A 72089-nucleotide genomic window follows, 5' to 3' on the forward strand; every position below is an offset into this window, starting at 1 on the left:
TACAATATAGAAGAACTAACAATGTCAAATGAGCACTGAGGAAACTAAAACCAAAAAGAAAAGAGGTTAGAAATAAATGAGCTTGATACCAAAGCCAGCAAAGGATTCTTTTTTTTCCTTCCCATTGTAATCAAAGGATTCTTTTTCCATTAATAAACTAGAAAATTTAACTTTTGTTACATTGCAGTCCTTATGAGTGTGTGTGTGTGTATGAGAGAGAGAGAGAGAGAGAGATTTCACACAGCATACAATAGAGTGGACATTTCTCTCTACATTTTTATAAACATCAATTAGTTGTTCAGGGAGGATTTTATATTACCATATACTTATGTGCATAAACTCTACCTTGATCAGGAAGTGGTGTTGTGGCTCAAGTGGAAGAGCACTAGCCTTGAGCAAAAAGAGGCTTAGAGACAGTACCCAGATACTTGGTTCAAGACCCAGGACAAGCAAAAACAAATAAATGAAGGAAGAAAGAAAGGAAGGAAGGAAGGAAGGAAGGAAGGAAGGAAGGAAGGAAGGAAGGAAGGAAGGAAGGAAGGAAGGAAGGAGAGAAGAAAGGAAGGGAGGGCGGGACACAAAAATACCTTGATCAGACTCTCTCTGTCACTTTCCCTTGCTCTTCCTTTTCCCAAAGCAATCTTAATGAAAACATGCACAGATCTTAATTGGGTGTTGAATGAGACTTTTATTACTATGCAGTAAAATTACCATCTCAAACCACATAGAAAAAAATTCATACCACTCCACAACTGTTTGTGTATTTTAAACCAACTCTTTCTTTGGATATAACCACTCTCCAGATTCAAATCATAAATTTGCTTTTTCTTGAATTTCATATAATAAGAATCACAATCTCTATATTTTTCTATGTGGGTTTTTCCCATCTAAATAATGTTTGTGATGTGGATTTATTCTATTTTCTATACCTGCAATTCATTCCTTTTATTGCAGAGTAGAAAGTATGGTATGCATGTACCACAAATTGCTTACTAATCTCTCTTGGTAGATGTTTGCATTCTTTCCAGGTTTAGGATATTACACATAAGGTTGCTGTGATCGTTCTTTCACAAGTCCTTTTCTAGACACATTTTTCCCTCTTCTTTCTGTTGAATAAGTGCTTGGGGGTTCAATTGCTTGGAGACAGGATAAGTAAGGAACTGTCAATCACTTTAACAAAGTTGTACCACTTTATATTCTCATCAGCAATGCGTGGGAATTTCAGTCTGAGTTTGTCAATTCAGCTCATGCTCTTTCACTGAGAAATTGTTTAGAGGATTTTGAAAAATGTCCAGCCCACTAAAATCTCTATAAAGCATTAAGAACACAAGCAGAGTGTCTCTGACTTGGAAAGAGTGTGACACAATGGAAATAGAAGGTAAAGGTACCCTTCACTTCTGTAGCATTCCCTACTACATCATATTATAAAATGATTATAACTAAATTCAAGTTGGCATTACCACCAAAGTAACCTGCACAAATAGATCCCACAAAACATCAGGTTTAGAATCCAAGAACTGATAGATTTTCCAAAATGAAAGAGTATGACAGTAATGACTATATTAATGCACACATGAGACAGTCCAAGATATCTTCAACTCATGAGGACCAAATGTTGTTAGAATTTTGAAAAATATACACAAAATTAAGAAGAATATCAGTATCACATTTTCCAGAGATTTAAAGAAAATATGAATATCTGATTGGATTTGAAATGGTGCTTACTAGTAATCTGACATAGGTTCTGCACTTGACTTGGACATGGAAACAGTTTTAGAGAGAAAAAATGATCATCTCATTAAAAGAAAGCTTACTTCCCCCCTCTATTTTCTTTAAAAATAATTATCTAAATAGCTGTAGTGGCCAGGTAGTAGAGAAATGAACACTAGAAGTAAACTACAGTTGAAAATTTAGAAAAATAAATTTTCACTTAGGTTGAAAACATGTTTGTGATATGTGGTGGGTAGAATGACATAGATAAGTTAAAACAAACAAATAATACTATATTTGTCCAATTATGATATATTTAGAAGTTATAATAATTATTCTAAAATGTCACTCTAGAAAATTTTTTTTTCTGTTGCCAGTATTCTTTTTTTGAAATTTTTATTATCAAACTGATGTACAGAGAGGTTACAGTTTCATATGTTAGGCATTGGATACATTACTTGTACTGTTTGTTACCTCGTCCCTCATACCCCCCTTCCCTCCTCCCCCTTTTCCTTTCCTCCCATGAGGTGTTCAGTTCACTTAGACCAAACAGTTTTGCAAGAATTGCTTTTGTAGTTGTTTCTCTTTTTTTACCCTGTGTCTCTCAATTTTGGTATTCCCTTTCAATTTCCTAGTTCTAATACCAGTATACATCGTTTCCAATCTGCTCAGATAGTACTACAGAGATAGTGTAGGTGCAACCACAGGAAGGTGATACAAGAACATCATCAATAATAGAAGCTACAGATACACATGGCACGTTGAAAGTAGTTACAACTGTGATATAGGGGAAAATACCAAATACATTTTACAAAATAAATAAATTGTCATTGCCAAAACATTCCTGAAAATATTTTCATTTCCAGGATATATATATAAACAGAATTTTTTATTGTATTTATGAACTTTATTTCCTCAGGTTAATTTAAGGGTTGGTTATTAAAAATATGCTTAATGTAAATTAAAAGCAAATTCATGTATAGCTGTGGTATTTCCCTTTGGACACTTTTATTAGTTCTTAAAAATTATAAACCATCTCTATCAAAATCAGCCTTTCTTCCTGGTATTTGCTGGATTACTTTAGTTTCATAGAGTACCATTGAAAGTTTTCCAATACTGATGCCAATTCCTGTTAGATATCTACCTCGATTGTAGCATGCTAGATTATGTGATATACATTTATGTTTGAAATTTGTCTTAATATTATACCTTTTGCAAACAAATGGATAGACACAAACAAAATTATGTTAAATAAGTAACAGGCCCAGAGCAACAGAGAATGCATGCTTTCTCTCATATGTGGAGGGATGCTCTAATTTACAAATAAACAAGTAAGTGAACATGAATTTGTATAGCAGCACTCAAAAATGTGTTAACCAAAGTCTGGTATTTACAGGGGCAACTTCAAATAGTGTAATGCCTTAGAACAACTAACCCACAGCCTCACAAATGGATACCAAGAAACTGGCATGTGAATGATGTGTGTGGGAAGATAAGAATAGGGATAGACAAGTGAAGAGAGAAAGGATGAGGAGATTGTTACCATAATGTGCAGTATTTATCCTATGAAACTAGGAAACTTGAGGGGAATGGGTGAGTTGGGAGGAATGGTGGAGAATGATGAAAAGGATGATATAAATCAAGCTACCTTTTCCTTATAAACTGATTTGTTGAATGGCTAACCCTTTTGTACAACTACTTAAAGATAATACAAATATAATTAGAAAACTCATATCAAAATCATCTAGCCTTGAGCCTTTGAACCATATGCAATCAATGAGGACTTACAACAATGCTACATTTTGTCTTGGATACTACAAAATTTCTTTAAGTTGAGGGAGCCTGTCATAAATGGTTCCTGTGCTACAATACAAAGCATCAGTCTAACAGAATAATAGGTATGACCACTCAATTAAATTATCCTCTGCTTTTTAATGAGAACTGCAGCTAATAGGCCTAATTGTCTCTGAGGGTTTGGGACATTCTTTATTCAATCTACATCAAACATTTTAAATTTCATTTCAGCAATGTTAGCTTTTTTTTCTGACAATACTTTTAGACTTTAATGAGAGAGCTAACATGTTTTCAATACTCATACTACCCAACAAACATAATATTGTAAATATCTTTGAAGAAATACCATCACTATTGTGTTGAATTCTACAGTTAAAATATTGAAAATATAGCATGTGCTAGGTTAAATTAAGTTCCATTACCCTTTAGAGAGGCTACATACCTGGCAGCAATGGTGAACAGATGCATAAATGCCAGAGAGGACTCTTTTGCTGAAAAAACTCCAAAGAATTCATTCAATCAGTATGTATAGCCTTCTGCTAGAGGATGTGTCACTTCTAAAAGTTGTGAAAAACAAGCTGAGTTTTGCATGGTAAGATGTAACTTTGAGTCACTTTTGTGCTACACAGGACCAACCATTTGTTTCCCTCTTCTTAAAGTTTAAATTGAATGTAGATGGTATAGTATATGTAAATGATAGTTTATGCTGTATTCTCATTAGAATAAGTTCCTAAAAAAATCTTAGGAAACAGTTGCAAAGTAAATACCCATCTAGTATGTTCTTACTAAGAAAAACCAAAATATGTATACATCTATGCATTCATTTTAAGCCTATGTCATATATATTGATGTGCACATTATAATCAATATTTACACCTTTCTACTCCAGATGGCTATCACTTACAGAGTACATGCAATTAGAAGTAAAGTGTAAGTGTGAAGGAAGGTTAACATGTCACTCATATTCACTGAAAGCACATGGTCACCAGATATTTTAGGAAAGTAGGTTGTTTCCTGTCCTCATCTCTCACTGTAGTCTCACATTCTCCTAGCAGGTGATTGATGAAATGATAGCACCCAAAGTATCTGTCACCAAAACTGCTCTTGAGTCTGCTTCATTTTAAAATAAATTGTGAGGGGTACTTCTCACTTGATAATAATCTAAGGCTCATCTTTGGTGTCTAAGGCACCTAACAAATTCGTAAACTGTGCTTGGTGTGAGAAAAAGAATAAACTTTTCATTAAGACCATGGAGGCTGATCATGGTAAAGTGTCAGCTTAGCAAATGTGAGGTCCCAGGATCAAATCCAAGTGTCAACACAAATATTATTGTTTCCTGACTTTTGTAATAATCACCCTTTCCTCTGCTTGTTTTAATGAAGTCAGTTTATTTGAAAGGAAATAGTAAACCCTATAAGAAATACTCCAGGGCTTCCATAATTAAGTCGTAAATATCTCTTTGTTTCTCCCCTCTTCTTTAGATCTTTTATATATACTATGGCTATTTACAATAGTAAAAAGAGGTAGAATAAATAAAAGACTGATGGTAAGTGGAAGAAGGATAAAAGGGAAAAAAACATGAGGGCAGAGAAGTGGGTAGCTTATACAAAGGGATGACTATATTTGTGGTCTCATATATGCCTTTATTTCACTTTAAGTACTCAATAGATTAAGGATAGCTTTTATTTATTTATTTATTTTGGCCAGTCCTGGGGCTTGGACTCAGGGCCTGAGCACTGTCTCTGGCTTCTTTTTGCTCAAGACTAGCACTCTGCCACTTGAGCCACAGTGACACTTCTGGCCATTTTCTATATATGTGGTGCTGGGGAATCAAACCCAGGGCTTCATGTATATGAGCCAAGCACTCTTTCCACTAGGCCATATTGCCATCCCAGATTAAGGATACCTTTAAAGACACAATGCCTTTAAGATATCAGAAGCTTTGTGTTATCTCTAACAGAGGTCACCTGAAGACTAGGTACAAACAGCCTTCCCAAGTCTTAGATGGATTTGCAAACGCTCTTTCATATTAAAATCCCAGCCATGATAAAAAAAAAAAACCCACAAAAAACCAGAACAGAATTCTCAAGTTTTTACCATATTCCTACTTCACTAGGATCTCCCTTCTGATGGGTTATTTATTGTGTGTGTGTTTGTATGTGTGTGTGTGTGTGTGTGTGTGTGTGTGTGTGTGTTAAACCTGGTACTGTATTTAGATAATGTTTGTAAAATTCAATTTTTGATCACTTTTGGAACATTTAAAATGGATTTCTATCAAAAGATAGAACAGAAACTCTGAAATCTGAAGTTCAATATTCTGTGTGTAAAATCTTCTCACTTCCTGCCATTGTAAAGATACTTGCAGACATTCCAGTAATTGCACCAGACATATTTCTCTCCCTTTTCTCTCCATTTCTTTCCCTTTTCCCTCCCACTTGACCTTCCTAGGGAGTTCTGCAAATCATTTCTACCCTCAAGTTCTTGCTTGCAGTCTTTCTCTCATCTCACTCCACCTCCTTGTTTATCTGAATTCCAATAATTTCTTCCAGAACTTCTCCCAGAACCCATCCTCTGATCACTTTCCATCTACAGTGGTTTCTGAATTCCCAAAGCCCTTCCATGATGATCTCTTAAGTGGCACTTGCATAGTGATGATGAATTTTCTATAGTTTACTTTTTCCCCCAAAGAAACATAAATTTTGAAAACAGAAAATTTCAGTATTAACAGAAACTGGCATGGTATATATATAGCAAAAACTTACATGTATTGATAAATGAGTATAGTTTAGCAAATTATTTTGATTTGTAGCCTGTAGATAAATGTTAACAGTCAAAGATTAAGTCTGACAACCAAGTATTTCAAATTAAGAGTGTAATAAATACTAATTACATGCATATGAACTTATTCTATATATGTCAAGACAATTGAAACAATTTGAAACATAAAATATTTCTTTAAAATTCCACATTTTGTTTAATATTCAAATATATGAAAGGAAAATCCATAATACTTTTTGCTGACTGAAGTGCCTTGTATAAACTTCATTCTCCAAACTGTTTTTAAAAGAAGTAAGAAAAAGGTGAACAGTGGTTAATGAATGTCATTATAATAATACTATTTATATTTCTAGAAAAATAACACAATAAGAAAAATAACAGAGGGCATGCTCACATATTTGCATATTGATGCAGACTCAGCTAAACTTCTCTAAGGTCAGCAAGTTTGTTTTAAATCTCAGCATTACTAAAATTTTACATTCATATAAGTAGAGAGGTAGAAAAAACCCATCTGTTCTTATTTGGTTAGTATTGTCAGTGTAAGAAAATAGATCATTATAAAGGGACTCTCAATCTACAAGAAAAATGCAATTGGACAATTTTCTCTTAATGGAAATTTTGAAAAGGATTCTCTCTCTGTAGTAATCTACGAGATACACTAGGAATAAACCTATCTCTTGATGAGTTTCAGGCATTTGACAATTATGTCATTTGGCATCAAGTAGGCATTGATTGCTAGCATTAACCAGGAGTATAGAAATACTTATAAATATTGCATGTAGAAGAGAAGCTGCACTTAGATGGATGATTAATAGTCCTGCTGTTGATAATCTACTGCATCGTTTTTTGCACAGAAAAAGCAATTAGAAACACACTTCCAACTATCCTAGACAGACTTCAGAGGTTTTCCAATGGAAAATTAAAATTTTAGATATGGCAAAGAGTACAACAAATATATCTTCTATCACAACATATAATAGTACCTGCAGGATGTGCACAAGAACTTTAGACTACAACTTGGGACTTTCTTTTCTTTTGGGGGAAAAGCATAATCTATTTTTATAAAACCAGGAAATTATATAGCTTGATAGCGTTTTTTCTCTATCTATATGTGTGTATATATGTATGTGTGTTTGTGAGAGAAAGTATACACAAATACACAAAAATAATAAATAGCTAACCATAATAAATTTATATGCATGCAGGTCAGGAGTGTGAAACAATTGTCTGCAAATGAGTTTTAGTATCAAATTTCCAGAGGCTTCATATAACCTTTGAATAAAATTTATCTTTTTAATAAGAAAAAAAGTTTTATTATATCCTCAGAGTTTTTCATTACACTTTCTACAAACAAAATATTATGAAACAGGTAGGTTATTCTAGGCTAAAAATTATCACATCAGTTTTCTGACTGGAAGAGTTATGATTAATAGTTTTTTTTTATTATTTACACTGAGAAAACACATTAGAGAAACTTTCCAAAAGCCAAGAATCTTCAACTAAATTTATGCTGTTAAGAATCCATTAAAATCGTTTATTGCTATATCCTATCCTTTCTTTTAAATTACCACAAATACCAGAGAATTAATTTTTAGAGTAGAGAAATTGTGTCTAGAGTGGGTAAAAGTCTAGTTTCTACAAAGAAATGTACTTCATTAGCGCCTGTACCATCCTCACTATCACTGACCAATAAAAGAATGCAGCTATTGTTGAAGAATCATTGCTTATCTTCACACGAGTATTCACCAATTTCGTATAATAACTTTTATCTTTTCTTCTCAAACTCTAAGTGATTTTATGGTAAAGATTCCTTGTAAGATGACCTCTAGATAATGTCAGCAATAAACTCAGTGTTTCTTTCCTTCTTGTTCTTGTCTCTGTAAATTCTTACCTGTAAGACAAAAATTTGTAAAATTTTGTTAAGTCTTGGTAATGAAACGCATGGGAATGAATAACACTTCCAACTTGCTGCTGCTGAAACACAATAAGCAGCTCTATGTCTACAAGAACAGATGAATTTGAGAGAAAAGAAAGAGACTGTCACAAATGAGGGAGAGAAGGGAAGCATTTCCATAAACCACATGTGATGCTGAATTTCCCAGAGGCAAAGTCTGTACTTAGTTGTGGGCACTGCATTGTCTAATTCAGGAAAAAGAAATGCCCTATCACATTTTAAATTAAATGTCCTATTTTTTTCTCCACCACTAAATAAGGCAGACCAATGTTTCCCTGTATAATAAAATTAAATTCCAAGGAAAATCAGTACAATTTATTGACTAATTAAAGTCTCTCATTAGGAAAACCATAGAAAATGTATAAGTTGTTATAAAATTCTTTTCCTGGTAACCAGCATTAACCCTTAGTACGTAAGAGTTCTACAATTTTTTTGTTGTACATTTTTATGGGATCTGACTCAGACTTTTTCCAAGTTATCCATAGTCTTCCATATTTTTATTGTTAATAGTAAGATTTAGTGTTATACAGTCTACATGCCCAAGGATTTTGTGGGAAAATAGCTAGGTTAGCTGCTTCTACAGGATGCGAGAGCTTCACTTAAGAGTAGCCATCATATCTCTCCAGGAGTAAAGTTTACTAAGAAAGGATTCACTTAGAAAAACAACAACAAACAACTCCCCCAGCACCACAAGAACAACAAAATCCTGTTCTTTTTCCTGACATATAGAGGTTTGAGGGAGCTAGACTTGTGACATGGATGGCACATCTGTGACATTTTGTGTCCCGCCAGTGTTATTTAATAGAACATCTAACTTCTAGAAAGCTATACTAGACAACTTTTTCATTCTCACTGCGATGCTGGTGTTGTACAGTGTTAGCTTGCAAGCCAGTCTATTCCCGTGGCTGTTCTGCAAACTAACTGAAAAGTGCATGACTGATTATTTTGATCATATGAAGACCTGATTATACCGATGTTTGTAATGATCTAATTATTAAGAAATGACTGTATATTTTCAAAACAATACTGGCAATTGATTTTACACATCTGCTGGTTTTGTAGTATAAATGTCCCCACAATGAAGTTAGTATCTATTTTCCAGAAAGTTATAGCAAAACACAGTCCTAATCACTATTTTCACCCATGTATCTCTACCACCGATATCTGCCTTAGCTCTTCTCTTTAGCTCTTCCTGACATTTATAAAAGTATTTCCTTCCCAGACCCTGAAAGAAAGCAAAGCTTGAGCCACTCCATTTCTTAGAATGATCCTACCCTTAGCAGTTTCTAATCCCTTCAGTGCTATTTTCCTGAATGGATTTGTTTTGTTCAGTGACGTTTGGAGTATACAAACCAAACTGTGTGTGACATATTGCCTACCTGAAAAAGCTCTCAAAGGGCACTAAATGAGGTAACCATGCTGGGCATGAAGAATTTTTTTTCCCCTGGGATAAGAGCTTGAGACTATATAAAGGCAGTGCTCTTCAGGGAAATCCGGACTGTCATTTGACATATTTCAAGGAAGAACTCATTATTTTTAATAGGACTGTTGAGTAACTGCAAAGAAAGTGATCAAGTTATTACTGTTTGTTTAGCTTTGTCTGACATTTGTCAACTTTAGATTTAACCTTTAGATACGTATATTATCCTACTTCCCAACCTCCTCCCCACCCCTTTCCTCCCTCCCTCCCTTCCCTACTTTCCTCCTTCCTACCTCCTTTTCTACTCTCAGTTTTCCAGTACAGACCTTTGCTTTTTAAAAGCCCATGACAGCCTCTCTAAGACCACTGTGCTCTCTTCACTTGAAATCACCATGACAGTGATCTACATATTTAAGTGTACATTATTGTTACCACTTTATGTATGAATATAAGTATTTCCATGTAAGTTATATTCTAAGGTGTAGCACTGTGGCAAAACACTTGCCTAACACTTGTGAATCTTGCGTTAAATCCAGCACTTAAAAATGTTGAAGATTTCAGCATATAGTGTTTTTGTTCTGTTATTGGTTATACCCTATCCTAGTACATTTTTCCTCAGGACATGTATACATTTCTTTGGACTACATTCATTATCATACTTCCCAGTAAAATCTAGATTACATCATTCTTGATGTGTCATCATTAGCAGACACTGAAAAAAATTCTCCCTAGCTAGACTTTCATAATCATATAAATGGGTTCATATCTTTTTTTCCTCTTTAAAAGTACAAAACAATTGTCCTAGGTTTGATCCCTAGTACCAGAAAAGTAAAAAAAAGTACAAAAAATCAGTACACATCTAGGATAATGCTAGCAGATCACAATTGCCTAATAGCTATGTACATATGAACACATAAGATGATTCTAAGCAAAATGAACTCTGTTATGAAAACAAGTGGTTTATCACTGTTGTTTTTTTCAGCATACCCTGAGAAAATATGCCTTTTTCTTTTGTCTTTCTTCCCCATGGTTTTATTGATGATGTCCTTATAACTGACTTTGGCACTCTGGATATTGTATATACATGTATTGGAACTAGGAAAGGGAAGAGGACTATCAAAATGGAGATACAAAGGATGAAAGACAAACCAATGCAACAGCAATACTTATAAAACTATATGCTGTATTCCAAGTAACTGTATAATTCATGGGGAGGGGAGAGAAATGGGGAGTAAGGAAGGCTGGGGAAAATGAGGAAAGAGTTAGCAAGTTGAATAAGAAATGTACGCTCTGCCTTATGTATGCAACTGTAACCCCTCTGTACATCACTTTCACCATAAATAAACATATTTTTATAAAGTACAAAAAAAATAATGCCAATACTTGGGAAGCTAGAGAAGAAAGAAGGCAAACTTGAAGCCAGTGGGATCTTAATATAGGGAAGTACCATCCCTTTCATCTTGAAACAAAAATAATTTTTAAAAAAGTGCAAAACCAAAAATTTTCCATGTTTTTCCATAAGAATTTGAAGAAACCAAATGTAAATGCTTTTGAGTGGTGACATATTTTAAACCAACTCTCCAAATTCTTCCTGTTGATGAAATTCCAAAAAGCAGTATTCATTCAAAATAATGAAAGATATTAAAAATCAAAAAGCCATAGGGAAACAGGAGGAGAAGTTATATTGAACAATTGGAGTCCCAATTTAAAAATGGAATCACAAGATATAAATATAAAATAAGCAAAATAAACTCCAAATTATGGAAAAAAGTGGTTTACCAATGTTGTTATTTTCAATGTACAATGTGAAATCATACCTTTTTCTTTTGTTTTTTTTTTTTCCCCTGTGGTTCTACCCCTGTTGTCACTGTATTTGATTTCCATACTGTAGGTATTGTATACATGTTTATTGGAACTAGGGAAGTGAAGAGGGACATCAAAATGGTGAGACAGAGTAAAAGGCGAACCAATGCAACAACGATATTTACAAGACAATATGCTCTAAACCAACTGTACAACTTGTGGGGAGGGGATAGGGAATTGAGGATGAGGGAAGGTGGGAGAAAAATGAAGGAGGAGATACCAAATTTGACAAGAAATATACTCACTGCTTTACGTATGTAGCTGTAACCCCTTGGTACATCACCTTGACAATAAAAATTTAAAAAAATTAAGGAGCTGGGAATGTGGCCTAGTAGTAGAGTGCTTGCCTAGCATGCATACACAGAAAAAGCTGGAAGTGGTGCTGTAGCTCAAGTGGTAGAGTGCTAGCCTTGAGCAAAAAGAAGCCAGGGACAGTGCTTAGGCCCTGAGTTCAAGCCCCAGGACTGGCAACAAATTTTTAAAAATTAAAAAAGAAATAAATGTATGATAAACAATGGAACACCAATATTTTCCTGAAAATTAAAAATGAGCACAAGTGCAATTCTAAAATTAAACTTTAATACCTTCAATAACAAGATAATGTACCACATTTCTAATATTAAAATTTCCAATTTAATCAATAAAATTTCAAGCTAACATAACTGTACATGACAGTGAAGTAAAATGTATTTCTTTTTTTTTCTTATGCATATTAACTGTACAAAGGCATTTTATTATGACATTTCTGTAGTTAGCCAGAAAGAGTAAGAAAACATAAACTGAAAGATAGAATAACTTAGTCAACCTCTTATAACAATTTTGAGGTGCTCAGAATCAGAAAGTAAGGGAGAAAATATGTTCAATGATAATATGGTAAGTGTCATTTAAATCTTATGTAAGACATGATTTCTCAGATTTAGGAAATTATGCATCAAGGCATGATTATTTGTGATAGGATTTTGTTCCTTTCATTTTCTTTATTTTTAAATTAAAATAACTTCCAACATTTTCTTTATTGATACTTTTTTAAAATCTTCTTTATCTAAAGGTTGTATTTTTCTAAAGATATTTTTGTTTTACTGTTCCTGTTAAATCACAAATTTAGTGATTTTACAGAACACCTCTGAAGTGCTACATTAAGAATACAAATTTAATTTCAACAAAAATGAAATGAAAACTGTTTTTCAGAAACAAAGAAAAAGCATAAAATATATTTCACACAGGAATTTAAAAAATTAGTCATCGTAGTTGTATCTAAACTGAGATATTGAACCTGGGATTTTATGTATGTCTACTAGGGAAGTCTAATAGTTTTTGTATTTTATGTATGTCTACTAGACATGTCTTCTAGATTTTTAGCCAGGGCATTACTAGTGTCTAAAAATACTGTTGCTTTTCTGTAGGTGATTATTGTGTTCTAGAACTTTACTAGTTTATCTGTTGCAACAGTGCTTTCATGAATTCTTTAGTTTTTTTTTTCTACATAAAAGATTATCAAGAAAACTAATAACAACAGATGCTGGTACATAAAAGATTATCAAGAAAACTAATAACAGATGCTGGTAGGGATGTGACCAAAAGGGAACCCACTACACTGTTGGTAGGTGTGTAAACTTGCTCAACCACTCTGGAAAGCAGTGTGGAGGTTCCTCAAAAGGCTAAGCATAGAGCTTCCTTAGGAGCCAGCAGCCCCACTTTTGGGCATCTACCCAAACGTCAAATGAGGGAGAAGGTAACAAGCTTGATAAGAAAAATTCTCATGACCTTACACATGAAACTGTAACCCCCCTCTACATCCCATTGACAATAAATAAATAAATTATAAAACAGACCATCCAGTTGAAACAGGCTTCATATTTTTATTCTTTCCTCATTGTTATAGAGTCTAGGAAAAAACTGCTTATGTATTATTATTCACCTTTATTGTGCTTTTTTATCTTTAGAATTTTCTTTAGAACTTATTGCAGAGTTCTTGTGTCCAGACTGACATTACACATCTGTTTTTCAGCCTTGCCTATCCTCCCTATCTGAGAATTCCAACATCTGTGTTATATCTGGGTTTATATATGACATTTCTGTTGTCTCTTTCAGACTGTATATACATTATTTGACTTTTAGCATGTCTCATATTTTTTGGCTCAAACCCAAAGATATTTTAACAAGTAAATAGGCCTTCAGTGCCAAACTTTATGACATTATTGCAAGGAGTTTGGATGTACTTATTAATGGTTAAAGCTACAGATAACAGAAGTTTTAAAGTTCTCCTCTCTCTTTTCATCTTCTCTTGGTTTTAGAACTTCTTTTTAGTATTGTTCTTTAAAAAAGTTTTGTTTTTCAACTTTGTAGCTTTAATGTACTGTTGTTATATTGGTTTCTTATTGATGATCTGTTAGGGAGAACATACATAATTTCCTGTTTATGTTTAGTCTTAGTGGTCCTAAGTGTCAGACACATTACCAACATTTGACTTTGTCTTACTGATTAAGTTTTCTAGACTGGAAGTTTATCAAATGACACTTCATTTTGAAGTTTAGCTACATTTTTTGTCTATTTATTTAGAATACCATTTCATATTTTTAATGTTTATGCTTGTTTTATGAAATGGCATTAAATTCCTTGCCTTTTTTACTATTTTAATGTGTAGCTATTTTATATTTTGTAAGCTATTTTGTCAGTAAGATGTGTAGCAAATATTTTTTTCAAGTACGTGGCATTGTTTTAGGCTGGATTGATGAAGACATTTTTCATATTCATTTAACTAATATATCAAGTATTGTATTATTTCTGAGAGGTTTTGTTTTTCACTTGGGAAATTGATTTTTCCTTGTTCTTAACTTTTAATCATTGTTTCTCTTTTATTTATATACTAAGAGATAATAATCTAATTTTATTTTTTTCTATATGAATAGCCATTTCTTTCAGGCTTATTTTTCTTTTTTTTTTTTCAAATTTTTATTATCAAACTGATGTACAGAGAGGTTACAGTTTCATAGGTTAGGCATTGGATACATTTCTTGTACTGTTTGTTACCTTGTCCCTCATACCTTCCTCCCTCCCCTCTTTCCCCCACCCCCCCAGGTGTTCAGTTCACTTACACCAAACAGTTTTGCAAGTATTGCTTTTGTAGTTGTTTCTCTTTTTTTACCCTGTGTCTCTCAAATTTGGTATTCCTTTTGAATTTCCAACTTCCAATATCAATAAACACGGTTTCTAATATACTCAGATAAGATTACAGAGATAGTGTAGGTACAACCACAGGAAGGTGATACAAGAACATCCTCAATAATAGAAGCTACAGATACACATAGGACGTTGAAAGTAGTTACAACTGTGATATAACAGTTGTTTCCATAACATAGAGTTCATTTCACTTAGCATCATCTTATGTGTTCATAAGGGTATAGCTATTGGGCCTTGTGATGCTCTGCTATGACTTGCCTAAACCTGTACTAATTATTCCCAATAAGGGAGGCCATAGAGTCCATGTTTCTTTGGGTCTGGCTCACTTCACTTAGTATAACTTTTTCCAAGTCCTTCCATTTCCTTACAAATGGAACAATGTCATTCTTTCTGATAGAGGCATAAAATTCCATTGTGTATATGTACCACATTTTCCTGATCCATTTGTCTACTGAGGGGCATCTCGGTTGGTTCCAGATTCTCGCTATGACAAATTGTGCTGTGATGAACATTGTTGTGCTGGTGGCATTACTGTGATTTTGTTTGTGGTCTTTTGGATAGATACCCAAAAGTGGGGCTGCTGGGTCATAGGGGAGTTCTATATTGAGCCTTCTGAGGAATCTCCATACTGCTTGCCAGAGTGGCTGAACCAGTTTACATTCCCACCAACAATGAAGTAGGGTTCCCTTTTGGGCACATCCCCTCCAACAATTGTTATTATTAGTTTTCTTGATATATGACATTCTTGCTGGGGTGAGATGGAATCTCAATGTTGTTTTGATTTGCATTTCCTTTATGGCCAGTGATGTAGAGCATTTTTTCATATGTCTCTTGGCCATTCTCATTTCCTCATCAGAGAAGTTTCTTTGTAAGTCTTTAGCCCACTTGATGAGGGTGCTATTGGTTCTTTGTGGTTTTGTTTTGGAAGAAAGTAATTTTTTTAGTTCTGCATATATTTTAGAGATGAGGCCTTTGTCTGTTGAATGTCCAGTAAAGATCTTCTCCCAGTCTGTGGGCTTTCTGTTTATCTTGCGAGCTATGTCCTTTGCCGTGCAGAAGCTCTGCAGTTTGATGCAGTCCCATTTGTCCAACCTTTCTTTGATTTGTAGTCAGGCTTATTTTTCTTTGACCTGCTATTCTGTCTTTTTCAGATATCAGAAATTGATGATGATGATGATGATGATGATGATGATGATGATGTTCTGGTACTTGAGTTTTTATTCAAGTTCTCACACTTGCTAAGAAGGCACTCTACTATTAAATCCAAGCCTGTAAGCTGCCACCCTGTTTACTTGTCTCAGTTATTGTTTTTGTTTTTTTTAAATAGGATCAGTTATTGCTTGGGCTGGTCTAGTCTTCCTTCTTCCTACTTATTTTTCATTTGTAGCTGGGATAACAGATATATTCATTCACATAGCTTTTAATGGTTGAGATAGAATCTCATAAATGGTTTGCCTGGGATGGACTAAAATGGAATCTCTCACCTGTGCCTCCCAGGTAGCTAGAATTAAAAGCATGAGACACCATACTTGGCTTTAGGAATACGTTGATGTATAGTCCACTGGCTAGCATATTTCATCAACCTTTCTGAAGGCTTTAACAAAATTCCTGACACAAACAACCTAAGAGAAGAAAGATTTGCTTTTTCTTCACAGTTTTGAAAGTTCTATTCTAGGTTGGCTTTGTCCCAAGTGACTGGACAGAATATCATGGTGGTGGGAGCTTGTTAGGAAGCTTTGGGGCAGGAAATGGAGAGAGCAAAATGGGCCAGAGACAGCTATCCTCAAAGACTCATATACCCAGTGAGTTAATTCCTCTAGCCAGGTGTCACTTACAAAAGTTTCTAGAACTCCCTAGATAGCAACAACAATTGGACACCTAGCACACAGTGTGCATGAATGTGGAAGATGTTTCATATTTAAACCATAATACTCTACCAGTTGCCAAAGTCTCAATGATTCCAATATTCTTTAAAAGTCTAACTTTAAAAATCTTCTCTGAAGCACAAAGCAAATACTTACATCTGTGTCTCTAGCAAATCAAAGAGAAAATTATTTCCACAGAGTAAATATTCCAACTACAAAAGGGCGGTGGGGAGTGGTGGTGGTGGAGGTGAGGGGATAGCAGAATAGCAAGAAAGGATTGGGACAAAGCAAGACAAAAACCAAGCAGAGCAAGTATTCTGCAGCTCGGTGTCTAGCATATGGAGTACGTTCTTGCAGTGAGATGTAATGGGTTTGGCTATCCCTTCTTATTGTTTCCCTGTCATTTACATCCTTCAGATGGCTCCGTCCATTGCCTGTGGCTCTCCTTGGCAGCTGCTTTGTATCCTGGCATCAATAGCATCATTGGTTTAGACTTAACTCTCACAGCTTCATAAATCGGGTCCTCAAGGATTTTGTAAGGGATCCTGACTCTTCAAACCATTGGCCTACCAGGACTTCCTTTGAAATCTTGGTGGAAGCCTCCATGACCCTATAAAGCTTCTACTCTTCATGTCTACAAAACTAACTATGCGTGTATGTGGTGCTTGATGCTAGGGTATGTGCCAGCTCAAGCAGCGTCTGGTATTCTTGGGCCATGAAAACCACGAGTCTCTGAGTGACTGAGCATATGAGAATGCTTTTGTGGCCAGTCCTAGGTTGCTACTTTAAACCCCAATCCCAGAAATGTCTTTGTACTCAAGGGAAAGTCTATCAAATGAACTTACAATTGTGTACACGGAAGTCTGAATGGTTGTGTGTGTCTGGCCAATTCTTGAAATGTCTTCAAAGCATCTTTTCTATTGTCTCAAGGCAAAGTTTTTGCTTTCTTCTTAATGGTTCTAATCTCTTTTAGCAAACAAACCATCTTTGCTTCAACTTTAAGTGTGCTCTTTTTCTGGCTAGGCTACATGTTTTCCAACTCTTCTTCCTGTTCTCTTTGTTGTTAGTTTTCACTATAAGGCTTTTAGAATCATCTAGCAATATCAATACCACAGCCTTAATACTGTGCTTTATTGAAATTTCCTCCACTAAATTTGTTAGATCATTGCTTTTAAATTCAGCTTCGTTCAACATTTCTGGACATAGACAAGATATAGACAAATTCCTTGCCAGAATGTTACATGAATGGGCCCTAATCCTGTTTCCAATAGAGCCTTCATTCTCATTTGAAATATCTTGAGTATAGCTGTCACTCTGCATATTCCTGTAGGCATTCTATTCTTCTGAGCTGCCACCACGGATGATTAAGCTCTTCTTACAGCAGGGTAGGCTTTTTATATTCTGCTTCCCCAAACTCTTCTAAATTCCTTTCACACATCAGTGCCAAAGGCTTAAGTACCATATGGTGATGTTTAAGCACAACGATCATCCCACTTTTTGGTACAGTTTTCTGTATTATCAGGCTATGACCCACAAGAAAGAAATAACTTAAAAGAGAGCAAGTTTATTGTGGATCATGGTTCCGGAGGGTTCAGTGCATCATGGCAAGTGGAGTATAGCAAAACAGAGTGGTCCTCATTGTGGCCAGAGGGCAAAGACAGGTTGAGTATAGAAGGCCAACTGGACAAGTTTTATGACTAAGGGCATTTTTCTACTGACCTCTTCCTTCCCACGTGGTTAGACCTGCTATTTTCCACCACTTCCCATCATTGCCATCATATCATGAATCGATAAAATGATTAATTCATTGATTGGGACATACAAAGTACTAAAATAGGCACACATAAAGATATGCTTTGCTAATCTACTATATATCTCTCGATTATGACAAGTTTACAATGACAACTAACCATCTTAAATCCACTACTTTTCACTTGACTTGACAACCGACAAGCCTGTTTAAACCATAATCGAATGTGTCTGCTTTGTGAATTAACTCATATTGAACTTATATACTGCCCCTTACATTTTATGAAAAAAATGTCTGTGCTAAAAATAGATAAATTCAATTTTTTTTTTTTTTTTGGCCAGTCCTGGGCCTTGGACTCAGGGCCTGAGCACTGTCCCTGGCTTCTTCCCGCTCAAGGCTAGCACTCTGCCACTTGAGCCACAGCGCCGCTTCTGGCCATTTTCTGTATATGTGGTGCTGGGGAATCGAACCTAGGGCCTCGTGTATCCGAGGCAGGCACTCTTGCCACTAGTCTATATCCCCAGCCACTTCAATTTTTGATGTTGTGTTTCCTGATTGTATTCTTTACTTTTTAACCAAAGATAAGTGGTTCAACTCAATCAAAGGTGCCTAAAGAATATATCATTACTGATATATCATTAAGTTTGTGACACTAATTATTTATAACATTTTAGGTGAAAGAGCTGCTAAATCAAAAACTTTAAAAGCATGACATTGTGGCATGCATTTAACAATGACAAGAAATCCAGGTACTACTACTTACTTGAAAACATTTAAAAATCTATGCAGAATTCAAATAAGAGTATCTTATAGATTCTCAATATTCCAGTACTTACAATAGACCTAGTTCATAAAAATTTGTATAAGTACTCAATTGTATATTTTTCAGATGGACTTAAGTCTATTTTCTTTATTTCATAATGAAAGAAAACAAGATAATTCAATTTCTTAATTTTTAAAAAAAGATACATCAAGGTTTTCCAGCTGGGATCTTATTGATACTAGTAGTATTGCATATGTTTCACCCATGTATCTATATAATGTGGCCTTTAAAGTCCTTTTGAGTTGTAGGTGGGACAATGTTCTTCAAAGATATAAAGTGCCTTTCCCCAAGATGTGCCTTGGTTGATATAGCAGAGTAGGGTCTAAATACTAGGTATTTCTAGTTATTCCTCCAGAACAAAATCTGTGAAGATTGAGATGAGTGCAGAGTGAGTACTAATGAGGGAGGCGGTAACAAACAGTACAAGAAATGTACCCAAGGCCTAACACGTGAAACTGTAACCTCTCTGTACATCACTTTGACAATAAATAGAAAAAAATGAAAATATAAAGTGGGTTAAAGAACAAGAAAGTAAGGTTTAAAGATGAAAGAATTTCCCAAACCAAATATGGAAAGAATTTCCCAAACCTAAAACAGAAACTGTTAGGTCTTCTGGTGAGGAATATTGAGGACATGTACAGTCAAATGATAAGTATCAATATGTGCATGTTATTTTCATATTTGTAATGTAACCCAGATGATTGAAATAGGAACAAGTAATTCAACAAGAAGTAGAAAATCACCAAGGGGTTATAGTTCACAGTTAAACAGAAAAAGAATCCAACTTCAGGACTGACACGTTACCGCCACAATTTGTTTAAAACTGCTGCACAAGTAAAATTAAACATTCATAGTGTTACTCCTGTGGGAATTGTTTGGGATTCAATTGCTGGGAACACGAATTTTACTTCTTCATTTAAATTTAGGCACATTGATTATTTTTAGAAACACTTTCTACTGCCTACTGAATGATAATTCTATATAGAAAAGAATCATGATAACTCATATACAATGAAAAAATAAAAAACCCACAGATCCAATCACAAAAAATCTATTTTCTTTACTTCCCTGAGAGTGAAATTAATTTTTGAGAAGACTATTGTATATCATCTGTCATTCTTTATCGACTACATGAGAATGACCGAGTTTGCGTTATAGCCACACAGATAAAAGGAAATGGAAAATTGAGATCATATCAAGGTTTTTTTGTTTGTTTGAATTTGAGTAACATTATGACCCTTGAGAAAAGCATTCACTTGTCAGTATGTTTTTTCCCCCCTTTATTGTCAAAGTGAAGTACAGAGGGGTTACAGTTTAATATGTAAAGCAGTGAGTACATTTCTTATCCAATTTGCTATTTCCTCCCTCATTTTACCCCTTCCTCCTCCCCCCAACCTCAGTATGTTCTTGATGTCAGCATTTTGGTTGAATTCCTCAGATATATACACTCAACCCATTTTCTTTGTTTGCATGAATTCAACCCAAAATCCAAGGTCAAAAATTTACTTAACCGTTTATAGTGAATGTTGTAGTAGTATTCTAAAGATTCCAAGGATTTTTAACTCTAATTGTCTAAAAATAGGCCAGTTCATCATAAGTTGGGACACTAATGAGCTGTCTACATTTCTGTGGCAAGTCTTCCTACCACAGAAACAGCAAAGCACTCTCATTTAAGGAAGATCGATAGCTGTGCACATTTTTCTTTTATGCAGTCCAGTTTACAACTCACTTTTAATATCATTTAAAAGTACATAAGCAAATCCTACATGACACTTTTATTACCATTATAATATCTCAAGTTTAATTTTTAGCAATAAATATAGTCTGGTAGAGATGTAGAAAGCAAAAAAAGTTAAGATTACATATAGCTTTGATTTATAGGGCATTTCAAATGGGTGGGGTGAAGGCTATTTTTTGTAAAAGACACCTGTGTATGTGATGAATTTTAAAGAGCTTGATTTTTTTTCTAATGACCTCTAAGAGTGCTACTTTATTGGTTTATAGCAGGTATTACACCTTATGAAGCCTTATTATAATTTTGAATAATGTCTTTGAAAGATTTGACATAGAGTAACCATGGATATATCAACAGCTTTTAATTGGCTCAATCCACTGATTTATATTATTTGTAAATTACTGTTAGCTTGTTTTACATTACTTGAAAAACTCCAAATAAATTTCATAAAATAAATTATATTAACTCTGAAATCAAGTCTAATTATTTATACAGATATATAGAATGTGCTAGTTAAAGGAGAAAAACATTTAAAATATAGGATGTTGACATGATCCACACTTTGGTCTTCACATTTGGCCCTGCCTTTTTAAACTGTTTTTGAAAGACAACTGACTCTTTCATTACCTTCATTTCCTTGTCTGGAAAGGCAGTGAAAATAGTTTTTTTCCCCCATGGAGATACTCTAAGAATAACCATGAGAAAACAAAAATCATAGTAGAGTACTTATTTAGAACAAAATAACCATGAAGAAAAAAATTTTTTTTTCTATGATTTGACTATTCCCTGGTTAGGAATGGATTTGGTTGGGGTGCTATAAGGTGAGACTCTCTAGAATCCAGCACAAAGGGTTAGTACTCAGTAAAGATGAGCAGCAGTCTCAAGTCATGAGGGCTGACCTAAACTCATTCCAGAAGGCACAGTACCACTGTAATGGCTGGAAAATTTCATAAGTCAAACAAAGTAGCTGCTCTCTCTGTAAACTGATCGGGTTACTAAGGTTTTCTAGTCTGTTTCATCAATGTAAGCAGTGATATTTGCATTTTTGTTGTTCTCCCTCTCCCCTACCCCCCCCCCCCCCCCTCTGATGGTTCTGAGGCTTGAACTGAGGGCCTGGTTGCTAGCCCTGAGCCTCTTTGTGCTCAAAGCTAGTGCTCAAAGGTAGTACTCTACCACTCGAGCCACAGAGCAACTTCTGGCTTTTTCTAAGTAGTTCTTATTAGAGATGATAAGGAGACGCATGAACTTTGCCTAAGCTGGCTTTTCAACTGTGATCCTCAAATCTCAGCCTCCTGAGTAGCTAGGATTACAGGTGTGAGCCACTGGTGCTTCACTCTTTTTATCTCTTTAGGGGTGAAAGTGAGTCAGTGTAAACTCATGAATTTCATTGAAGCAAGCAATACGTGGATAGAATATTGCTACTGAACTTCTTCATATTAAGCTCTGACATACGCAAACTGTTGATGGGAATTGTGGTGCTATATATATGCAGTTAGGAAAACTGGCCTGAATATTTTGGAGTATTTAACTTCCCTTAGCTTTGCACTAAGAACAAGGCTGGACTTTTGCAGTAGTTCCAGCTTGTCATTCATTGTGAGCACTCTGTATTTTATTAATCCAATCAGGAAAGCTTTTAATTTCTCACTGTGTTTGGAAAGTGTGTTGGCCAAGGACCGGACATCCAGCAGGGTGACGTTCACTTGATCTTGGCATCTAACAAATAATTGTTTAATTGCTGAATTCACTCTGGGCTCAAGCGAGATCATTAGTGCTGTGTTAAAACCTTACCATTTGCCTAGCGCATTTTGCATGCCACATACTTTATTATTACTGAGAAGTTTCATTACGTGGCTCTTTTAAATTTGGTCACCTTAAACTTTGCTGGTTTCTGCATGATATCAATTGAGGACATTTCAAAAATATATTACTAATGCATATTTGGGTTTTCAGTGCTGTGTTAAAACATTTTTTATTGTGCAGTAAAATTGGCAATGCAGAATATTTACATTTGAAATTAAATAAGCAAGAATGTATTATGGAAATGGATGAGATGGCTGTATCATTTATTTCAATGTTATTCTTGTACAGAAAGAATACTATATCATGATATTGCCTTGTATTGTGCCAAAGTTTCTAAAGTGTATAAATTGATTTTGCGAGCTTATCATTCATTCTGTTATTCACAATGTAACCATATTTCTGTCCCTTGTTGACTAGAATGCCTGGTGGCAGCTTTTTTTTTTTAATTTTAATTTTATTTTTTGTGTAAAAGAGCACATCCTTTGTTCAAATCCTCTTGTGATGTTTTGGATGTCTTCATAATCCGCTAGACTGAAAATGATCAGCAAACTGACCTTTCTACTACACTGACAGCTTTGCACCCAAAGAAGGTTGGCTTTGAGGGTTAGTGTATTTTTTTCTGAATCACTTATAAATCTCATTAAAGAGTCATCTCTTAAAACTGTAATCTACCTATCTATATATCAATATATGACATTGATTACAGGGAATGTGACCTTCATTTATTTTATTTCATTAGGTAATAAAACATTAATAACATCTGCTTCAGGTTTGAGTTTATGCATATGCTCCTTCACTTCTCTCGTTTATTATTTGATTTTCACCAAAGAAAATTATAAGTATGGATATTAATATGTAGGAAATCTGTCTTAAAAATAGGATGATAAAGTAACTCCTGATCAAAGCAGATGAACTGTTTTTTAATGAAAATGGAATTTTACCAACACCTTCCCCCTTTTTCCTTTTATTTTCTAACTTGGCTCATAGTAGAATTTTCCACGTGGACTTCACAAATTATATTTAATAGATTTTTACTATATTTGCAACATTTAGAATTTCATTAAAATGAAAAATCTAAAAGAAGAAAGTAAACACAGTTTGGGACTATGTTTTCAGAATCTACAAAATTAAAAACTCTTTGACCTCAAAATTTCATTTCTTAAGATATTGTTTCTATGTATTTTGCACAGGAAGAGAATGAAAAGAATGATTGTCATTTAAATGTCATTCAGATAGAACAGAAACAATTCATATGTGTAGCCTGTCTGTCTGTGAGCCAGACCCAAAGAAACATGGACTTTATGGCTTCCCTCATAGGGAATAATTAGCACAGGTTTAGGCTAGTCACAGCAGAGGTTCACAAGAGCCTATTAGCTATGCCCCTATGAATGCATAAGATGATGCTAAGTGAAATGAACTCCATGTTATCGAAATGAGTGTTATATTACTGTTGTAATTACTTTCAACATGCCTTGTGAAACCATAGCTTCTTTTGTTGATGATCCTCTTGTATCCTTTCCTGTGGTTGTACTTGCTATCACTGTATCTCATCTGAATACACTGGGATATTGTGTTTCTGTTTAGAGTGTTGCTGGGTCCTAGTTCTCCTTCTCAGTTTTCCAGTGTTCTAAGGAACACTGTTCATTTGCTCTCACTCTCTAAGGCCCTGTTCAGTATTACTTTTAAATATTTCAAATGACCCTCCAAAAACAAAAACAAACCTGATTCTTCCTGAGGACCTTGTTGTGCATCTACTGTAGTATTATAATAGTTTGCTACACTTTTTCTGACTTTTACTTTATATACTATAAACTGATGAGAAAAAAGATTATACCTTATTCATCTTGTATTCAGTGCTTGACAATATCTGGTACATGGTAAGATACCAGAAAGCATTTTTTGGATAACTGAATAAAAAAGTTATATCAATTTTTCAGATTTCTTACATGAACATAATTATTTGATAATTTATACATGTTAATATAGGGTTTATATTGTATTTTCATATAAGAAAAAGATGACTTCATAAGTATGTAAACATATATGAGTGAGAAAGATGTGCTTGTTAAAGGGGCATAACAACGGCTTTACATCTGGACAATATGTGTTATCATTAACAATCAGTAATTTTTTGACATGAGACAATTAAAAAATTAAATAATTAATGATATACATATGCTTTGCTTTTTCCCAAAATGGAAACATTTGTATTATAACAGATAAATGGCTCAAATAAAAATATGTCAAAAATATGTCAAATGACTGAAGACTATAGACTAAGAACTATATAAAGATAAATCCATATTATCATACTCTACTAACTAGGAATTGCTGGTTCAGTGAGAAGGATGCAGATGAGCTATTAGTACTCTGTCTTTTAAAAATAATTTTTAGTTGCTACTCATCAACTGTCCTTGATGATCATGGAGGAGATAGGAGATGATAGGATTTAATCAGGAACTATGTCTGTCATTTCAGATTATTTCTCCTGAGAATCTGAAACCCAGACAAGGATCACTGTAAAGCTTGTGGGATTTTCCTAGTAGTTAAAGGTTGTCAAGATCACTAAGATATTTTGCGTTTAGACCTATCAAGAGCTAGAGTGATGAATACTAATGTTCTGTCTGGTTCCTTTATTAACCCAACATTCTGAATGTTAACTTAATAAAAAGACTTGTTTTTGATAGTTTATGCTCTTTTACTGTTTTTATTTTAGTGTTTATGTTTTCTCAGAATATACATAAAAGCAGATGCCTTTCACTTTAGACTGCCTGAGATATTATTTTTCACATATCTAGTCAAATTCCTCCCTCACTGTTTAAATGTTATACATATATTTTCATGGTGGCTGGGAATATGGCCTAGTGGTAGTGTGCTTGCCTCGTATATATTCAAGGCACTTTATTGTATGTACAGTGCTAGTGATCAAACCTAGCTCATGCATGCTGGGTAAGCACTCTAGCACAGAAGTGCATCCCCAAACCTCAAGAGTGAAACAAAGAGGTTATACTAGTAAGTGCTAGTCAATGTATATATCAACTGTGTAGTCTGTTTCGTTATTCAACAGTATTAGTGATTATGTATATTAAGTGAAAGCAGTAGAAATTAGATGATTTTTCATAAATAACTTGGTAGAATAGACACTTTATTTATGACCCAAGTGCACTGCTTACATCTGTTACTTTTCACATGCATGACATAAGTCTACTCTTAATCAGAACTTGGGCTGGGAATTTGGCTTAGTGGTAGATTGCTTGCCTTGCATGGATGAAGCCCACGAAAAGCCAGAAGTGGCTCGGTGGCTCAAGTGGTAGAGTGTTAGCCTTGAGCAAAAAGAAGCCAGGGAAAGTGCTCAGGTCCTGAGTTCAAGCCCCAGGACTGGGCAAAAAACAAAAAATCCAGGACTGTTCTTGAGAAACCAAATAAAAATTTTTGAGAAAATGCATACATTATGTTCTTGTATCACCTTCCTGTGGTTGTACCTACACTATCTCTGTAATCTTATCTGAGTATTTTGGAAACCATGTATACTGGTATTAGAACTAGGAAAGTGAAAGGGAATACCAAAATTGAGAGACACAGGGTAAAAAAAGAAAAAAAAACTACAAAAGCAATACTTGTAAAACTGTTTGGTGTAAGTGAACTGAACACCTCATGGGGGGAAAGGGAAAGGGGGAGGCGGGTGGGTGGTATGAGGGACGAGGTAACAAACAGTACAAGTAATGTATCCAATGCCTAACGTATGAAACTGTAACCTCTCTGTACATAAGTTTGATAATAAAAATTTGAAAAAAATAAAATAGAGTGTTCATATATTTATCAGATAACTAACACCTTCTTTGTTCTCAGAGCTATCCAAATCCTGCGGTAAACTATTCTTCTGGTTACATGAGTGTAAGAAGGCAAGAAAAGAGAAGAAAAATAGTTTAGTTATTTATTTAGTCTCATCTAATATATTATTCTTAAAAAATCTAGCCACAGATCATAAGCTAGCTAAACCTTCATTTGATATGTTCAATGACAAGTTAAGCAGAAAAAGAAATGTATAAGCTTATGAGGAAAGCAGAATAGGAATAATTTTTAGTCTCATAGTACATTTCTTTAGAGGAGCTTAAGGCAAGTGATGAAAAGGATATGACACTATATACAAACTAATTTTCTTTCAGAGATTGTATCTAAGAATAAGAAACACAAAATATTCACTGTCACATTGTGTGGTGTGCTGAGGAATCTTTATAGACTATTTGTTGACCTGTGATCTGATCCTGACACAATGCTATAGTAAGGCAGATTTGTTGATCCAAAGGTACTCAATTTTCAAGGCTTGTTAAAGTCTTTTCCTTCATAAAACATTTCTAGAAGGACTCAACTGAAGCTACTGTGCTGCAGAAGTCCTGTTGGATTCTTAGTTAAACCTTCACATTTTGGAACGCATAAAATGAGGCAATGGTTAAAGAAAAGCCCAGATTATAATGCAATTGCTTTGTTTGGGGAGAGCTACTTGCAATCTATAGTCTGACTTTTCTACCTAATTATAATGCCAGATAACATAGGAAGAGTGACCAATGGAAAAAGATGCCTTAAAATATTAATCATGGGATGGAGAGATGGAGAGAGAAAGAGATGGCGAGAGATATGGAAAGAGATAGAGAGACAGAGACAGAGAAATGAGTTGAGCTGAGGGGCAAGGGAAGAAGGTTGTTGGTGTAAGAGAGAGGCATGAATGACTGAGGCATTTATATTAGGCTGTTTCATGAATCATTCTATTATTGACTTAATCCAGAAAAAATATCAAACACTTCAATACTTTTGAGTATCACTAAGGAACTATAAGAAGCAATTCAGTTCAAATATTCAATAGTCAGTGATGAAGGAAACTTTAATGTCAACAGTATATTCTATTAGTAGAGATCAACCTTTTAAAAAGTCCAAATGACGGTCATTTCCCTTTTCTACTCTATTATTTCTATTAGAAGAAATAAATAAAGGAAATACTAAAAGTGTATACATCTCATTTCATACATCATAGGATCTTATCTTTTAAAATATATTTTTATGTTTAATGTAAAGTTGATATACAGAGTGGTTACAGTTACACAAATCAGGTAATGAATACATTTCTTTTTGAACAGTGTCACCTCTTCCTTTATTTTCTCCCAGTTTTTCCCTCCTGACCCCCCTCACCCTGCCAACTTGTGTTCATGTTCAGTGTCGTGCCTAATGAGTATCTCTGATACATTTGATTACCCTTTTCCCTATTATTTCTGTGTCCCCTCTTACCCTCCCAATAACAGATAAATGAACAAATAAGACAAAAAGAAAAGAAAGCAAAAATAGAAACAAAATCTCTTATTTCCATTTCTTCAAGTTCATTTGATAAATATGGCTCTACATGATCAGATGCACATACTCTTGGACTTTTGTGTTCTTTGCCTAAGAATATCCTTCCTTTGATCTCCCTGTGTTTGAATGCCTAGCGACCTGTATGATATATTTTTTTCCTAATTAATAATAATCAGCAATGTTACTTTAAGAATCCTTTAATTTTTATGACTGCTAATCCTTATTCCTTGCTAATATTCATGGCTTTGATCAATGGTGTTAAAATTGGATTTCATATAACCCTGGAGAGACTCAGTTTTTTTCAACAAGTATCAATATATGGAGAGTAATGGGAACAGAATGCCATTTTTACCTTACTTCAGTGCTGTCTATCTGGGAAGCAAGGAGTAAATGAAGAATGGTTTAGTGCTGTTCCTTTTTGCCCTTTTACAACCTTCTCTACTTTATAAGAAAAAAGCATTAATCTAAGCCATCTTAAAACGTATTACTTTGCATTGTCTCCTGAGGGTGAATTGAATTGAGCAGTTTCACAATGTCTTTAATCAAGTCCTCAAAATTGCTCTGCACTGGGTTATATATTTAATGTGTATGTTTTCAGTAATTTTTGCCTAATTGTTTTTTATTAAACTGTCATTTTGTTTTGAGTTTTGTGCTAGTTATAATTGTGTACTGATAAAAACTATAGTAATAACTCAAAATAAAGCACAATATTTTATTAACCTAAAGACATTTGTATTCTTTTTTTCTATGAAGTATGTTATTCTGATCAATAAAAATTCCTTTCAGCACACAAGCATAGTGTTAGGACAAATTTTCATAGAGTGAATGAATTGTAAATATGAACTTCAGCACACAGGTGATGAATCTGTGACAGATAAATAAAAGCTTGTTTATGTTTGTTGACAAATAGATGATTGTAAGTATAAAATCACAGTAATATTTATGGCTTATTCTCCATCGGATGCATTTAAGAGTAATGTAAGCCTACTATGCGTATTTTACCCTGTAACTTAAATTCCTTATTAAAGGGAACAAAGATCCTCTGGTCTTAGGTTTGAGACAGAAAATACAAAAAATCAGGGCATCTATTTTCCATTTAATACAAATACATTGTAAAACCACAAAGACAAATATAAGAACTGTGCTAGGATGTGTAAAATAGAGAGAAACAGGAGGGAGCAAAGGAGAGATAGAGACACAGAGAGGGAGAGATACACACACACACACAGAAAGGGGAGAAAGAGAGAGTGAGCTAGAGAGTGAGCGGGAGAGAGAGAGCATCTTCTAGGGCCAATGGCTCATTCCTCTAATCTTACTTTCTGAGGATGTTGCATGGGTATACAAATTCTCAAGACTCTTATCTCCAATTAATCAGTAAAAAGTTGGAAACTAGAGGCACACCTCAAGTGATAGAATATCAGCTATCACTGAAAAAGTGAAGCGAAGTGAGAGTTTTGAGGCCCTGAGTTCAAGCTCCAGTGCTGGCACCTAAAAACAAGCAAAGAAATCCCTCAAAACAACAACAACAACCAAAGACAGCTAGTTATTGCCAAAGATAAGAGCATCAAAACTTCAAAAATATTTGTATTTAATTAAAATATTAAATAAAATATTTTAAAGTTATTAACAAATATGTAAAAGGTATAAACAACAACACACAAAAATCCAAATCTCACTCTTGGAATTAACTGGAGTACTGATGGCAGAGTAGTATAATTGCAAAATAAGTATTTTTATAACCACTAATAATGTTGTCAATTAATAAATAACAGATGTCAATCAATACTGGATGAAACTTTAAAGGGAAGAAAGTATAGGAAATTTGGCAGTAGTTTGGGCTATCCCAACTGATTTCAGCATGAAATCTGTGCATCCCTAAAAATAAGGCAAGGACTCACTGTTTTTCTCCTTTGAGGCCTTTGTGCCAAAATGCCATTGCCTTGTAAAATTTATCAGAAGTACCCAGGTAGAAGAAAAAGTGAAGTAACACTTCAAGGAAACAAACTGACAGATTTGACTTGAAGGTCATGGTGAAGGATAATGAATTATGTTTTTGCAAAAATTCAGCACACAAAAAAATGTAAAGGATAACATCTTATGTTTAAAAATTAAAGAGCTATAACAACAAAATGAGATGTATGTGGATGTGTTTTAAACAAAATAACTGTAAAATGTTTTTGATAGAAATGGAGAATTAGAATAAACACTGGTCAGATGAAACTATTATATCATTAATTAAGTCAGGTGTGGTCTCTGTTTGCCGGGCTAAGCTCTACCTCTGTCCAGGTGGAGGTCCTGGGCCTGTCTGCCTTTCCGTGTGGTCCCCTACCCTCAACGCATATCCTCTGGCCAGTAGGAATTGACTGCGGAAACGAGGTCCATGAGTAGCCTCAGTCAGCATGTGGTTGTGGGACACCCTGCCCCCTTCCCCATACTTGCCAAGGAAGACAAGGACAGTGGACTCCCAGAGAAGCCTCGAGGGGCGGTCTGGTTTATTCGAGGGAGGGGCTAACAGTCTTATACCAGTAATGACATGCAAAGGAGAGAGACTGGCCAGGTGCTAACAATAGGCTAATGAGCGTGTCCATCACTGTGATGTCACAGAACTTCCCTCAGAGGCAGAGACCTCTTGGCTCCGCTTCCTGGGTCAACTAGCGACATCATGACACACGTGCTCGCCACCGAGAGGCGGGGGCTGGTTTGGCTTCTCTTAGGGTTTCTGAACCGGAAGGAGGTGGGACGGGCCAGCTGGCAGCCAGGTCTTAAAGGAATAGCCATCCCCTACATTTGTTCTAATAAAATATTAATACATTATATTGCATATTAATAACATATTATTTAGAATTGTGTATCAAAATAGGAACACAAAGTGATATAACTTCTGATAATTCTAGAATACCTCAGAAAAGGGAAAAAATTAGGATTAGATAAAGAAAAATCCAAATTGATGAATTTATTATATTCATTTCATGGGTAAGTGTTTATTTTTCAGTGTATATTATATTTATTTCATGAACTGGCATATATTTGATTATTTTTCCAGTAAAAGAAAATTAAAAATTTAAGTGTCATGTACAATATTGGAGAAGTTATAGAATTTATAATTAGTCAAATTTTTTCTTTCCACATATTTATGATGTATATAGCTTTTCATACACATTTTGGAGAGCAAGTAATAATTCTGAAGAGTTAGCTTAGAGCAACACTAAATGTCTTGAACAATGAGGTGACCTAATTTTGTATTTCTTATTTTGTATTACATATAGTACCTGTAGTTATTTTACATAGTATGCTTATGAAAGGTAGTATGTTTGTAAAAATTCCCAGGTTTCTGGGTGCTGGTGGGATATGCCTGTAATCCTACCTATTCAAGGGCTGAGATCTGAAGATTGTGGTTCAAAGCCTGGGCAGGAAACTCTGAGAGACTCTTATCTCCAACTAATCACCAGAAAACTGGAAGTGGTGATGTAGCTCAAAGTGGTAGAGTGCTAGTGAGCAAACAGGGACAATACTCAGACCCCGAGTTCAAGCCCAAGACTAACAACCTCCCCAGCTCCCCAGCAAAAAAATCCAAAGTATTGGATTTATTTACATAGTAATCACTTAATTTGACATCCAACACTTTTCTTCTGTGTTCAACCTGAAAACATGGCGATTTTTTCAGCAAAAACATCCTGATTGCATTTTCCCAAGCCCTTTTGCGTCTGATTCCTGGGACTCATTATGATCTTATTTCAGTTTCATGTGTGGGCTTCATCATCACATTCTAAATGTCCTCTTTTTTGAAGTGTGACATGCAAATCATAGTACTTTCAAGGTGGACTTTGGGGTAAGCATTTGCCAATGTATTTGAAAAAAGAAAACAACTCCCACTTTTACTGCTAAAGAATAGAATATGTGAATTTCGGATATATTTCAAGAAATTACGTAAGCAAATCTGTGAAAATGCCAGAGCATTCTGTTAAATATCTGTTTTTGAATAGTTGTCACATGGTAAATGACTGGTAGTACTTCTTTATTAGTACGCTGATGGCAAGATGTAACATTACTTACAGCATCAAGTATATATGCATCAAAATATATGTGTTGAAATGCCATTTCTTGGGCAAGAAATGCAAATAAGTGGGGGTGTTAAGTACTCAAATTATAAGACCAAAATATTGAGAGTAAAATGGGTTTTGCATTTGCAGTTTTAACAGGCAGACTCCATCATAAATCTTACCCTTGAATAGGCTGCTGGTGCCTCAATATTAAGTCATCATAGAATGAGGAAAGGGAAAAATTCAGCACAGGACGTGGGTGCCATTATTTCACATCGAAATGTTTCCTACTGTGTACTTTTGAAAGGATTTATTACTTGAGCAATATGCCATGGTAAAGCCGGAGCATAGAGGGTTTGTGTACGCTTTTCTCACCAGATTGAATTAAAAAGGCTATGGGATAACACAGTTAAGGAAGGGGGGAGTCTCCATTAACCCACTGACTCTACACTAGCACTTTGACAGAGCAAGCACACTGGACAAACATTTCCTATTGTATAACCTTTAGAAAGCATTGGTATAAACAAAGCCACAGAAACAGCAGGTGTGGGGGTGTGTTCCTGCTTCTACAAAATATTTTCTCTCATGTGCTCACGTCATATCTGCACAATGCCCAACTGGGGGCAGTGAAATTTCACAAGCTCAGATGTTAGAATGCTCTAACGATGGAATGGCAGGCTCAAAAGAACCCTGACTTTGATTTTAAAATGCCTTTTATCCTCAGAAACTGTATAGCTCAGTTTTGACATAGGTAGAAAGATTTAAAAGGGCTAACATGATCTTGAGTAGAATGTGTTACATTACAGTAAATCTCATCTACCTTGGAAATAGAAGGATGCTTGCCAATGTTAGTTAGGTTTTAAAAGGATTGTTACTGTAAAACATCCTTTTCTTGGTACATATATTTCCTCCCATCTATTTTACACATAGTGTATTATGTATCTTCATCAGTCACCTCCTATATCATTCTCCTTCCTCTTTGTTCCACTTTCCCAAACCAATCTCAACAAACTTCACTGTAATATTTTCACCCTAGTACATGAAGTATTTTGACCATATTGGCTCTCCTGCATATTATACATACATCATAAAGTAAGCAGTAGATAAAAGCTATTCTTTTGTTATCTTTAAGTAGGTGTACAAATGCATTGCCATTTGACAAAGCAGTTTATGAATGCAATACATCTTGTTACAACATTCTCACTCATCCTTCCCCATCCACCATTTCCCTCACTCTTAATTTTGTAGGTTATAATTAACTCTTGATGGACCTAGAAATCTCAATGTATGTCTCTATGTAGCTGTGATCTTTTATGTGACTCCTCATCCAAATTTTATATTGATACTATCTTTCATTTTTAAGCCACTTATCTAGGTAATCAAAAAACACAGGAAAGATGAGAAATGGTGTGTGTGTGTGTGTGTGTGTGTGTGTGTGTGTTGGCACACATATGCATGCACACATGTCTGAAAGTGACAGAGAAGTAACTAAGCCAAACCAATACCAGTTATTTTTCAACTAATATTTGCATGTTAGATGACACACTAAAAACTCTGCCTTCCTATCACACCTGAATTAAAATCTCTCTAGGTCTTCAAAAATAGCCTTTGTTTTGCCTTGTGATCAGAAGTTGGAAGATAAAACAGGTGGACCTATCAAATATGCATTCAATGAAACAAAAAAGGAGAATAGGGGTCAGTATGTCTAGTTGTAAATTAGAACACTAATATTCAGAAACTACCACCATTATCTTTTCATATGCCCATAAAACGTAGTATGTGAATTAAATCTCTTTGCATTATATGGGTTCTTAGAATACTGAGATACTCATTGAAAAGCAATCAGTAAGTAGAACATTTCAATTCTCAAAATTGTGTTTGTTTTTCCTTCTTTCATAAGCTGAGAAAAGATAACTAGGTATAATCTAGATATAATTCTTCGGTCCAGTCTTTGTTTATTTCCAAATGGTGCATTTAAAATCTGCTAGTAATCTAAATAATGAGTCTCATTGTGACTCTGGAAGACACTTGAGCTAGTGGATATAGCATTCTGAGTCCTCCATCACAGAGTAGGTGTTGTCAGAAATACTTGTAAAGTATCAGATATTGTGATCTGCAGAATAAATATGAACATACATGTAGACAATTTACTTCATATCCTAACTAATAATTACATTATCCCTTGGCGAGGAGAAGCCTCAAGGAACACCTAAAGGATGACTTGGGAATGGAGAATGGTGAATGACAAATTTAAAGATGTCATTTGTCCTTCAAAGAGAAATGTGTTTTTCCTTTCTTGTGGCATATAACGTGCTTTTATACCACTAGGATAAGTACTATTTTTGCATATTTTTATTCAACTTGGTATGTCACATCTACTGAAAAGCAGCAATGAAATCTTACCAAAACTGGATTACCTCTAGTTCTAATCTAATATTTTAATCTAATTGAAGTGGAAAAAAAATAGTTGCTGTCATATGACATATGCCTACTAAATCACTAAAAGATAACACATGAAGGCGTTTAGATAGATTTTTTTCTTTTGAACACAGCAAGAACAAACATAGATAAATAAGTATTAAATCATGTAATTTATCATTTGGAGTATTTTCAGTGTCTTCAATATCTTCCTTAGCTAGGTTTTAGAACCTCTGTTTGAGTTTCCCAATTGTAGTCTTGTTTGTTCAGGAAGACCACAATCCATAGTGATATTTGGAAGAGCTAATCACCAACACAAAGATAACATTTCTTGAATCAAAATGATTTCTGTTAAAAAAGAAACAAGAGAGAATCAGTCATTTCATGCACCTGAGTAAGGCATGTGATCTCAGAATATATTAACATACAGATTTAGCGATATATACTACAAATAGAAAAGGTCTAATTCACAGGTACAATACAAATGAGATACATGAATATGGAAGCACAGAGAAAAGAGACACAGGATGTATTTCCAATGACCCTCATTACTTCTCAGTTCTCAACTATCAGTATATTTTGTGCATGTGTTTGTGTGTATGTGTTTGTCTGATTTTTAAAAAAATATTCTTTAGGGTACTGAGATTTGAACTTTGAGGTTTGAACTTGATAGGCTGGGGTTCTACTGCTGAACCATGCTTTTCACTGGTTACTTTGGTGATGGAGTCTAGGTCATTATTCCCCTGGATAGCCTTGAACCTTGATCTTGTATATCTCAGCTGCCTGAGCAGCTAGGATTACAGGTACAAGCCTGTGACTGGCTCAGAATAAATTCTTGACCTACATTTTCAAGTAGTATGTTTATGTCATTGAAGTGTATTATTTTTATTCTTCCATATGCTTCCAATTTCCTTTCTGTCATTTCTCACTAAGACTTATTTCATTAAGATAATTAAGAGAGTTGTCAAAGAGTTACATATTATTCTGTTATCACTATCTTATGTCTTGGTCAATATATTCCTATGTTTAATCTTACATATTTCCCTTCTGATTCTGACATAAATATTCTAACATCTAAAAATTAAGGTGGGTTAAACAAAATAAAATGGTTTGTAAACCTTCAAAAATCAATGGCCTTTCCTTATGCTAACAACCCGAAGACCAAGGCTGAAATCAGGAAAGCAACTCCTTTTGCAATAGCCCCCCAAAACATAAAATACCTAGGAATAACCTTAACCAAAGAAGTGAAAGACCTATTTGATGAGAACTTTAAAAGCTTGAAAAATGAAATTAAGTCAGAACTAAGAAAATGGAAAAACCTCCCATGCTCCTGGATTGGGAGGATTAATATAATCAAAATGGCAATATTGCCAAAGGTTATCTACAAATTCAATGCAATACCCATTAATATCCCAACACCATTCTTTAATGAAATAGAGGAAGCAATCCAGAAATTCATATGGAACAATAAAAGACCTAGAATAGCAAAAACACTTCTAAGCAGAAAGAACAGTGCTGGAGGAATTACAATACCCAACTTCAAGCTGTATTATAAAGCTATAGTAATAAAAACAGCTTGGTATTGGCACCGGAACAGGCCTGAAGACCAATGGAACAGAATTGAAGACCCAGAATTAAACCCACAGAACTACGCCTACTTAATCTTTGATAAAGGAGCTAAAACAATAGTATGGAAGAAAGATAGCCTCTTTAACAAGTGGTGCTGGCAAAACTGGCTCAACACATGCAACAAACTAAAACTAGATCCTTATATATCACCCTGCACCAAAATCAATTCCAAATGGATTAAAGACCTTGAAATCAAAACAGACACCCTGAAAACACTAAAGGAAGGAGTAGGAGGAACACTTGGGCTTCTTGAGGCAGGATGGAACTTCCTTAACAAAGACCCAGAAAGGCTACAAATCAAAGAAAGGCTGGACAAATGGGACATCATCAAACTGCAGAGCTTCTGCAGGGCAAAGGACATAGCTCGCAAGATAAACAGAAAGCCCACAGACTGGGAGAAGATCTTTACCGGACATTCAACAGACATAGGCCTCATCTCTAAAATATATGCAGAACTAAAAAAATTACCTTCTTCCAAAACAAAACCGCAAAGAACCAATAGCCCCCTCATCAAGTGGGCTAAAGACTTACAAAGAAACTTCTCTGATGAGGAAATGAGAATGGCCAAGAGACATATGATAAAATGCTCTACATCACTGGCCATAAAGGAAATGCAAATCAAAACAACATTGAGATTCCATCTCACCCCAGCAAGAATGTCATATATCAAGAAAACTAATAATAACAATTGTTGGAGGGGATGTGGCCTAAAGGGAACCCTACTTCATTGTTGGTGGGAATGTAAACTGGTTCAGCCACTCTGGCAAGCAGTATGGAGATTCCTCAGAAGGCTAAATATAGAACTCCCCTATGACCCAGCAGCCCCACTTTTGGGTATCTATCCAAAAGACCACAAACAAAATCACAGTAAAGCCACCAGCACAACAATGTTCATTGCAGCACAATTTGTCATAGCAAGAATCTGGAACCAACCCAGATCCCCCTCAGTAGACGAATGGGTCAGGATGATGTGGTACATATACACAATGGAATTTTATGCCTCTATCAGAAAGAATGACATTGTTCCATTTGTAAGGAAATGGAAGGACTTGGAAAAAGTTATACTAAGTGAAGTGAGCCAGACCCAAAGAAACATGGACTCTATGGCCTCCCTTATTGGGAATAATTAGTACAGGTTTAGGCAAGTCATAGCAGAGCATCACAAGGCCCAATAGCTATACCCTTATGAACACATAAGATGATGCTAAGTGAAATGAACTCTATGTTATGGAAACAATTGTTATATCACAGTTGTAACTACTTTCAACGTCCTATGTGTATCTGTAGCTTCTATTATTGATGATGTTCTTGTATCACATTCCTGTGGTTGTACCTACACTATCTCTGTAATCTTATCTGAGTATATTAGAAACCATGTTTACTGGTATTGGAAGTAGGAAATTCAAAGGGAATACCAAATTTGAGAGACACAGGGTAAAAAAAGAGAAACAACTACAAAAGCAATACTTGCAAAACTGTTTGGTGTAAATGAACTGAACACCTGGGGGGGGAGGGAAAGGGGGAGGAGGGAGGGGGGTATGAGGGACAAGGTAACAAACAGTACAAGAAATGTATCCAATGCCTAACGTATGAAACTGTAACCTCTCTGTACATCAGTTTGATAATAAAAATTTGAAAAAAAATGGTTTGTAAAATGAAGAACTAAACTTTTTACACTTTTATATGCTAAAATCTGATATAAAATTATGTGTTACAGCTAAGACCATTAATTCATGAAATAGTTGTTATTGACTACTTGTATTTACAGCCACTGTCATCTTTGACTGTTTTAGCTGAAACATTAGAATTGGGTTGAATGCTTAAATTCAGATGTTTACTTCAACTCCATACATGGTCTCATCCATCTACATAATTCTCTGACCAATAATATATATAGATTCACCCAGAACTTTTAACAAGATTACATCCATTCACAGAATGAAAAGCTGTATGCAAAGACATAATTAAATGGATCCTCTGTTATCTGCTGAATTGGTAGAAAGCACCTGCCCATATAATGCTAATATGTCAGTGAAGTGATGGTCAATAAATTAGAAACAAACTGGTCCAACAGATAGCTTATTCAATTATAGGGCATGATGAAATTTAGGCAGAAGAGATATCATGTTTGGGACGAGTTATTTGGCTGAGTACTTCCATAATCACAATGGACCTGAATAGTTATAGTGCTTCCATGGACACAATCCCAAATAATTCTCAATGGAATTCCTTTGAGTCACAGGTGATAGGCAATTTTGGTGGACATCACAACCTGAGGATCTGAACCATACTGTTTCGTTTTCAATTCTCTCCCTCCCTCCCTCCTTCCCTCTTTTTCCTTCCTTCCTTCCTTCCTTCCTTCCTTCCTTCCTTCCTTCCTTCCTTCCTTCTTCCTTCCTTCCTTCCTTCCCTCTCTCTCCCTCCCTCTCTCTTTCTCACTCTTTCTTTCTCTTTCTCCCTTCCTTCCTTCCTTTCTCCCTCTTTCTCTCCCTTTCTCTCTCTTTCTCTCTTTCTCTCTTTCTCCCTTCCTTCCTTCCTTCCTTCCTTCCTTCCTTCCTTCCTTCCTTCCTTCCTTCCTTCCTTCCTTCCTTCCTTCCTTCCTTCCTTCTTTCTTTCTTTCTTTCTTTCTTTCTTTCTTTCTTTCTTTCTTTCTTTCTTTCTTTCTTTCTTTCTTTCTTTCTTTCTTCCTTTCTTTTCTGTGCCGTCTTGGGCATTGTCCCTGAGCTGTTTTTGACTGAGGCTGTCACATTACCATTTGAGGCATAGTTTTACATTTGGCTTTTTGGTAGTTAACTACCAATTAACTACCAAAAAGCCTTGTTTCATAGACTTCCTGCCTGGGGATGATGTCAAACCCCACTCCTCAGATCTCAGCCTCCTGAGTAGATAGGATTACAGGTGGGAAACACCAGCATCCAGCTTAATTTCCTTAAAAAAATTACAAAATTATAAAGCAGAATTTATTTTGATATTTCTGTATATATGTTTAATTTGCTTTGATGATTTCCATACTATTAATCTTTCTTATCCTCCATACCTTCTTTATAAATTTTAATGTATTCCATTTATTTTTCCATATATGCAAATAAGTATAATTTTATCATATTCTCCATTTTATAAAATTGCTATTTATAGTATTTTCTTATAACAGTCTACATCAATCATATAAGATGCCTCTACTTGTAGATAGCTTCCCTCTTTCTCATGCCAACATTCTCCAAAGTATAACTGAAATCTTTCATCTTCTCTCTTCTTATTATAAGGTTTCTCAACTACTCCATTTTTCTCTGAGTTTCTGCCAAGTGCCAGAGACGAAGTGATGGTATTTCACTCCTTTGCTATATGAAGTCTGAATAAATAGCTTCTATTCTAATTTAAGTAACCATTTTATATTTCTACTTTCCTAGGAGCTTCACTGAAAAATTCCAGAGTGTTCCTCAGCCACCAAAAAGGCCTCTTAGTGTGCTACTTCTGGTTTGATGGGTCTGTGTCAGTGTGTAAGTCAGTACAAGTCTGGCTTTCACTCTGTTCACTGAGTTCTTCATTTCAGTCTGTGTGTGTATGTGTGTGTGTGTGTGTGTGTGTGTGTGTGTGTGTGTGTAATCTATATTTTATACGTTTGTTGAAATGAAAACTTTTTCATTTTTTGTGTTCTTTGATGTTATGTTGTCTAAACTTGTGGGGATTTTTATTTTGTTTTGTTTTAATAAAAGTGGGAGCTATAGGGCAGAACAGTCACTGACACTCAAATATCTTGTTTGACCTGGCCTTACAACTTTTTCTTCTTTTTTTTTTTGACTACCATTCATTTGGACCAAGTTTGATATAGATGATCAATGATACAAGATGAGAATCTTATTCTGTCTTCATTTTTGGCTTTTTTTGGGGGAATAATTTACATTTGATTCAGAGAGAGTATGCCTCCCCTTGATTTTCTAACTGCCAAGAGAATAGAGATCTATACATGGTAGACTCCACTTTTAATCATATCTTTCCCAAATATTGAGTGCTTCTATCACAACAAAAGAAATGGTGACTTTTATATCTGCTACTGGCAGTTCTCACTGGGAAAAACTAGGTGTGAATCCTTCCCTACACATCCCTGCTATGTCTTACAAACATAATTCTTATACTAAACATTATTATAAATCTAATTCTTAAATGTAATAACATAACTGCCTCAAGAATGACTTGATTATTCAGTGGCCACATAAGGGAAGAGCACATATAAAAACAACTATTCATCTGAGATATACTTTAGTAAAAAGAGGGAATAATGTTTATCGTGTTCTGGGCACAGGAGATTGGCAGGCAAGACATCAGAATCAAACTCTGAATAGAAGTTGTTTCACTTGATGAGTCTTTTTGCAAGGATAATATGCTATTTCAAACCTTAAGCAATAGCAAACTCGACTCATTCTTTCTTTTCCTTTTCCCCTCTTTTCTGTCTTTCTTTCCTTTTTTTTTCTGCCAGTCCTAGTGTTTGAATAATTTAGGGCCTGTGCTCTGTCCCTGAGGTTTTGTGCTGAAGACTAGCACTCTACCACTTGAGCCACAACTCCACTTCAGGTTTTTTGTGATTAACTGAACATAACAATCTCACAGACTTTCCTTCCAGTACTGGCTTTGAACCACAACCCTCAGATCTCAGCCTCTGTGGGCCTCTTTGTGGTCAAGGCTAGTGTTATATACCACTTGAGCCACCACCCTACTTCTGACTTTTTCTGAGTAGTTTACTGGTGATAAGAATCTCATGGACTTTTCTTCCCAGACTGGCTTGGAACTGTGATCCTCAGATCTCTGCCCTCCTAGTATCTACACTGCAGGCATGAGCCACCAGTGCCTGGCTTTGTTTTAAGTTTTTTATATCCGTATGTTCAGTGACTTTCTTGACTCACTATGTTACAGCCTTTAACAACTCAATTTTCCTTTGAGCCATATAAGCAGTCAATTGCAGACTTTAAGCCTTTAGGCTAGGATGAATGTAAAACTGATTTGGATTTTCATGAATCCAGACAATTTCAAATACTACATCATTATCATACTATTATTATACTATTATCATTATCATACTATCATACTACATACTATTATCATTTTTGATTCATGTGATATAGAGATATACAACTTAGGTCACTTGCAGCAATGATGGTCAGAACCTTAGGCACCATGGTCTGGGAGGCAAGGCAGAGACTATTTAGACTGACACAAATAGGGACCTATGTGATCATTTTAACTTTAGAGTTAAAGAAAAAGATCTTTAAGCCAATCAATGAAAACTTTCAAAAATCCATGCTAATAAATCCATTTCTAATAAAACAAATTGGTTAGGCTATAAAATTAAAATGTAGAAATAAAAAGATAAATATAAGAAAATTTTCAGATATAGTAGGAAAATAAATGCCAGTAACAGTTGAGAATTAACGATGCTGTAGATGCATTAACAGCCTTTTCCTATCCTTTTAAGTAGTTAAGCATGAAATTGGAGACAAAATTCTCCAGCAGATTCTGGAAAGGAAGACAATTCATTTTGTCTTAACCATAGTACTGACAGAACATTTTGAGATAGCTTCAAGACAAAAAGGAGATAAGGTCAGAAATAAGTGTGTGGACATATAGCTGACTACATTGCTTGCTTCTCAAACTATCACCTATCAACATGAACATTCATAGGTATTTATTACACTAGAACAAAAAAGATCGTTCTATCTTTTAACATAAGTCAAGGAAAAGGAATGCTCTCAGTTCAGCTTGCTTTAAGAAAGGAAAGTGCCTTCTATACTACCTTCCCCTTAAACACTGAGGATAGATGATTGGAAGTATAGATGGTTAGCTTAATCAGTTTTTGACAGACAGTGATGAATATGTTCATTCTACAGTGAACCTTTTGCTCAAGAGTCTTGTCATGTGATATGTTTTTGCAATATTATTTTCTTATCTTGCACCTTTTTACCTTAATCACTCAATTGTAGATTGAAAGAACACATATTCTTTTTCTTCTTTTTTGTTTTCCGGTCTGTCTTCTTTACCTATGTATGCTGTATTCAAGTGTACATCTTTGGAAGGTGCAGAGTGAGGGTACAAGACTTGAGTGGAGAAAAGGGTGAAAAGTGCAACAGTGAAGCTCACTGGACATTGATGAAAGTGAACTATATAGTTCGTAGGTGGAGATGGAAGGGATACAGGGAAGACTGGAGAGAGAGTGAGGGAAAGAAGATACTGTAAGAAAGGAAATATACTCATTACCTGCCTCATGTAATTGTAATCTCTCTGCATATAACTTTTATAATAACAATAAAGAAAATTAATAACAAATTTTTTCTTATCAGTAAAATTACTAGTGACATTTTTAACAAAGCTAAACTGCCTTTGAAAATGGTGTTGCGATACTAATTATACAATAGAATACTAGTTTATCTCTTGAGTCCTAGAAATATCTACTATTCATATTCAAGTTATGACATTTCTGGACATACCTTTTCATTTCTCATTATCTAGGATGGCTGTTCTAGATTTTCATTTTGGGATTACATTCATAAGATTTGGGCAAAAGATTCCACAAAAATAATAATTTAAGCAGAGTCAATAAAAGTTCATCTAGGTCCTTATAAACTAGTTATCCAAACTCTCCCTAAATCCTTTGAACCCTAAAGTACACACAAGACTCAAGGATACACATTCCAGCATCTATCCGAATGTCCTAACATGCTCCACACTAGCCCTAGCAATGCTCACATATTTCCAGTAAAGAAAGCAAGTAGATGAGAATACTGATTTGTTCACGTCCTCAGAGACATCAGCAAAATTGTTATCCCTTACCTCCCAGTAGTGACTAACCCAGAAGAGATCCTGCCATTCATTTCACCAGAAGCCACTTGCTTCCCTGTAGTGGTTCTTTACTCTGACTTTTAGGGTAATTTGAGTAGTCAATAGGTTTGAGCTGTCACCTGGGGAGGATAATGGTACCTCAGAACAACCATGCCCCACTGCTTACTGAAGACCCCCTCCTAGTTCTCATGCACTCCATCAAGAATAAAAAAGGTAATTTCCTTTATAACTTTGTTTTTGATTCAATCTTATAGATCCTCTACTTTCTTTAGAGAGCAAGGATGTTTGTAAAAATTGACTAAGTAGTTGTACAAAGAGGTTATAATTCCCTAAGTCAGGTAAGCATACAATGCTTTGATCAAGGTTAGCCCTTCTATCATCTCCTTTCCCCCCCTCCCGTCCCTATCCTCAAGTTAATGTATTTCAAATTTACGTATTTCCAATTTTACGTAGTGTGGTTTGAATGTCACAACTGCTTTTGCTATTTTTAAACTTCTAAACAGTTATTTATTTACAGTAGCTTTACATGGTTCTGTAAAGGGGTTTCAATCCAACATATCAATTAATGAGTAGGATGAGTGATGGGGAGATTGTGAGGTAAAGCAAATCTATTATATTGTTGGCAAGGATGTAAATTAGTGCAAATGCTATGGAAGGCACTATTGCGGGTCTTCAAAAAATTTAAATCAGAACTACCCTAGGATTCAGCAGTAAAGCTCTTGAGAATTTATCAAAAAATGAAAACTCATGCAGGGCCATATGTATATATACAAGATCACTATGACCCGAAGAATGGCATATGAAAGGATTAACTTTTTTGCACCGTAACCTAAATTTAACTAAAGGAATTCCAGAAACCTGAAATATATTTCGTTTAATGGGGAGTGAGGCTGAAGGAGATGGGGCTGGATGAATGGATGGAAGAATGGAGGGAGGATATAGTCATACTTAATGTACTCATATGAAAATGGAACCTGTTTATTAAACTCTTATGACATTATATTATTATCTCCTTCTCACTTTAACACTCATCATTGTAGTCCTGTGAATTTTTCCTCTCAGATAAAGCAGTTCTTTACTGTTTTATAGAAAATAGGATCCATCACTTTATGTTGTTTAGATTTATTAGTGAATATCATTTAGTATAAAATGCTTTTGCACAACCACTCTCTCAAGTGATAAGTAGGATGATATAACAAAAAAGTGAAGTACAACTTGCAGCATAGTTGACTATGGAGATGAGTGAATAGTCCCCATGTGATAGTTTTATTGATTAGCTATGACCACATTCGAGGAAGAAGCAAAGTAAAAGAACAATATCTTATCTTACTCTCCATTTCATAAGTACTGGTCCATCATAATTGGAAGGGTATTGTGGAGCAGCTCATGTTACAGTAGACACAAAGCAGAATAGTGCAATAACAGGAAGGGTCCAGATCAAGACAGAATCTTCAAAAGTGCATCCTCCAATGATCTAAATTGTTATACAAGGACCAACATCCCACAGTTTGTCCACCTCCAAATAACCTATTCAAATTGTGCCTGATTAATGGATCCATTTGTTAAACACCCTCACAACCTAACTGTATCATGAAATACTCTCACAGACATGGATGTGTGTTTTATTAATTTCCTACAATCCACTCAAGTTTATAATCAAGATGGACTATATTACCCTGTAAAATGAAGAAATGTGTTGTTTTCATACATGTATTGGCCATTAGAAAGTGAAGAAATGACACAAGAGAGTCAAATGACACAGAGAATACTCAAATGTACAAACAGAAATTGGCTGGGCCCTATTTAAATAGAATGGGTACATACCAAGTCCATAGCAACCACCTGGGGCAGTCAGTCTTAACTTTCCCTCACATACCCAAACTTATTCTTGGCCTGTGAAGGTCTCTGGGCTTCCTTCAGCAAGTATATCAAGTTTCTTTCACATATGGAAGACTTCAGGAGACGTTCTGCTCATCCTTCTTTTTTTTTCTTTTCTAAGAAATATGTCTTGGTTCAAACTCCAGGTCAATAGGAGAGATGGGGAGATAAATACTGTGTGGTTAGTTTTCTTCTTTCTAAGACCATAAATTTGCCATTCTCTGTGAAGTCTTGAACAACTCCCTAATATTGTAGTACTCTGCCTCAATCACACCATAATTTATCTATTATATGTGTATTCCATAAACATTTACTGAATTTCTCTCCTTCGTAAGTCAAAGCACAAAAAGTCTAAACCTATCAAAGGAATTAGATATACATTGTTCTTGTAAAACTTTTATTACAATACGGGAACAGAATTAGATAAATAATGCAATAAGATGAAGGTGAATAACATTTTAAAATTCACAAACTATGATGTTATACTATAGGTGCTATAGCTCCTTGAAATATTCAGTGAAGAGTTCAGTTCTACATGCATAGTAAAGATAAAGCCAACCTAAACCAGTAGTCAAGTCAAATAGTTAGACAGGCAATACTGATCTCTCCAGAGTGGTCATTGGTAGGAGAGATCAAGACAGAGAATATAAAACCAGTTGAGCAAACAGATATATCTGTGAGAGGGTTAAGTAAGATTTCTGTCTGGGTAAGACTGTAGTATACTTTTGTAACAATTTGTAAGGATAGCCCATAGCTACAAGTAAATCTTCATCTTCATATCAGTACTGAAGGATCTTGTGGTATACAAAACAGTTTAAATTCTCTGTCCACAGAGAGCTTACAGTCTAAAATATGATAAGTTAACTTAAATACATAGGTAATATGTAAATCTAGGGACATAAAGATTTTAAGAACACTTATTAGAGTAAGAGAGAACCTGATGTACTATACTTAAGAGAATTTCTAGTTTGATAGAAGGTTACCAAGAAAATGAAAAAGCTTGAAAGGAGTATGAAGAGAGGTGTGTAGAAAGCAGGAAAAGAAAATTTATGATTGTTGATAGATATTCTATGACCATAACAAAACCTCCAGCCTTTCTTGTATTAGGTACTTTCTGATTAAGGTCTTAACATTAGCCAGAGCTGTCCTGTTCATCAATCCTTCTCTTTATATGTCATATGCAGCTGAAATGATAAATGTAAACCATGTGCCCAGCTTTTCTTTGGTTGAGATAAGGTCTCGCAAATGTTTTGCCACGACTGGCTTCAAATCAAGGTCTTCTTTCTCAACTCAGATCCAAGAGTAGCTAGGATTACTGGCATGGATCATTGCTTATGGCTCAATGAGGCCATTATTGACTGGCTATTATCTGAGAATTGTAGTAGCTTTATTGGAAAAGCATGTATAAATCAAGCTAAGATCAAAAGAAATACTCAGCTGAATGTAGACTCGTGAATGAGATTTTGTTTCAGGTCACTAATTTAGGTATAGCTATCTAGCAATACACCTAGAGAGAACACCTGACATTTAGTAGTATATTTTCCCTCAAGGATGGTGGAGAAATGCAATAGTTGCTAAAGAAATGTATGGAACTAAGAGAAAAGAAATTAAGAGCATATTTGAGAAATAAAAATATGTGTTAGTGATGGTGATACAAACCTGTGATGATTCCAGCTCTCCAGAAGTGAAGACAGGAAGATCATGGTTTGTGGCTAGGCAGGGCAAAAAGATAGTAAGAGCATTTCTTTTTTTTTTGTCCAGTCCTGGGCCTGGACTCAGGGCCTGAGCACTGTCCCTGGCTTCTTCCCGCTCAAGGCTAGCACTCTGCCACTTGAGCCACAGCGCCGCTTCTGGCCGTTTTCTGTATATGTGGTGCTGGGGAATCGAACCTAGAGCCTCGTGTATCCGAGGCAGGCACTCTTGCCACTAGGCCATATCCCCAGCCCAGTAAGAGCATTTCTTAAAAAACAAGCCTGATATGGTAGGTTAAACTTGTAGTCCCAGCTAATCAGGAGGTAGAGATAGAATAATCTTGGTTTAAAGCCAATACAGACAAAGTGAAATTCAAACATACTTTGTTAAAAAAAAATTGATGTGTGCTAGCAAATTCTTGTATCTCAGCTCTTCAGGAGGTGGATGTAGGAGAATTGTGGCCTAGGTAAAGCAAACTAAACATGAAAGGACTGGGGAGTGTGGTTTAAGTAGTGAAGTATTTGCTTAGCAAACAAGAAATTTGCTGTTCAATTTCTAGTATTGGAGGGAAAAATTGTTTTATACTATTGGAAAGAATTGACTAGAAAAGGAAAATAATAAAACATACAAACCGTGATATAAAATTCCATGACAATAAGAAGGAACTCTTAAGGTAGTTTTCCCAGTCTTTTATCTCCATTGTTTAAATTAGGGTCTAGTATATAGTAAGTGCTAATAGTTTTTTTCCCCAAACAGTGTCTACAGATATAGGAAAATGTACAAATATTTCTGTCCAAAAGATCCAACAATATTTTATGTATATCAAATAGCAAACTTCTAAGATGCAACCAAAATTTGCTCCCCCCAAATATTGCACTCATGAGTTTTATTTCATTCATGGGTCTATTCAAAGATGCATATTTTTTTCAGTGAGTTCTACATGCCAGATACTGCACTGACTTGGAGAACACAACCATGAAGGAAAGAGATAGGGCTGGTTATTTCTATGGTGCCTGCTCACGTAAGTGGAAGAAAAATAAAACAGAAAGTGGGATCTGAAATGTTTAATTAGTTACAGTTGTGGGAAATAGCATAAATGTCAAAAGAACATTTAACAGATAAGTCAGAGTAAGCATATTATTCTTTAGTATGTCAACTGGAAATTAAATATATTTTTTATTCCTTTATTCTCTTATCAGCTGTGTTTATATAATGACAGGCCCACCTTGGCTTGATTCTCGAGTAGTCCTTTCATATCCATTTTAATTGCCCTGTGTGAGGGATGGTGCTTTTAAACTACTTCAAAAACTTCCAATTGTCTTTCTTTGTTTACATTTCTTGTATTTCAAATCACCAATGTGTTAAGAACCATAAATGAGAGTGAGTAACTAGTGACACACTTGTAATTCTACCTACTCACTCAAGAAACTGAGGTCTGAGAATAGAGGTTCAAAGCCAACCTGGCCAGAGATATCCATGAGACTCTCATCTCTAGTTAACCAGCAAAAAGCTAGAAGTAAAGATGTAGTTCAAATTGTATAGTGTCAATATTCAGAACAAAAAGCCAAGCTATTGTGTAAGACCCTGAGTTTAAGTCCCATTACTCACGTGCGCACACGCACACACGCACATACACACTACACAAAAACAAATGGATAAACTGTTTATAAGCTTTTTTAAATCTTATCCCCCAAGTAACTTTACAGTTTTCTCTAAATACATCCTTCCATCCATTTAACTTGTAGCCTAGGATAATCTGGGAGCTTTCCAATACAGCTTTTCAAGTTGGTTTGCTATTCAGTAAACAATGATGGTTCTGTAATTCTGCTCAGATCAGCTGCTCACCTTCAAAATGATGTCACATGTGTGTGCATGCATGCATGCACGCATGCACTAGTAGGAAGTTTTGAACTGAGGGCATGATTCTCTATCTCTCTATCACTCACTCATTTGCTCTCTCTCATTTCTAATTCTTAGCTGGAACCAGCCATTTGAATCATGCTTCCAGTTCAGCTTTTGCTAGATAATAGAGATGGAGTCTTCAGACTTTTCTGCTAGGTTTAAAACCACAATCTTTCAGAATTCCACCTTCTAAGTAGATATTATTACAGAGAGCATTCCCTGTGTTTAGTTGCTTCACTTTACTGAAATAGCCTGCAGTTGTTAATAACTCATGGGATTTCACCTTCTCTTCCAGGTCCATATTGACCTGATTATTTGAAATTGCTCTTTATCTGAATTTCCTTTCAGTTCTTAACTATGAAACACATGGCTTGAATTTTAGGCTGTGCCAATGCAATCCATTCACTACATTTTGAATTACCAAGTAGTCAAAACTGTTATCTTAATATATTTGGAAATATCTATTTTGATCCAGTGTTGGTATCTGTTCAAAATTGAAATCAAATTTATTAATTTTCAATTATTGTACCCATTATGGTTTCTTTCCTAGTATTCCACTGTTCTAACCTAGAAGCTTATGAGACACTATAAATAATAGTACATTATTATTTCAAATAATGACAAGTGTATGTATTTTTTAGGTTAGAAAAAATCAAGGGAAGCAAGTGAAGCAACCTACAAAGTCAACACTGATCAAAGAGCAAGAAAAATGGGTTGTATACTGGCTCTGGGACCAATAAGGAGTGAACTGGCAATCAAAGAACACAATCAAAGAATCAATCCATGTCCCAAATCCTTTCTCACTGCTTACAAAGTATAATTGGTCTAATTTACATGTATTTTCACTTCTAGAAGTGCATTGTCCAAGTTTTTGAAGCTTTTACTCATGATGAAAGGAGACCCACAACTCATAGTAGCAGAAAATAAGAAAACCAAAAGAATCTTCATCAGAAGGAAGGAAAAAGACTAGAGGAAAAGGGGGGCCTTGAACTAGGCCATGGTCTTCATGGTTATAATTTACTGTCCTTGACGTCAGTTCTATTAATGTGTGAAGATGATCACTTTGTCTAATTAGTATTACTTTTACATCAAAGGATGTTCCTGTGCCTAAAGTAGGACAGCTCAGTGTGGCTAAAAGGTACACTGGGAGTGAGGACTTACATGTCTTTTCAATCAAGACCTTTGTGCTTAGGGCTACCATGTAATTCTGATACTTCTTTTAACAACTCTTTGTCTTCTAAAGTTTTAGTATTCTCTGGCTTAATCTTGAAGTATATTTTCTTCTCTACTTCCACCTGACTTTTTGTTATGTCATTCTATTTTTCATTTTAAACATGTTTTTGAGGATGTATATATTTTTATACCCATTTCAAACCTGTCTCCTGAACTGCCAACTTACATACTTTGTCTTTTCAGTGCCTTGTTCTGGGGAACTGCCTGTTAGGTGTTTCATAGCCAACATGTGCAAACTTGTCCCCTTTAAACCTGCTTGCTTCTCCCATGATCATTCCTACAATGTAATCACTATAGTTAACTACACAAACATTATCCCTTTTCTACTATTTTTATATCAGAAAAATCTATTTCCAAATTACATACATAATAAGGTTTCCCATATCACTGGCCTTACTACCACCATAGTTGAAGCCAACGCTTGCTGTTTCCTAAAATATTCTAATTCCCCCTATTTCCTTGAAACAAATATTTCCTATATTTCAGGCCTGAAGGTTCTCCTTGCAAACTGCGAAAATATTCAGAACTTTTTAGCCTTTTTCTATCCCATTGAACACAACAATAAGCTCTGCCAGTGCAAGATGGTGGATGGACATTTTAAGAAGAGAGGGTATTCATTTCATTATTATTAGTAGTAGTAATAGCAGTATCTTTAGTTAGTTGTACAAACAAGTTGCCATTTAACAGGTCAGTTTATATATACAATATAGCTTGAGTCTTCACCTTATTATTTCTCAATATTGGAATTTTGCTTAATTTCTACAGCATCGGTGTGTGAATGGAGGGACATCTAGTGGTGATCTTCTCAGTAATGTGACAAACATGCTCATTTCCTGGCCCTGGTGACTCCATTACTGCTGTCTTTCCAGTATGGATGCTGCATGATCTAGGCCTTGTGTTTATAACTACTCCCTGTTTATCTACATACTTTCCCCTAAGCTTTGTTTATATCTTCGACTGTTATTTTCTTGATAATCTGATTCTAACTTTGGCAATTCAGTAAACTGCTTATCCATCCAGTGAGCTACAACTACTCTTTTTCTTTTCTGTTCTTTCCTTTATGGCCGCACGGTTTGAATTCAAGGCGTCATGCTCACTCAGTTTCCTTGCTAGAAGTTGGTGCTGTACCACGTTAGGTACGTCTCTAGCCCTGTATTTTAGTTGGGCATTTGGAGATGGACTTTAGTAATCTTTAAACCATTTCTTCCAAATCTCATCTTTCTGAGTAGCTAGAATTATAGGCATAAGCAAACAATAAAACCATTTTTATAGGTCTGAATCTGATTTGAAAGGAGGGAGCCTACTTACTAAGTACATACAACTTTAAGTCTGCATCCATTTAAAGTTCTCTTCAGCTCATTATGTTAACAATTCTATCATGGCTTACAAAGTGATTTTTTTTTTAGAGTAAATATCTACTGTTAAAATTATGCATCAGACTCAGGGTGGTTTTGCTAAATAAACTTAGGGTCTATTAACTAAACAGCTAGCACCCAGAGAGATTTTTGCTAAAATTCTGACTTCAGAGTATGTCATTTCTCTCAAATAAAAGCCCTCTTGTAAGTACATATTTCATTCAGAGCATAGCCAAAAGACATTTGTTATTTGCTGTTCCACTCCAATGTTGAGATAGATTAGAAGGACCTTTCTCTCCTTGGGCACCAGGCCAGAACTTAGGCAATGATAAACTATTGTTAAATACTGTTGAATCACTGTTAACAATGGCTTTAATTATAAGCACCTTTTCAAATGTTTGCTTCTCTCTTAAATATGCTGAAATATGTTGAATATGTTTAAATATGTTGAAGCCTGAAATAATTTGACTAAATTAATAACTTCTGACCCCATCCTTGATGCTATGGCTGCCTGAATAAAGGACTATCAGGTACTCAGGTGGACAGACTACCCTTATGCCAGGTGCCTTGTGAAGCTTTGAGAAAGCTGCCCAACCATCACAGCTATTTGAAACACAAGTTGGCCTTCTGAGTGCACCATCACAGCCACACTGGACCAAACAGCCCATGCTTGACATTTCACCATCACAAGCCTCTGTGAATTTGAGATGATCGAGATGAGAAGAGTGTTTTGGGCCACATACTCCTTCATTTGAATGAGGAACACTGATGCAAGCATGGGTGGCAGAGCCAGGATGTATATAAACACACTTGCTTCAAGGGCCATGATTGGTGTATGTACACATGCCACATGACCTTTCTGAATATATAGACAGGCTATTTGACTTACTTTGTCAGCCAGCTCGAAGAGACCCTCTTCTGCCACACCATTGCCTTGCAACTTTATCTTGTTTTGCATCTACTTCTAGTTCAATTGGAATCACAGTGAGAAAAACAACCTTTGATCATTCACACATCTCAGAAATATGTCCCAATAATGAAAGAAAAACTGTCTTTCTTAAAAAAAGAGAAAAGAAAAAAATCTTTCTTAATATGACACATGTTACACAGCAATAAATTGTACTTTTCTTTACAGCACTCTTATAGACTTGAGTGCTATTTTGCTTATTTTTGGTCTTCATCATCAGTTGACCAGAGTGAGTTGGGAACAGAAAGGAAAGAGAGAGTGACAGTGGCAGAGGTGGTGGCTGAGCCATCCCTGGATGTAGTAATGTCAGCAGTGGCAGGAGAGATAAAAAGCAACTGAAGATTTCCATAGAGTGGCCAGGGCATTAACAAGGAGCAAAGGTGGGAGAGACAACAAAGGGTAACAGAAAGAGGGGAGGATGGAAAAGAAAAGAAGGCTGCGAAGCACCAGAGAAACACAATCTGTGGCCACTGGGGTAGTTTCAGAGAGCTTCTGTGTGGGAAGGGCTGAAGATGCCAGCCATCTAGGCCCAACACCTATGAAATGAGTTCCTCTCCCAAGGACCAAAAGTCCTGATGTCCCAGGCCTAAATACTGCCACACTTATTCCCATAGGCAGAAGAGGCACAAAGATAAAAGTGTGATATTGTCCTTTCAGAACAAAATGAAATAAAACTACATGACTGCAGCAAAGGGAATTAAAATTTCATCCTATAAAGTATGTCATGTTACATACAATTTGGTTCTTCCATTATTACAGCATAATTCTGAGATGTCTGACTAATCCTGACTCCAAAGGTTTTTTTTCTTTTGTTCTACAGATGAATCCAATTGAAAAAGAAAAATATCCAAGAAGAGCTAACTGGAGAAATAGATGTTGCCTTATTATTATTGTTTTTGGTCTTTTATAGCTATTTACTTATTTATTTTCACAGAGCTGAGGACTGAACTCAGGGCCTTGCACTTGCCAGACAAATGCTCTTCCATTGTAGTGTACATATACAAAGGAATTCTATGCTTCCGTCAGCAAGAATGACATTGTCCCATTTGTAACGAAATGGAAAGCTTGGAGAAAATATATCAAGCAAAGCAAGCAGACCCAAAGAAACATAGGCTTCATGGTTTCCCCCATTTGTAATAACTAGAATACTTCTAGGTTATTCTTTCTTTTCTTTTCTTTTTTTTTAATCAGATGTGGGGCTTGAACTCTGGGCCTGGGCCTAGTCCCTGACCTCTTCAACTCAAGTCTAGTGCTCTACCACTTGAGCCACAGCACCACTTCTAGTTCTCTGGTGGTTAATTGGAGATAAGGGACTCTCAGATTTTTCTGCCAGGGTTGGCTTTGAACTTTGATCTTCAGATCTCAGTCTCCTGAGTAGATAGGATTAAAGGTGTGAGTTACTGGCTCTCTGTCATGTCTAGGATATTCTTAGCAGAGGATCACAATAGTTCAATAGCTATGTGCATATGACCACATAAAATTATGCTTATTGGAATGAATTCCAAGAAATGGAAACAAAATGGTTTTTGGTTGCTGTTATTTTTTTGTTTTGTGAGTCATGATGCTTGAACTCTTGGCCTGGGCACTGTTCCTGAGCTCTTCAGCTTAAGCCTAGTGCTCTAATACTCCAAGCCTCAGTGTCACTTCTAGTTTTCTGGTGGTTAGTTGGAGATAAGGGTCTCACAAACTTTCTTGCCCAGTCTGGCTTTGAACTATGATCCTCAGTTCTCAGCCTTCTGAGTAGCTAGGATTAGAGACGTGAGCCACTGTTTTCCAGCTAACAAGAGGTTATTTGTTGTTGTTGTTATTGTTGTTTTTAGTGTACTGTTTGCAGTTCTTCCCTCCCCCCTCCCCCAATTTGGTTTATTCCCTGTTGTCACTGTTTTTGATTTCTGTGCCCTTTGTCTAGTATATGTTTATCTGATTGGGAGAAGAGAATGGGAATCACAGAAATGGTAGGACAAAGGGTGAACCAATGTAAGTGATACTCACTAATCACTATGTTGGAAATGAACTTTACAATTTGAGGGGGGCAAATTGGGTGGTAAAGCAGAAGAAAATGAAGGAGGAGTTAACATTGTTCAAAAAGAAATGTACTCATTATCTTACATAACTATAACCCCTCTGTACATCACCTTTACAATATTGTTTTTTATAAAATGAAAAGGAATAACTGGGCTGCTGCTGATGGAACTAGAATAATTCTTACAGCAGTAGAAACATTCTATAATAAAATTAACATAGGCACCTGCTAATCCTGGAAATATCTACTTGATGAATAGGAGAAGCCTTCATTTGAAGGAATAGGATTTAGTTACTAACTCGTAGGCAAGTATTTATCCTACGTTATTTGGAGTTGACACTGCAACAAATAAGAAGTTCAATTAGTATAAAATCTGTTTCATATTGAGCTACATTATAGTCAGAACTGTTAGAATCATTACCTTTTTCCTGTTGTGGTGAAAAGGTAGAAAATTTGAACACTGATCATTAAGAGAAGCTGTTTCTATGACACATGTTGGTTGGTAGAAATTCAGGTGAACATAATTGGAAAAGAAAGAAGTTCCAGTATATAGCTCTCATTGCAGTTCTGGGCGTCAGAGTCTACGAAAATGGGTCATTTTTGCTTTCCAATTCATTTCACTGATGTAGACAAATATGTCATTTTATCACACACTCATCATAGGATACCTCAATATTTTGGTTATTAAGTAAATTTAACAAGCTTGTGATTCTCGTACTGAAGGGCAAAATTATTTTGTGAATATTCAGAAAACTCATATTTGAGCATGCATGACCTTAACCAAAATTATAGGGGAAAATTTGTCTAATTTGTAAGTGAAGTAGCATACAACACTTGGTGTCACTGAAGGGTGTGTGATTGCAATTCACCATAGATTGATTGGCACTAAAAATTATTGCAAGTACATAATGAGAACAAACTTCCTTGATGAAATAAGCAGATGAGATATGGTGTCTAACAAGACAATAGAATATGCAATTGGGTGACACACTGTGTTTCCTATTGTAGATCTGGTGAGCAGACACAAAAGTGTTACTGTCATGTACATCAAAATTAGATCCCAGTGGCAAATTGTTAAATGGATTAGTATTGATATTATTAAGTGAGTAATCATTTAAATATAATAATAATAATAACAGAAGCATGTGCTTGAGATAGCTCTATAAAAGAACAGAAGAATATACTGTGAATACTGGCAAGTATCTCCACTGTGAAGAATTTAAAATTGGAATACAAATTTCTATATTATAGCAGTAAAATATGGGTTGGGAAGACATTCAAACACTGAGAATTGACAAGGGAGTTCCTTTTCTTTCATATAAATTACTAGAAAAGAAATTGGAAAAATTACTATGTATAATTTTTTGCCTTGTAGGTATATGGGGAAAGTCCATTGCAGTTAGAATGGCATTATATGACTTAAGAATACCATGCAAACTACAAATTACTAGACTTTTTTTTTCTTTACTGTCAAAGTGTGATACAGAGGGGTTATAGATTCATATGAAAGGCAGTGAGTACATTTTTTTTCTACTTGTTACCTCCTCCCTCATTTCCTCCCTCCACCTCCCCCTTTCCCTCTCCCCTCTAGAGATGTGCAGTTGGTCTACAAAAAGTGGCTTTGTAAATGTTGTTTTTGAATGATTTGTCTTTTTGTTCTTTGTCTCTTGATTTTAAGAGAACATAGTTCTCTACAAATTATGTATGCAGCTACATGTACTAGGTAATTAACTTGGTTTTATTTACATTTTTTCCATTTTTAAAGAATGACATATCATCAAAAATTTTTCCCCAGACGTGTGCAAAAGTCTTGAAAAGATTTGAATTAATAATTCTAAAGAATGCATAAAGTAGATTTAATTAATTCTTTTCATATCTGAAGCATTTCTATCAGTTTCTTGAAAAGGATTTATTTTATGTATTCATAGTCACTAATTAAAAGAACAGGAGTAAAAATGGAAACCTATTTGTCATAATTCACTTTGAATGCTTGTCTAATCCACTGGTAACTGTGAGGTTATGGAGACTCTGTCTCTAGGTAACAGTAAGAAAACTAGAAAGGAATATCTCTACATTATAATAGATGAAGTCTTTGCTCAAGGTGCTCCAGTGAAGGTCCTTAAAAGATTCTACTACTTAGTAAAATTTTTTCCAAGTCCTTCCATTTCCTTACAAATGGGGCAATGTCATTCTTTCTGATAGAGGCATAAAATTCCATTGTGTATATGTACCACATTTTCCTGATCCATTCGTCTACGAAGGGGCATCTAGGTTGGTTCCAGATTCTAGCTATGACAAATTGCGCTGCAATGAACATTGTTGTGCTGGTGGCTTTACTGTGATTCTGTTTGTGTTTTTTTTGGATAAATACCCAAAAGTGGGATTGCTGGGTCATAGGGGAGTTCTACATTTAGCCTTCTGAGGACTCTCCATACTGCTTGCCAGAGTGGCTGAACCAGTTTACATTCCCACCAACAATGAAGTAGGGTTCCCTTTTGGCCACATCCCCTCCAACAACTGTTATTGTTAGTTTTCTTGATATATGACATTCTTACTGGGGTGAGATGGAATCTCAATGTTGTTTTGATTTGCATTTCCTTTATGGCCAGTGATGTAGAGCACTTTTTCATATGTCTCTTGGCCATTCTCATTTCCTCATCAGAGAAGTCTCTTTGTAGGTCTTTAGCCCACTTGATGAGTGGGCTATTAGTTCTTTGCGGTTTTGTTTTGGAGGAAGGTAATTTTTTTAGTTCTGCATATATTTTAGATATGAGGCCTTTGTCCGTTGAATGTCCGGTAACGATCTTCTCCCAGTCTGTGGGCTTTCTGTTTATCTTGGAAAAAATTTTACTAAGTGAAGTGAGCCAGACCCAAAGAAACATGGACTCTATGGTCTCCCTTATTGGGAATAATTAGCACAGGTTTAGGCAAGTCACAGCAGAGGATCACAAGAGCCCAATAGCTATACCCTTATGATCACATAAGATGATGCTAAGTGAAATGAACTCCATTTTATGGAAATGATTGTTATATCACAGTTGTAACTACTTTCAACATCCCATGGGTATCTGTAGTTTCTACTATTGATCATGTTCGTGTATCACCTTCTTGTGATTATATCTACACTATCTCTGTAATCTTATCTGAGTGTATGGGAAACAGTGTGTACTGGTATTAGAATTAGGAAATTCAAAGGGAATACTAAAATTGAGAGACAAAGGGTAAAATAAGAGAAACAACAAGAAAAGCAATACTTGCAAAACTGTTTGGTATAAGTGAACTGAACACCGCAGGGGGGGGAAAGAGGGAGGGGGGAGGGGGGTATGAAGGACAAGGTAACAAACAGTACAAGAAATGTATCCAATGCCTAACGTATGAAACTGTAACCTCTCTGTACATCAGTTTTATAAGAAAAACTTAAAAAAAAATTCTACTACTTTCTTTGGATCTGGCTCACTTCACTTAGTATGATTTTTTCCAAGTCCTTCAATTTTCTTACAAATGGGGCAATGTCATTCTTTTTGATAGAGACGTAGAATTCCATTGTGTATATTTACCACATTTTCTTGATCCATTCATCTACTGAGGGGCATCTGGGTTGGTTCCATATTTTATTTTATTTTTTTTCTTTATTGTCAAAGTGAAGTACAGAGGGTTACAGTTTCACATGTAAGGCAGTGAGTACATTTCTTATCCAACTTGTTACCTCTTCCTCTTTTTCCCCTGCCTCCCCCCTCCCCTTTTCCCTCTCCCCCTCATGAGCTGTATAGTTTACACCAAATGGTAAGTATTGCTTTTGGAATGGATTGTCTTTTCATCCTTTTTCTCTCAATTTTGGTATTCCCTTTCCCTTCCCTAGTTCTAATACATGTATATACAGTATCCAGGGCACTAAGATCAGATACAGTGATAGCAGGAGTAAAACCATGGGAAGGGAATATGAAAGAGAAAAGAAAAAGAAAAGGAAAAGAGTACTGTTTCACTTGGAATGTTGAAAATAATTACAACAATGATATACCAATTGTTTCTATAACATGGAGTTCATTTCACTTAGCATCATCTTATGCGTTCATATGGGCATAGCTATTGGTTATTATGATCTTCTGCTATGACTAACCTAAACATGTACTAATTATTCTTTATAAGAGAAACCATAGTGTCCATGTTTCTTTGGGTCTGGATCACTGATGATTTTTTTCAAGTCCTTCCAATTCCTTAAGGATTGGACAGTGTAATTCTTTCTGATAGAAGCATAGAATTCCATTGTGCAAATGTACCATATTTTCCTGATCTACTCATCTACTGAGGGGCATCTGGGTTGGTTCGATCTTTTAGCAAGGACAAACTGTGCTGCAATAAATATTGTTGTGCTGGTGGCTTTAGTGTGGTCTTGCTTGTAAACTTTTGGGTAGATGTCCAAAAGTGGGGCTGCTGGGTCATAGGGGAGCTCTGTTTAGCTTTCTGAGGAACTTCCATACCACTTTCCAGAGTGGTTGAACAAGTTTACACTCCCACCAATAATGTAGTAGGGTTCTCTTTTGGCCACATCCCCTCCAGCATGTGTTGTTATTAGTTTTCTTGATAATGTACATTCTTACTGGGGTGAGGTGGAATCTCAATGTTGTTTTGATTTGCATTTCTTTTATGGCCATTGATGTTGAGTACTTGTTCATGTGTCTCTTGGCTGTTCTCATTTCCCTCTCAGAGAAGTCCAGACCCAAAGAAACATAGACTCTATGGTTTCCCACATTGGGAATAAATGGTACACGTCTAGGATTGTCCTAGCAGAAGAGCACAATAGCTCAATAGCTAGGTACATATGAATACATAAGATCATAAATGAAATGAACTCCAAGTTATGGAAATGAGTGGTTTAACAATGTTATTTTCAACATACCATGTGAAATTAGGCCCTTTTTCTTTTGTCTTTCTCTCCTATGGTTTAACCACTGATGTCACTGTAACTGATTTTGATATTTTATATATATATACATATATATACCTGTGTGTGTGTGTGTGTGTATGTGTGTGTGTGTGTATTGGAACTAGGGAAGAGAAAGGGAATATTAAAATCGAGAGAAAAAGGTTAAAAAAACAAACCAAGGCAACAGCAATACCTACAAAACTATATGGTGTAAACCAACTGCACAACTCAAGGGATGGAGGGAAATGGGGACAGTGGAAGGTGGGAAAAGTGAGGGAGGAGGTAACAAGTTGGATAAGAAATATAGGCACTGCCATACATATGAAACTGTAACCTTCTGTACATCACTCCAACAACAAAGTAATGAAGAAAAATTAAAAAAAATGCATAGTCATTCTCTGCGTTTTTAAAAACTGAATATTTTGTCCCTTTTCAAGCATTTTTTAGTTCACAGATTTTTAATATATAAACATTATATACACACACACACGCACATATACATGTTTATATATATGACAATGCCACCCTCCTTTTGGTTTCCCCCAGTTTCCCCATCCTTTCCCTACCCACAAGTTTCATAGTTTATTTTCCACAATGAAGACTGAGTAACATGATTGATCATACTTCCTTCCGCTCTTTCTGTACCTCCCTTTTGCTCCCCTTAACAAGAAAAACCTAAGAGCAGAAACAAACACCACTACCACCAGCAACAACAATAACAATAACAAAACAGCAACAACCAAAAACCCATTGCAAACATTCTTCTAGTGATTAAATATCTTACCCTCAACCAGTTTTGTTCATTTCTCTTTAATATCATCTGTGATGGCACTACTCTAACCATACTATCTGCTTTCTATTATTAAATCTACTTTGTTTTATAATTGTAGACCATATACAGTTTTGTATATTTAGTCCACATTATAGAAGAATTAGGGTTGCTACTATATTCCTAGAATACAGACAAATTTATGAAACATCTCAGACTCTAAAATATGGTGAATTAATAAATACATGGATTATCCAAAGTCAACTCATCCTATTTTTCTTTTCTGTATCTACAATAATTTATATTATTTTTTGTTTGTTTGTTTGTTTGTTTTTTTGTGCCATTATTGTAGCTTGAAGTTAGGGCCTGGATAGGTGACTTTTTGCTGTTTTGCTCAAGGCTGACACTCTTCCACTTGAACTGTATGTAGCAGTTCCATTTCTGGCTTTTGGTGGTTAATAGGAAATAAGAGTCTTTTTTACTTTCCTGCTGGGATGACTTTGAACCACAATCCTAAAATCTTAACTTTCAGAGTAGGTAGAATTACAGATCTGAGTCACTAGTGCCAGTGGTACAAACTCCCAAGTTTTATGGCTGTTTCTTCCTTTGTCATATAATACTGCTTATATGTGTACTTCTGATTTCATTCACATAAAATTGTCGGAGTCTGTGTTCTTAACTTTCATTACTTAGCAGGAAAAGGCCAGTGCGAATCACGTATTTGATGTAGTTTAACAGTCAACTGCTTCATAAAGTATTGGTAAAACTCCTCTCTGAATTATTAAATTCAGATCTTGCATTAGGTATTATTTCCTGGTTGAATAACCCTAATTTTTATGGCAGTATATACTTTTGAAAAAGGACTATCACAACCCTTTCTAAAATATCACAAATGATGACAATCAGAACCATAAATATTAAATTCAAATTATATAAAATATCCTCTTGATATTAAGGAAAAATATCTTAGGCTGTTCTTTTAGGAAGTCAATTAAAGCATATGGGCCATGAAAAAATTTACTCTCTTTCTTCAGACACATTTTGTCTTTATCTACGTGATTTAAGGATCTAGAATTCCATATTAATTAACGAATGCTCTAGTTAATAATATGGAGAGAAATTAAACGAGCATATTAAGCATCACTATGAGATTCAGACTGAAACTCTAATGAACATTTCTCTTGATAGGAAAAGATGAATTTGTAATTTTAGTCTTCTTTGATATGGATATATTTTAATCTGTGATGGGTTAGATAAAATGCCAGAATCGTTGTTGTTGTTATTTTCTTTGCTGGACTTGGGCTTACCTCAGAGCCTGGGTACTGTCACTGAGCCTTTTTTCGCTTAAGGCTAGTGTTCTATCACTTGAACCTCAACATGCCACGTCCAGCTTTTTCTGAATAGTTTATGGGAGATAGGAGTCTCAGACTTTCCTGTGTATGCTGGCTTCAAACTGTGATCCTCAGATCCCAGCCTCTTGAGTAGCTACAATTATAAGCATGAGCCACTGGCTCCCGGTGCACTTTGATTTTTTTTTTTTAACTCTGCTAAGTTGTAGAACACAATATTCTAATTTTGGTAAAGTTCAATTTAGTCATTGTAGTATACTTTGTGAGTTTTCTTATGTGTGACAAATGTGTTATTTATTTTTCAATTGAAGGTTATCCTTTCTCTTGTCCTACTTGAAATGTCTTAGGAATTTGATCAAAAGTCAATTGACCATAGGTGTTTGTGCCTAATTCTTGATTCTCTATGATTGTACATTTAGCCTTCTTTCGTCTCATATCATCTCTTGAGTATTTGTAGTTATTCTTATATCACTATAAACACTGTAACTATGTTCATTTGTAAAAATTTTTGGACCAGCCAATTTGTGCAAAAATCCTAGAAATTAGAGATTGGTTTACATCCAAGAATTAATTAATGATGAGTTTGTGGTTTTCACAACACACTCTTCAGTCTGCAATGCATTTCTATATTTGTTCATGTTTTTAGAAATTTATTTCAGGAATATCTTCAGTTTTAAATAAAATATATTTTTCTGAGCTTGTTAATATAATTTTAAGTGACTGTAAACTGTGTTATTCTTTTTTTTTTTTTTTTTTTTTTGCCAGTCCTGGGTCTTGGACTCAGGGCTTGAGCACTGTCCCTGGCTTCATTTTGCTCAAGGCTAGTACTCTGCCACTTGAGCCACAGCGCCACTTCTGGCCATTTTCTATATATGTGGTGCTGGGGTATCAAACCAAGGGCTTCATGTATATATACAAGGCAAGCACCCTTGCCACTAGTCCATATTCCCAGCCCCTGTAAACTGTGTTATTCTTAATGTCCTCTTCAAAACTTTGTTTTGGGTATGTAGAAATAAGATCAATTAATATGGAATCCTGTTACCTTTCTAAATCCACTGTTAGACATAGCTGCTTTTTGAATTTCTTAGAATGAGCAAAGAAGCTCAGATTACTTTTAACATAACTTAAAAAATTGTAAAAATGATACACAGAAAAGTTACAGTTAAATAAGTCAGGCAATGAGTACATTACTTTTTGAAGAATGTCACTTCTTCCCTCTTGTTTTCTCCCAGTTTTTTCTCTCAATCCCCTTCCCCAGAAGTTATATAGTTCATTTTCAACTTATTATTTCATGAGTATCCACTGCTGAATTTGTTCACCCTTTGTCCCTCCATTTCTTTGCCCTCCCCTTGCCCTCCTCAAATCAGATAAACTTATATACAAGACAAACAGTAGAGAAATTAAAAAACAACAACAACCAACCAGTGACAATGATGGAAAAAACCCACAAAAACAAAAACAAAACACAAAAAGTAAAATAACTTCTTGTTTCCATTTCTTGGAATGCACTTCAGTAATTACCATTTCACATGATCACATGTACATAGCTATTGAACCTTTGTGGTCCTTTCCTAAAATATCCTCCTTTGGTCTCACTGTGAGAATGTTTAGAGTCCTATATAATTTATCACATTACCTTTTTATTTTCTGATTTTGATTCTGGTGATTTCCTTGTAATAAATTACAGTCTTGGGCAGATTTCCATGCTCATATTGAAACTCTTCTAGCATATCACCAAATGTTATTTGCCTCAGGAAAGCCCAGATAAAAATATTAAGAAGTATCTAGTTTTATCTCCAAATACTTATTGATATATCTTTCTGGCATTGATTTTTTGTCAGATTCTAGTACGGTGTGATACTGTGCTTTGATTTGATTGCTGTCCTTTGCAATGTTATAAGGTATTTTTTGGCTCAATTTAGTCTCAATAGACAGGTATCACATATAAACTTTTAGAAATGTGTATTATCTTCTACTCAAAGTAGCTTAAGTTGGTTTATGTTGGTGAATATACAGGTCTATTTCATTAAGTATTTTCTTTCTATCAAGTGATCAGATTAAGCAATTGTGTCCCTTGCTACAACTATGACTATTTTTCAGATTTATCCATTTTTGCTTTATGTTCCTTTTTGAAATTAAGATTTCTGATTTTCAAATGTTACTCTATCTTTCCCATTATTATTGTCATGTATTTACATGTACTTTTAAATGTGTCCTTATATTTTAAAATATATTTAAAATTTACTTAGAATATCTTCCTTTAAGTAATATGTGTAGGAATCTTTATTATGTTATCAAATTTATTTGCTTATTAATGTGATTATTGATAGATTGAAATAAAATCTATCAGTTTCCCAGACATTTTTTATGTGGTGCTTGTAAATTTTTTTCCTCTTTTTGTCCTCTACCACTGTAGTTTGAGCAGTTAATTGCTAATCTTTACTTATTATTTAATTTTAAAGAACAAATTAACAGTACTGAGGCTAGAGCTCTACTGTGTGAACCATTACTGCCAGTTCTTTTTGGTTTTATATTTCAGACAAAGTCTTGTATTCAAGGCTGAGCTGGATAACAATACTTCTAACTGTTCTTTATAATGTAGAAGAGATGATAGATGTGAGCCACTACACTCAGTCTTTATTGAGATGGAGCCTCAGGACCTTTAGGTCTGGACTGGTCTCAAATGATAATCCCCTGATCTCTGCCTCTCAAGTAAGTTAATGATTACTGGCTTGAGCCACTTCATGGGATTATAACACTTTAATGATTGTTTCATAATTTGAAAATTGTATCTCTTAGTAGATACAAACTTTCAATAATTCACCACTATGATGTAAACACAAAATAAATACATATTGTTTTATTTATATAGATAATCATCTAAAATTATACAGAGAACAAGTTTTATTTAACTTATTTCTACTCCCTTTTCATCCCTATACCTCAATAATAACATTTCCATCAACAATTACTATCCTCTTATTTTGTCCTTTTACTCAGAATCAGACATCTCATATCTAGTACTCATGAAATCATGATAGACTAACATATGAGTTTGTGACTAGGTCCAGTCTCAGCATGCTGTTTTTCAATTATCTCTACAAACATAGATTTTTTTCTCTCTCTAATATTCTATACATACCCACTGGCTGCTACATGTATCTTGAACATGGGCCCTCTGTCTCTTATATCCGTAGTCCCTTTTATTCTCTATCTGTTTTTCTCTATTTGCATTGTGGTCCATAATGCGCCTGAAATAAGGAAAGTGAAGTGTGGAAGGGCTGATCTTCTGCCACTGCTAAGGTTCATAGCCTAATATCCCATATGGTCTTAGTCTAAAACCATAAAATCATTGTTCCATTTTGTTCTCTACAGGTTTCTAGTTTATGTATTTTAACAAAGCAAGGATGTATTTTGTATCAATTATTTTTGCATGGTGATCTATTTTATTTTTCTCATACTATCATATGAAACTTCTGAAATACTTTTATTTTATCTGGACTTATGATTTTCCATTGTCTTACTTAGCATATTTAAAACATGTTATTGTTTCAGAACCAGGTTTGAACTCAAGCCCTGTTGTTTCCCCTTGGCATTTTGCTCAGGGTTGACATTGTGTCCCTTGAGCCATACTTCTAGCCCAGATTTTTCTGGTTAGTTGACATGGCATCTCTGAGACTTTTCTGCCTAGGCAGGCCTCAAACCATAGGCCTCAGGCCCATACTCAGGATTACAAGTGGTAACCACTGATGATCACTTATTTACCATATATTTTAAGCATTTGAAGGGATTACAGCTATCATTTTCTATTCTTAATGTTCACTAACTTATATTTACCTTCTTATTCGATTTTGCTTGTTACATTTTCATGCGCAGAGTAGAAATTTATGAGAAGAATGTCAGAAAGAAGACAGGCAAGAGTGAAGCAATTGGAGTAAAGGAATAAAGGCATGATCTCACTTTACTCACCATAACATATCTATTTGTTCTGCAGTATGAAAATGAATTGTAGTGAAAAGATGTTGATATGAGTTTTGTGATATACTGACTTTTGAGGTGAGTTTGAGATATCACTCATTGTTTTTTGTATAAAAATATTTTAAATATAATCCAGAAACAGATGGTTAAGTTCAATATGTCATGTCTAAGAACAAATGAAAGTTCAAAAGAAGATGTTTTTGAAACTATCTTCTCTTGTGAGATGGCTTAAAGATTTGAGGACATTAGTGATTAATTTTCATTTTTACATCAATGGAAGAGCAGTAGGAAAGCATGGTAAAATACTTCAAGGGAGCTTTGTCAACAATATGGTAGGAAGTACAGGTAAAATAAAAATCATATTTACTTTTCATCATCTTGGATAATTATGATTTGTGAGTTCATATTGATTCCTGACAACAGATGTCGTATAATCATGTTAATCCAAAACAGTTTCAAAAGCTGATACATTAATATAATACCTGATAATTTTGTGTGAATCATTCATGTAATTATTTTTAAAATAAAACTCTTTTGATTATATCTTCTACAGAAGTGATTCCCTAAATTAGGAATTTAAAACCCAGTTTGTTTCAGAGAGGCTGTTGTTGAGCAGATAATTTGTAATCAAAAGAGCTGAAGTCACCAGAGACTCTATTGTAAACATGCCTTTACTTGGATAAAGAAGGAGAACAAGAATCTTCAGTGTTTTGAGGATATTTTTAGCACGGGCTAAAAAACAGGCACAAAAATGAAACAAAACCCATTTCACTGTTCTTTTGTTTTTAATGCTCATCATTGTTATTAATAAGGGAATTACAGAATATAATGAAATAATTAGGTACATTTTAAACAATTCTTAGAAGTCTTCTTTCTTTCAAGGAGGATAAACTCATTGGAGATATACAAAATGGCCAATTTAATAATTAACTAAATTTCCCTAATGCATAAATTTGTCTTTAGATGTCTTCCAAGTCAATAATAATAATAAAACTCAGTTCCACTAAGTCATTTTTTTATAACAAGCTATTGTTATGTTATGAAAGGGAACCTAGGAGATTCAAAGAATTATTATTTTTTGTCAATGTGTCACTGTTATTTCTGAAAATAGAGAATGGAGTAATTGAGTAGGGCAATCCAAATGACCATGAATAATTTTCTGTGTTCTGTTTGCACTAGATATCCCACCTTTACAATTTTGATCTAGTACATTCTTCTCAAATGGTCTTCATATTAGAAATTTGATTTTTTCTGTACTCTTAAAATTTTCAGTTAAAAAGCATGTTGTTTATATTATATATTCTTAAATTTATTGGCAAAAATTGAATAAATAATATGCTGATACTTATAGTTGTAGCTATATTTGTTTTTTGTATGTTGTTGTTGCTAATTTTGAGTTAAGGATTCATTGTGATCTAGCCTAGGCTATACCTTTGAACTCATGGTCATCCTGGCTTAATCTTCTGAGTGTTAGGTTATAAATTCATACCACCAAGTCTAGTGACTCATCAATTGTGTTTTAAATCCACACTTCAATTGTTTTATAATTATTTTTCTGCTAACTACTTGATTTGATAATATCTAGTATTTGATAGATATTATATGATATAGTCTAGATAAAGATAATGTAATGCAAAAATCATACTTCCTTCCTGAATTGCAAAGTACCCCAAACAGGCTATACAACCTGTCTGTTTTAGCCAAATCATGGGTAATGAGGCACGTACACAATAAGTGAAAGAATATAGAATTTTTGCAGTCACTATAGATGAATATGTCATTTGGATTTCATTGTCCTTTGGATTTTTCTGCCTCCTTTCATAGGTAAACAAAGGCCAATGACAGATTTTCAATGAGTCAAATAAATTAATTTACAAATCCTGATTTAATATCAGATTAATATTATTAAATAAGAAGGAATAATACCATAAATATATAGTGATGTTGTAAATTCTGATTCCTTTCCCATTCTTTGAAGTAGAATATCTTCCTACAAGTAGTTTTGGCCAAAAAACAATTAGGTATACATCACCTTTACAATAAAAATTATGATTGACTATTGTTTTCTGGAATCAAACTAAAATTAATAAAATGAAGAACTTTGTGTACATGAGACTTATTAATTCCAAATACAAGCAAGTACCGTTTTCACTCTCCACACATTTAATCATCTGTCCTTTGGTGCTTGTTTGTAATTACTATGATGGACATTTGGTTGCAAAGCCTCATCTCTAGAACTGTAAAAGAGCAGTTCTGTCATTTCACCATACCAAAACTTTCTCTCAATGGCTCTGTGGTTAGCATGCTTTACTAGTTGCCTTCTATAATTAGGACTTTAACAGTGCTCCAATTTCTAATTTGAGAATGTGAGGGTATTGATCCTTAGTGGATGATATGACACAAGTGCTTCAGGAGAAAATTTTGAAGACAAGACAAAATAAAGGAAAACAGAGCTGCTACTGCATGTATAATTACAACTTTTTGAAATTGAATTTTTTTCAACAGTGAGTTCAGGTTTAAAAATTATCACAGAATAAAATTCTTGGTAATATTTTTGGTGTTTTGTTATACTATTCTTTGCATAGCATGACTTTATTCTGCTGAAATCACGGAAAGTTCACAGTGTGTTTAATTCTATGCCAGTGCAAGTATCTATCTGTATGAAAATGAGGTAGAAGTAATGGATATTTTCTTAAAACATTTATTTGTCCAGATCAGAAGGAAAAGTGTATAATATTAATCTAGGAATCAAAGAACACTTAAACAACTATTGTATTTTTTTGTTGTTTTTTTCAAATGTGTAAATTATAAATGGGTCTTAGAGCTTTATGAACTACCAAGGATTTCTAAATTTTCTTCACTGTTAGAGGTGCACTTGTTCTACATGGCAGGCCAGGGGAAACTGCCACATTCTGTGTGATCTAGGTGAGTGAGACAGAACACAGAACTTATCCCTGTGCATATCTCAGTTCAGTGTGAATCATTTTAGTTAGGTTTTGTACAATGGATAATAAATATAAGAAATAGGAGGAACATATGGCACTAGAAGCAAATGGTATAAATAAGTTTAAGAGGAAAGTAGACATTTTTATTGCAAGAGAATGTTAGGCTGATAACGGATTAAAAGAAGAAGGAGTCTGGGAGATAAAGAGGCTGATGTATTACATCAGGGGCAGGAGTCTAGGACAAGTGGTCATTTTCTACCCTGCAGCTTTTCATGTCTTACTGGAAGAACCTGTATTTTAAGATAATTATGTACAGTCAGGAAAATGGCAACAGCTGCATTTTGGTAAGTTGGCATGCAAATTACTAAGCCCTATTCAGGTCATGTATGCATGAATTGATGAAAGCCTGGAGACGCAAGAACTGTCAACAGCTTCTAGTTGGAGAACCTAATCAGCACTGTGAAAGTTAATGAAAAGATGAAGGCCTAACCCTTGTCTAAAAAGGTTCAAAGGTTTTCAATTCAGATAATCTAGGATTTCAAATGACACTCACATAGTATGCACATCCATAGGGAAAGTAACATCATTACACATCCTGATTTCTCTAACCAGCTACATACACATAATTTTAAGTTTCATTTACTGGGTCTAGCATAATTTCACATCGAAACAGCTGCAAATGGTATATAATCGGGTCAGAATGTTTTGTTGTCAGGATTCTTGGTTGCTTGTATTGGCTTATGAAAAGGTCATTATGAGAAAAAGGATATGAATAGCGAAGAGATTCCAGCTGGTTAGCTATTATTTTAATTATGCAATGCAATCAGCTATTTCCATGCCAATATCGGAAGTTACTTAGGGAAAAGTCATTCAAAGACTGTGAAGATACTCTTGGCATTGTTTTTACTGCACCTCACAAATCTATTTGTCCAACCTGGCTGTATGCTTAATACTTTCTGTCAGTGTGACTGTACATGTCTCTTAACCATCCTAAATGTGGGATGTATTGAACTGGCTACTGTGTATTATCCTTATACTAAAGAAACTCACAGTCCATTTCTGGAAATAAAACACAAAGTAATAAATGATACAGCAACATATCAACTCTTGGCAGAGTAGAATTCTAATTTGGATTCTGTATAATTTTTAAAAGCTCAGACTTTTAGAAAGCTGAAAAATTAAGATTATTTTCTATTTCCTTTTCTGTTTTTTTTCTCAGCTATAATAGAGAAAGTTAAATTTTCAGATCCTAATCTTCAGAAGGAAAAGAGATTAAAAGTGAGACAAAACTCTGACTTCCCATTTACACATTTTACTAATCTTTGGAGTTACTGCTTTGTGAATTTCATGACATTTACAAATGGAAAACAATTTAGTCATATACACAGCAATTAAGGTACAAAGTTTTTAAACGAGCTCACGTGAACACTGATGGAAGAAAATTTTTGTATATTAGCACTAAATTCAAAAGCAAGATTTCTCACCAGTTCAATAACTGGTGAGAAAGTCTTGAGTCTGGAGCTCAAATTTTAACTTCATAATTGCATTGGGGGTAGTGGGCAGAGAACAAAGTGGCATTACTTACATAGGGGTCTGAGCCCCTCATCATTCTACCACAAAATTGCTGTGGGTACTTAAAATGGTAAGACTATGTGGGTTCACACAAAGATGATTAGATTAATTAATGTAATTAAAGCCATTTGACTTTTTTGTTTTGTTTTAGGTCATTGGCTTTAACCAGAGCATGTGAAAGTGAATTAGGAACCTCTCCTCAGTTATTATTTTAGCCACTTTTTTCCATTCTAGTGCAGACTGTCTTCTTATTCACTTATTTTTGCTTGAGTTTCATATATCTAGAAGTGTGTTCTCATTTTCTTCTACCAATCTAATTATTTAAAAATCTTAGTGCATTGGTTCAGCTTCTATCTCTTCCATGAAGCTCATGACACTGGCTTTATTATTATGGCTTATTTCTCCTCAACTCCAGGATTTTATGGCTTTCGTTCCCCCTGAATATTTCCATCAAATCCTATAGGTCTATGGTTAACCTTTGAAAAGTCTGGTGATGGTGGCATGCGTGCACACACACACACACACACGTGCATATGCATGCGCATATATGTATATATGTGTATATGTTTATATATGTATACATATAAATATATATATATCCTCAACACTCAGAAAACTGCAATAGGAAGACAAAAAATAGTTTGTCCTAGACTAAACTTAGTAAGACCTGTGTAAATGAACATAAAAATAGATAAATAAATAAATAAAATCACTTTTTGTGAAATATGGCTTAAAAAAGTATTTTGATCATGTAAGTCCTCTGTCAATGTAAATAGATAATGCAAACATCGATGATAATTCCAAATAATTGAACAATTTCTGTAAAATAATATATTTTTCTCTCAGAATAATATATTTATATTACCTATAAAATAAAACAGTGGCATGTTGGTATAATCCTAACTACTTAGTAGACTGAGAACAGAGAATCGTGTTTGAAAGCCAGCTCAGGCAATAACCAATAATAATAACAATAATAAAAAATTCAGTTGGAACTGCAGCTCAATTAATAGAGTGTCAGCCATAGGAAAGTAATAAGAGCAATGAGTAAGAGCATGAGGCTGTGAGGTCAAGCCCCAATGCCAGCATAACTAGCACACACACACACACACACACACACACATTTGTGCTTAAGAAATGCAAGTATAAAATTTCCTGGTGAGTGTTTATCACTCATGAACCAAGAGAAAACGATTGGAATGGAAAAGAGAAGTAAAATATAAAAATTCAGTTCTGCCCATAACTCAAAACATAGTTCAGTTGCTTCATCTGAAAAAAATTGTCTTATGAATTTCCCATAAATCCAGGGAATAATTATTACTATCCCTTTTTGAATATGGTTTCATCAAGGACACATTTCATTCTGTTTCTTGCTTCTTTACAACTCAATATGAATATCACAAACCATTCTTTTATTTGCTTAGTGCAAATAAATACTTGAAGTATGTTGTGAGTAAACAAAGTTAGAAAACTTCTATCTTGCTTCTGTATGTCTACATGTGTGGATTGCTTTTGCTGATACATATTGTACAATACTTATAGTATTATATTTATAAAACAATCAATGTATATCAAGTCATAGAAGCTATAAATGGAAGAAAAGCATTTACAGAATAAAACATATGTACACACTTATATGTATTATATATATATATAATTTCTATGCATTGTCAAGGTCAAGTAAAGAACTTCGCTTCTGAATGTAAAATATAAGAAGTTCCATGTGGAGGATTCGAATTTTTTGTCTGAGCATGTGGGCATTAGTAATCCCTGTGGGGGTGGATTTTAGTAAGTGCTATAGATCTCGAGCACTTCTGTTTAATTTCTTTTCATCTCATTTTATTTTCAAAGATGCTTCTTTGCAGATTGTTTAGAAGAAATATATGGCTATGTAGGGGAAGACAGAGCATCGTGGATAGAGCATTAAACAGGCGTGTGTGCATTCACAGAACCCACAAAACACAGAAATGTGATGAAGCAGCTGGAGTGCTCTCTCTTTTTTGACAGTAAGTTAGGAGACAGGACGATGAACAAAAGTGTCAGTTGCATTATACTGACAAAAGCAGAATAATTCGTGCAAAGAATTTACCATGACTAGGACTGAGATTGGCATGTGGAATTTGAAACATTACTGTCTAGATACACCAAAATATTTTCTTAATATTCCCTGAACCAATGTTGCTTTTGGAGAAATATGGTTAAATGTTAGTATTAGTATTTAATATTATGTACCAGTTTGGTGTAGGTTAGACTTATGAATGACTCAAAATGTGTATAATAAAAACAATGTACAACAAAAATTAATCACCAACTAGAAAACCAGAAGTGGTGCTGTGGTTCAAAATGGTAGCGTGTTAACCTTGAGCTAAAGAGCTCAGGGATAGTACTCAGGCCCAGAGTTTAAGCCCCACCACAGACCAAAGCAAAACAAAAAGAAAGTAATTTTTGTTCTCATTAGTGCTTTAATACAGCCAATGAAAAATCAGCAAAATAGACACAAACTACTAAAATTCAACCACTTGCACATTCTCTCATAAATTCGATGAAACATCCATTGTGCAGCATTGTCTGG

This window comes from Perognathus longimembris, chromosome 5 (assembly GCF_023159225.1).
Source record: "Perognathus longimembris pacificus isolate PPM17 chromosome 5, ASM2315922v1, whole genome shotgun sequence".
Classification (NCBI taxonomy): Eukaryota; Metazoa; Chordata; class Mammalia; order Rodentia; family Heteromyidae; genus Perognathus; species Perognathus longimembris.